Source organism: Nesoenas mayeri (assembly GCF_963082525.1).
Source record: "Nesoenas mayeri genome assembly, chromosome: 2".
In the NCBI taxonomy this organism is placed as follows: Eukaryota; Metazoa; Chordata; class Aves; order Columbiformes; family Columbidae; genus Nesoenas; species Nesoenas mayeri.
The window spans coordinates 48950456-49011403 of record NC_137543.1 but is presented as its reverse complement, the minus strand read 5'-3'; the positions used below and the strand labels follow the sequence as shown (position 1 = coordinate 49011403).

Sequence of the window (60948 nt, the reverse complement as noted above, 5' to 3'; positions counted from 1 at the left end):
AAAACCCTGTAATTAGTATAGCAATCAATTTTTAAAGGTTGCTGCAAAAAATTATGCTCATGAACAAAATGTTTCTCTTCAAACTGAAATCAGTGCCTGTTCAGCATAAAAAAAAAACCTGAATGGGTGGCCCAACTTTCGTGTTTTCAGACAGCAGTAGGTTGTCCCCATTGGATTTTGTTATGGATTCTATTTGGTGTAAAAAAAAAAATGCCTCAACTATACCTGCTTGTGCCAGTCAAGCACTGAAATGATCAGCTTGCTTCTAGACATGTGGCAACAGAGAGGAAAAACATTTGCCTGGTCAGGCTACCTGGCCAATAAATACTTAGAGAGAGAATAAATTAGCAGCACCTGTTTACAAGTAGTACTTCTGGAAAGAGAGATTAACTTAGTGACTAAGCAGGACTTCACTTTCTTTGGAGCAGAGTAAATCGACTCAGTCTTCAATGGGACACTCACAGTCTAAAGGTTCATCCAAGAGTGCCAGGATCCATATTCACATTATGTAGCTGTTTGGTACGTTAAGGAGGCACTAGGGGAAGAACTACACCCTGGGATGATGGTTATCACAGAAATCCAGCATTTGTGTTGCTGAAAAAAAGAGTGAAGACCCTGTTCCTCTGCCTGTGTCTCGTGGGAAGGGGTGTTAGGTGGCATCTGCAATCTGTATTCTGACAGCAGTTCTCCTGGCAGCTGCTGAAGAACAATGTCGGTAGCTGCTCTTCACTGCAGCTCTTCCTCTTGTTATTAAATACAGCACCACTGATAGCATGGAGTCATACTTTTAAATAAAAAATTAGATCAATTTAAACTACTGTACATGTCAAAATTACTAACCTCCAGGAGACAGCTGACCGTAACCTGGTCCTTCTTGGTTCCCCATACCCTGCCCTTCCTGGATATATTGCTCATTTGTCTGTTGATTAGTTTTTCTAAAGAACATTCTAAATACACGTGGTTACAAGCCTCAACTGCAAACAGGACTAATCTCATTTGCTCTCTAAAAATCTACATCCAGCTTACTCCTGCATACATTTTTCATTAGCCATCACTTTGTTTATTCATGACCGCTCACTCCCTGACCACGTCGTAATTACAGCAACGGTCACATTCAGGGTCTCAGACTGGTTTTTGACTCCATCAACAATGAACATGGGCTTGGTGGGAGGTTGACCAAGTGGATGGGGATTGGGGAGGAGCACAAAGGTATCCTTGGTGTTGTTGAGTTTGACAGGGATGAGCTGAGCAAGCAAAACCACTGGCTGAGCACAACCTGTAGGCTTTGGGAGCAACACAGTGAAAAGCATCAGTGGCAAAGCTCCTCGCCTTCCGCACCCGGCCTGGGAAAAGGCTGCAGGCAACGTGGATGCTGCCACAGCTGGAGCAGGCCCTGGGGGACCAGTTTCGGGGCTGCTGATCCTCCTGGCCAGGCAGGCTTGGGATAACTCCTTCACCAAGCAGCAGAGAAAGGAGCTACAGCCCCCCTGGCTTCAACCTGCACCAGAGCATATGCCTGTATGTAAACACAGTGGCCAGCAGGACAGATCTAGATTTGACAATATCTTTGGGCTTAACAGACAGTGTAAACATGTCCATGGGTACACTATGGAGGCCCCAGAAAGTGATGCTCCACCTGGAAGCACAGGGACGGTTTCTGCAGCAAACAGTCTCTGAAACATCAGGTCATCTTGTACTGGTACCCATGTACACTCAGCCCATGGGGACTGGCATCTTTTTCGACATCACAAATTTCATACCACTTCCAACAGTTTGAAGATCTGTTAAAAATATTTATTTCCCAGGGTTTTAGCCTTCCAACTTCTATGCAAACTAACAACCAAATTGTGGGCAGTAAGAGCAAGCATTTGTTTATTTTGTAAGAGGACTACTTGCTGCTAATTGAAAACAAACATTTTCAATGAGGCAGCTGTTTCAGTACTGTGAATAGACAAATAAGCATCACATTGAAGATCCAATAACCCGTTGAAGAACCTTAATTTTTGGAGTCCCTCCTACCCCCCTCCCCCCCCCCAATTCCACATTTCAATAATTTCAAAACCATTGATATGTGCTGCCAGAGAGTTATTTAAGTGCACCCTCTGACATTTTTTAATAAAAACCAGAAAAATGGTGGCTTTTGAGTTATCAGACTATATTAAAAACCTTGTTACATGTATTTAACAAGCTCTTTTTTTCTTTTCTTAAATAAATAGGAAAGTGTCACCAAAATGAATGGAACGCCGGCAGCATTGCATCAATAGAAACTTCCGTACTAGGATGAATACACAGTCATATTCTGGAATATTGCATAAAAAGATACTTTGGAGGAAAGGTGGTGGTTGCTGGTGCATCTTAGGTGGTGAAAGCATCAACTCATGAACGGTCTTGTGCAGCGGTATCGCGACGTGGCACCTTTGCAAAAATCTCACCAGCCTGAACCAGGTAGCTGCAGAGGTGGCCTCGGTGAGACTCGGCTAGAGAACAACTCGCAGGACATCTAATGCAGGACATGGACTTACCGATGCCATCAAGAGCAATGTAGCTGATGGCGTAACACGAGGGACTGACTGTCTCACTCCCTAGGCAGAAGAACACTACCTTTAAACGAGGGAAATGAACAACATTAAAAAGAAACAGGCTGACTAACACTCAGCAGGGCAAAGGCTTGGAGAGCTGAAGCTGCCAACTCCTTAGTCAAGGGGGAAGGATGCAGCTATTCACTGTTACATCGAAGGTTTACAGAACCAGGTATCATTTTTTGACGGTCATTTCTGGGCTGAGCTGGTGTTATTAAATCTGATCAAAAGCCTCTCTTCAAAGCAGGACAAAGCTCAAAAGACAGCGCTGACGGAAGACCAGAAGCCTGCAACAGCATCTGCTGCCTTTAGCTCACTCCACCGTACACAGGCAGCGCTGCCTGCCCGAGCGGCCACCACTCCACGTGCTGGAGTACAGTGAGCTAAATCCCACCTCTCTGCGTCTGTTGGCTTAAACCAGACCCTTGTTATTTTAAACAGAGTTTATTGTATTTAATACATTATAAAATTTGAAAAAATTGTAGGAAAGCAGCAGATTCAAATCAGAGCATCTCTACCAAATATTAATTATTCTGGCCCCCTTTGGAAAAAAAAAAACAAACACAAAACAAAAACAACAACAAAAAATAACCCTCATTCAAAAGAAAAGTTAACCTTTCACATCTGTGAGGGCAGACAAAAAGTGTGCGACTTCTGTACAAACTACATTTAAAATTTCAGTCGACTAGCTTTCCAATGCAATGGATGGTCATCTCCTGAACACCTGCCCATCCACCTCTAAAAAAGACAGACATAAACTTCCATATGCAAATAAAGTTGAGTCAAGGTGTGTACACATGAAAAAGTCGATGGCCGTTTGGCAATGGAAAGTGGGTGCAGAGTAGTCTCTGTATCCCCCAATGGTAATGGCTTGTACACCGTTAAGTGGGCCCGAGTGAGGCCTAGGACACTTAATGGCAGTCACAGCACCAACCTCAGCTACCACTTCTTTGTTGTTGCATTTCCTACCCTTTAACATATACATACATATATATATGTACATACATACATATACATACATATTTTATATATGTGTGTGTGTGTTTTCTTTTACACTTTGAGGTTATTATTATTACTACTATTCCAAATGTTCCCATATGAATTCAGGTGTGGTCTCTATATTTGATATAAATGTGTCTTTTATTCAATTTTAGTTCCAGGACTTGTTTGGAGTCCAAACTGCACATGAAATGTCCCCCCCCTTTTTTTTCCTCTCTTTGCCTTTTTTTTTTCCAATTTTTTTTTTTTTTTTTGCATAAAGAAACATGTCCATTTTAGTCCAGAGGCTCTTGCTTTATTCGAATGACGGAGGGTGCACGAGATGTCCTTCTGAGTTCTCGTCTCAGTACGTATTCACTGAATTGGGAAGAGTCCACCCCACCTCCACATGAGCCAACAATCTCAAACCCTCTTTGCTGTAACCTCTCAAGTACCTGCAAAAAAGAGGAAACAAACACTGATATATAAGTAAACAAATAGAGTATTTGTTGTCTGAGGATGACAACTGCTGTTTTTAAATGGAGCCAGATAGGAAACAAAAGTGGTGACACAGACCCAATAACTGGTTGCCTAAGCTTCATTGTACTGGACTAATTTCTACTGATTTTGGCCACTGAGCAATAAGAAGAAAAATGAAGAAAAATACATTTTCTAGTACTGTCAACAAATCCAGTATTCTTCTAGCCACAGAAACACATCTGGGAAATCACATTCTCTGCTTAACAAAATTTACACTACAAAAGGGCAAATACAGGAGACACTGGGGGATGCTGAGCAAACATCTCAACTAAGTGGTGACAATACAGATACTGCAGTCATAATTTCAGAAAAGTTACCATCATATTTTCTGGACACTTAAAAAACAACCATGATCACAAAGATCTGTGGCTACAGTTACCTGTGTTAAAACCTGGGAGTTTTTAGCTATTATGGGACTAAGGAGTTCTGCCTGTTCACCTTCTTTTCTCCCTTTTCACAACCTGAACATTGTTTCCAGCGGGAAATACAATGGCAAAAAGAAAAGAAAAAAAATGAGAAGAGTCAGGCAGGGCTCCTGGAGCAGCAGAGGGATGTACTCAACGAGCAATGGTGCAAAGACCTCAGCTCCCAGCACCAGCTCCAGGCTGCTACAAGCATGGCCTGCTTCCACATCACTAATCCACTATTTGTTTTAATTACCCATGTTCATGATGTTTAACTGTAACTGCAGGGCTAAGGCGTTCTTTCCCTCATTCATACCCTTCGCTGCTTTTACCATCTTCTCTATCTGTGCTGCTGCTTGAGCTTCCTTCACCTGACCTATGAAGACCACCCTTCCAGGGCTTCACCACAGGGGCAGCTGTGATGGCCACCAGTGCCAAGGGGGGACTGATGCTCCTGCAGCTCAAAGGATGTGGCATCTTCTGTCCAGCATGACTGGACCTCACTGGGGCTGTGCTGGCAGCAGGTGCCCACCAAGTCTTTCCCAGCTATTTCACTAGTTAGCAAATTGGCTTGCATGTGTGCTGGGATAGCAAGGGCAAGCAGAGCAGCAGAAGGTTGTAGAGGATTGGGATGGAGGGAGAAGTGAGCTGTGGTTTAAAAACAACTACAACAAGACATGCCACATCTTTACGTTGGCAAATGTCTTTCCAAAATACCTGAGCATGGCTGATCACACAGCAGACAAATCTCAAAAAGGAAGAGAGACGTGGGAGAAGAGACTCTGAAGCAACCATCAAAACATCTGTGCAATTTTTGTTTATTCTGATCTTTAGCTTTTAACAACATAAGCCAAAATATCTCAGTACGTCTCAGTACAAGCCACTAAAAAACAGAGCAGGAGAATTTAGGTCCTGAGAAACAATGCGATGGTAGCAACTGGTCAGGAAACTCACCAGGTCCTGGGCAAATCATTAAGTCTCCACTTCACTCTCTAGGTCTATTGGTTGTCTGTGTCCCACTCCATGTGGTTATTAGGACTGGGAGATGCTTATGTCCCCCAAAAATAGAAGATGCAGCATTATCAACATGGGGTCATAATCTCTCTTGAAGCCTGTGCATCTTTTGTCACTCTGACTTGGGTTTTTCACATCAGTAAATATGTTTGGTAATTATTATTTGTGTGACAAAAAAGTAAACATTAGGATAAGAGATAAACTGCTAAAGGATACAACTACTTTGACAGCTATCATATGACATGTGGCTAAATAACCCTCCTTGAAAGTTCTATCTGTTTTCAGTTGTACTCTTACGTGTAGGGCTGTTCTAAATTTGCATTAGTTATTATGACAAAACAACTTTGATGTTTCAGCATGACACAAAGGCCAATAAGAGACACAACTGTCCAAGCATAACATGGTTTAATCATATAGTGATGGGTCTAGAAAGGTCTATCTACCCAGACTCCAGAGTGAAGTGCTGGCATATCTGCTCAGCTCCTTTCCTCCAGGGAAGGAGCAGAGCAGAACTTCTCTACCTGGACAGCAGAACCTGGCAGATGGAAAAATGTCAAGCTCAGCTTGCCAGTTTCTGCTGTGTAAGAACTCGCTCATGAGTCTGCAGCATTTGGGAGGTGTATCTCAACAGAACAGCATCAATAGTGCTAGTGGCAACTCCAGATGTGAAGAAGTGCTCTCGCTCCAAAGTGCTGGCTGAGCGGGATGTGCTAACTAGGTGGAAAAAGTTGTATGAGGTTGTTTTTAACCCACGAAGGATTAAAAAAATGACACCATAACTTCTAAGTTCATTATGATTCTTCCAGAAATTACCTGCATTTGTCTCCCACATTTTTTCTTATCCATTTCATAACAGCTACTGATTCTAGATATTGCTACATGCTTTACTATGCCATAACAAATTAGCAAAAACTGCTGAAAGTTAAAGAAGACGGTCTGCCCTGAGACAACAGAAACAGATGGTTGCCTATTTGCAATAAGTAGGCATGCTTTTTGTTACCTCAGCAAAGAGGAAGACTGAATACATCTTCATCCAAAGTAAAAAGTATATGGTGATTTATTCTTGAAGTATAAGGGAGGTCTTTATCAAATGCAAGAGACCTCGGTAACACTAGAAAAATGACATGCTACCTTTTAACCACACCTACGATAACTTCCCCCTACTGCACCCTTCACATTGAGGGCGTCAAAGCCCCTCTAGGACATCCCAGTTTGAGGGACTGCAGAGGAAGCCTAGCCAAAGTTCCCTCTATGAAGGCAAGACTCAACAGATGCCTTCTTCTGTGGCTGCAGGCTGCTCCCTTCCCCAGAAATACCCGGTCCTGTTTCAGCAGGAAGGAGGAGGCAGCTGGCTGTGTTCTGCCTCGGTGCAAGTGTGGCTCTCCTTTCAGCAGCTGGCCAATGCTACTGCCCACTTATCTCACATCAACTCCCCTTTCCAATCAATTCCCCAGAATAAGAGACTGGGATTTCAACTTTATTTTTCCTCTGTTCTTATTTAGTTTCAGAGCTCCTGTAGACTCTGGTAAAGAAGAGCATCTCCACCACCTTTCTCAGGTGAAGTGACAGCCCAATACCCTCAAAACAGCTCTGTGAGGATGTGGCACCTTCCCTCCCTGGCTTGAGATGTCGCTGTGCCCTCTCATCAATCCAGAAAAAAATTTATAACAAGCAGCGCAAGGGACTGGAAACAAGCCTAAATGGTTGCTTTGCAATTCAAAAGTCAAAAAAATGTTTATCCAAATATACAGTGTCTTTATATTGAGACAAATGTATACCTCCTAAAGCAGGTTTTTAACACTACTGTAGCTTGTTTTGCAAAGAGTTTTAGTGATCGTATATGTGAACTGAGAAAGCAGCCCTCACCCACAGAAGTAAGTAACTAGCTCAAAGCCTCTATCTGATTTTGTTCATCAAAATACTCCAGGGATCAGGGTCAAGTCAGTGGTACCTGGCCAGCAGACTCTCTTCCAAAAAATGCATCTGTGACTTCCTACCTGAACTGAGTTGAGGTGACAGTATCCATTCAGTGGAAATCGGATGACATGCGTCGAGTCGTGATTCCAGCCGGCATTGACAGAATTACACATCACGTCACCGATTTCTGGAAACACTTCTTCTATCAATGACTTATCGCCACTCAGTGTAATCCTCTCTCCAAGGTCTGGGGCAACTCGTACCACCAGGCACTCACAAGACTTCGAGAAGCGGCCACTCTCCCGGTCCTGTTTCCACCTTTCCATCTCTCCTAGCATGGGCTGAAGCTGGAAATACTTTGCTTCTTCATATAACAAACTGTAGTCCTGAAAGACACATATATTACTGTGCACAATTAAGAAAGAGGCATTTCTTATGTACCACTTAATGGAAATGGTTATTCAGGCTAACGTTGCTCTAGATCTGGAACCCTTTGGACACAGTTCATAATTACTGTGTAGGAAGGTGTAATAAAATAACAGTGCTAGCGAAAAATAACCATCAGCCACTTGAAACAGACTGGGTACAGCAGCGTTTGGGAGGGGAGAGTGAAGCTATACTTGCTCAACTCCCTCCTGCTACGGAATAATCCAGGCAAAAATCCCATGTTTTCCTGTATTTTATCCCCACAGTGATGTCATAGAATAATGACTTCATTGAACAGATGGAACAGAATTCAATCAGGATTCACAAAATTCATCACTAGGATCCATCACGTCTTACAGCAACACTAGCAGGCATTGTAACAGGTATAAGAATGTAAATGAGGGAGCCTGCAATGGTTCTAAGTGTAAAATGATTCAGATATTTGCATAATGAATTGCACATATTACTGCATTTTAAAAATTAAGTATTTTTTAATACCTCCCCATTTTGCTAACAGTATTGTTTACTACATTGCCTCAAATGCCAGAGCAGAGAGAATGCATTTCTAAGCACAGCCAATACAGGAGTAATTTAAAACTGATGATCTGGAGTCTGCCTACTGCCATTGTTTAAATTAAAAAAAAAATTAAAAAATCTTGTTTTTCTAGGTTTAACAGTGTAAGACCATTTTGAAAATATTTATACAGAGAAAAGCAATACATGAGAATTAGGAAACAGGATGACAACAAAGGAAGACTGCTAACAGTCAATATGGCCCTGAATTTGAGCTACAGACAGAATGCTTTATGAGAATGGGACACCTCAATCAGGCTCAAAATACTGCTTACATTTATTGTGTAACAAAAAAAGCCATATAATCTATATATTTCTAAAGAACAAGCCCCTCTGTTCATTTTAAGTACCTATCTTTTGGACACCTTAAAGCGTAACTGGAAAAGACACCCCCTTTGAACATCATGTTGGTTGGGTGAACTTGCCAGGAGTTACATTTTCAATTTCAGCACAGTTACAGTATATTTATGTATTTAAAAGGCTCTGCATATATAACTTCTTAATACTGCATGGAAGGTGGCTTTTCCTTTTTTCTGTATTTCCAATTACCCTCAGGACAAGTGCCAAGAGCAGCACAAAGCCATGTTAAGGCTTCAAAAGAGGGATGTGATGCTTATCGGCTGGTTCCAAAGCCCCACATTATTCAGGTAGGGCTAAACCTTGTCATGCCTGTGAGAAGTAAGGATGGGTCTATAGCAGATGATTCAATGGTTGCTGCAATAAGGCTCCTGAATTCAACCTCATGCCTTTTATGCCCCAAACAGCTGAAAATCTGTCCCAGATGTGAGGGATAATAGATTGCACAGTGCAAACTGCTCCAGCCCTCCCCTCATCACCTCTCCTGCTCAATCTGAGTTGCTCTGTTTCCTATGGTGAACTAATGGCACAGCCAGCTATGCAGCTCTGCATTCATTAGGTAATGATAAAGATCTGTTCTGTTTGCAGCCGCGGTCTCCAGCACTCTCTTTGCTGACACCACATATACGCCCACATATCTACAAGTGGATAAACACAGAACATCACACGGAATCTGAAGCTCTGCCTCTGGAGCCTAGTGTCTAACATGGTGAACTATCACAAATTTAATTTGTTATTAAAAAAAAAAAAGGGCTCTTTATTCAAGTTTAAATAATAAACATGGAACTGTTAATCCCTGACTTCTCTAAAACTCCAAAATTAAACTTTCAGTGTGCATATGAGAGTCTGAGGAAGAAAATATTTTATGACTTAATTCTCAAATATTACCATGTGTGCAGTTTATTTTGTCAATACTGTGATTCCTACACCATTCTCTGAATTTCAGCACGGGAGTGGAAGCTGGAGCTGCTACAATCAGAAGGGAAGCATAACAGTGGATAAGAGGACAAGTAATCAGTAAAGTTCATGAGCTGTCAGCTCCAGATAGAAACATCCTTTCTGCTTCTCTCAGCATCCCACCACACCTAATTTCCCTAGGTTAAACATGGCAAGGTTGCTCCATAATGTTAGAGCCAGGAGATGAAAATTTAGTATTGATGCCACTCTAAGAAAGGCTGATAGATGCCACTTTGGCAAGCCCATGCTTACTTTTGCCATGCACCTGAAATGAATCAACATGCTCTACACGTAACCCTGTCTACGGCTCTGATTTGACTACAGACCAGATACTTACTTTACCAATGTACAAGCAAAATACCTTGAAATCTCACCTTGAAATCATCAGGAATGAGGAGTTTCGATGTCCTTAAAAAATTCAAGATATATCTGAACATCTGCCCATCTCTGTCGATAAAATAATGCTGCTTGAGACTGTCTAGGACAATGGGCTCCGTGCCATCGAAAAGCCGGCCGATTCTGGAGAGGAAACAAGAGGTGAGTGGCAGGGTCACACCAAGCTCAGCTCAAACAGCCCAAAGCTGCAAAATCATCTCACAATGACTTCACCGAAGCAGCTCTGTGGATTCACTTTGTAAGAAAAGGGCTGGTTTCAAACCACAATTTAAGCTGCATGTTTTCCAGCACAGCCTCAGAAACTTTTAGGTAGCACAAGTGGGGAGGTGGTGGGGAAGCAGCCAGGGAAGGAGCCCCTCACACCAGCCTTGCTGCCCAAATCCATGTCTCATGGGATGACAGCCCCTCGATTATTTTGGACATCTCTCTTGATAGTCCACATCAGCAGATGCCATCCCACCAGATGCACCAACCCTCTTGATTGATTTCAGTCTGCTTTCCCAAGACTGCATTATGAACCTGATTAGTTTGGAAGTTGCTCTTAGGAAATTGTTGTTGTTTGCTTGTTTTCTGCTTGTTTTCAAAGTCAGCTCATTTTTTTGGATGCCATTTACTGCAACCAACACTCGGACAGGCATGGCTGAGGGGGCAGCACATTGTGGGAATAAGTAGCTGGGGATACAAAGGTTATAACATTTCAACACAAGATAACAATTTCATTGTAAAAATTAACTGTTTGTGGCAGGTATGAATTAGCATACTCTAAAACAATCAGGAAAAGTGCCTCAGTTTTTAGAGTTGACCCGTCAGAACCACGCAGACACTGAGAGAGCATCGGCTTGCCAACAGTTCTTGCAACATCAACACTACGCACACACACGTTTTCTAGACATGTGCCCTACAAAACAGCTTTAGTTAGAGCAGTAGAAAGGCCTGAAAATGCCAAACAAAACCCTGGCCAAAGTAACATGAAATATACTTTGTGCTTCTGCACTGGTTTTGCAAAATGTTCCTGAGTCACTGGTGGTTTCCCAATGAAAACAGCAGGAGGGACTGATTTTGTGTATGTGTTTATACTGTAGGTGCAATGTGGAAGTACTTTTTGATTCTTTCCAACATCTGAACTGTAAACAAAATGGTCTGGAAATAGCTCACTTGCAATACGTCACATGGACACTGTGTGAAATCCTACTGACAATTTCAGAGCCTTGTCACAACCTGTTACATTCTGCAATATTCTGCAGGCACTGTGTTTTCATTATTTTAATGAAAAAGCTCATTTGTGTGTAGCTCATTTGTTCCAAAAGAACCAATGTATTTTGGGAACCAGCACAGTAAAACATCTGCAGGTTACTAAAGAGTGTATAGTAGTACCACTGGACATAAGCATGGAGCTAGGGGACTGATAGGCACTTTTATTCTCTGATGTAGGTAAGGTACAAGTCTGTCTTCTCATGAAAAGGATAGAATGAACAGTCATGGCACACTATTTTTGTTTTAAAAGAAGTGAAGAAACGACCATTCCTCACCACCAGTAGAAAAAAAAAAAGCCCACAGAGGTGACAAGACCTCTTGGCTGCATGAAGCATCCCAGGCTGAGAGACACCCCCATCCATCAGCCAGCAGACAGGGATCTCCAGAAAAGGCTCAAGAGGCAAATGCCAGAAGCAGTTCCCAAAGAGGGGGAGAGGGCAGGGCCTGCAGCGGGGTCTTGGGGAACTGCAGAGGGATGGGGCTCTGGGTGATCACACATGGGGGTCACACCCAGAGCCAGACACCTTCTCTTTGAAAAAGGCATGGCCAACCCAAATGGGGTTTGGAGTGATGTCTGTCAGGGACCTTGGTAGCACACCCAGTAACAAGCTGTGAACAGAACCCAAGTCTCACCAGTGGGAAGAGAGGAAGACCAGGAAAGAAATAAAACCGCATTGACCTCAGGTGGTCATTTACAATTCTGTAGGAAATGCCTGAATCAATTCAAGTCACATGATACCTGTAACATGTAAGGAACTAAATGTATTTTGCTGCATGATGAGGTACAAAATACTTTTTTTCAAAAACATCCCTTAGAACTATCCAAGCTTTCTTCCTCAGATGCTTGTTACTGCCTGCCCTGCTGCTCCAAATATACGCTGTGACAGGCCATACAATAGAGGTTCCTGTTCACTAGGTGGATGAGCAACACTTACGTCTAATATGGATACACTCAGCATTTAGAATTAATTTACCCCTTTATTCAAGCATGTCCTCTTGGAATCTGTTGTGGAATTCACACACAAAACATATATATTTGGCCAAGTCAGTCATTACTGAGATGTATAATTGTAATTGGTTTCTGCAGCATTTTCCTAGTTCTAAATTACTACTATAATTACATATTTTAAACCTCTAGGCCTTTTGTCTTCATTTTATTAATTGTTTAGGAGAAGAACAAGATAGTATCAGAGGATGGAGCCTTCTGACAAAACCATAATGCTGACAAGAGCACACAACCATCGAGGGCAGCTACCTGGGACCTGAAACTCTTTGGGTCTGGGCTGCAAGAGTTAACAGAAAGCACTGCCTTCATGCAATGCTGCTTTGCTGCAGCAGAAAGAAAATCTAAACCAAACCAAATAAAACCCCATTAAAATAAATAAAAAAAAAAAAAAAGAAAAAGAAAAAGAAAAAAACAAACCACCAAACAAACAACAACCAAGGAATTGCAAAGTCCAAATTCCCTTCCCAGGATCACTTTGAAATACACAACTGCACTTTCACATGTTAAAACAGCTTTGGAAGGGTAGACCCCCAGCAGAGAGACTTCTGTAAACAGCATTAAAGCCTTTCCGCCTTTTCATATGGCAAAATGTAGATACCAGCTTCCTTCACACGGCCTCCAGGGAAAGACTTGAGATAATATGTGACCCAAATCCAGCGGCATGGTCCTTCTCCTAAGCTGCATTTGCTACACCCATTGGGAGAGGAGCCTGGGCCATGCCAGGATCTGGGGAGCAACCAACGCCTTCACCCTCCAGCCTTCCCCTGTTCTCTCGGGTTCCTGGAAACACAGTGGCAAGCTCTCTGCCGTGCCTCGCTTGGCAACTTTTCTGTACAATAATATTGGAGTAACCACCCTCCCCATCACCCACAGGTCCACTGTTCGTCCCGCTTGGTCTCACACTGTAATTATAAACGCTTAAGAGGCATCAATCCGCTGGCGAGGGAAGGGACGGATAAGTAATGTTTATAATAAACTATAATAGTTTCACTTCCCAAGAAAACCTGAAAGATATTTTTCTCCATCTCCCTCTTGACAACGTTAGCCGATGATTGGCAAAGACAACTTTTCTTTCTTTCTTTTTTTTTTTTTTTAATGACAAATACATAACAACTGAATGGATTTCCAAACAGGAAAGTGCTTTGAAGGAGGCTTGCGAAATAAGCTGATAATTATATGCAGAATTAGCCAAATACCAAGGGTAAAGAACAAGTAACTGTAGTCCATTTACAAGAAAATGTATGTCTGAAATATTTAATTAAAACTAACAGGCTGGAATTTTCTGTATATCAGGAAAATTAATGTCCCATGGGTTGAAAGTGCAACCTCCAGTGGGTAATAATTAATGTCTATGGCTTTAAGTATCATATTCCACTGTCAGAAATTGAATGCTTCAAGGGTTGAAAATACAACCAGTGGAAAACTCAGCTTCTGTCAGAGAATTTGGTTTTACTTTAAAGACACAAAACAGGTACAGCCACAAGCCTGGTTTTAGCAGGGAAAAAACAACAGGACGTGGAACAGATCAGTGTTTTAACTGCAAAAAATACTACAGGGATGGACTCTTCTCCCCACAGACCATCTCTCCCATAGCAGCATTTCTAGAGCACAAATCTAGCACAGGAAGATGACGTTAATTACAAGATTTGGCAAATTCTTCTAAAACAAGTCCTGTTTGTATAAAAATATACCCAGTCTGCAGCAAAATCGTATATATAGAGGAAGCAGTTATGACCTTGCTCTCTCAGTGTATAAGTATTTATACATATTATTATACACTTAAAGAAAAATACTTCCCTTTAATATTTTCTGCCTCAGTTGAGAATTTTGGAAAGCAGCAATAATTAGGAACAAGATGGCCAATATTAATAAGTCAACTATTGCACGACCTAACAGTAAGAAAAAAGACAGGGTTCTGTGGATTGTTTTAGCAGATTCAGCGAACAGAGCTAAAATTCTTCCCTTTTGTAATCAAAGGTATACAAGGAACACAGAAAAGCCGCAAGCCTTGATGTCTGCAAGCATGCAGAATATTGCAGTACTTCCAATCTAAGGCAGAAACAGAACTTTTTTCCTGAGGAAACACAGATTCCTTATTATTGAATTTATTCAGTATATTATTTCTCATATTATTATAATTATCAGAGGACAAAAACTCAAAACTGTTTATTATTTTTTTTCCAATATACTATTTTCAAGAGTTCTAAGCTGTCAGCTTTCCCAAAAAGAGAGAACTCTTGGTGTTCAATAACCCAGCAGAGGGAACTGTGCAGCAGGAGGAGCGCTGGTGATGCCCTGGTACCCGCAATCCCCTGCTAATGCCAGGGCAAGTAACTGCCTGGGACTCCACTGAGGTCAGATATTCAGTGGCTGGCAAAGGGGCAAAGCACTCATGGAAACACATCTCCCTCCTTCCCTCCCTCCAGTAATAAATGACACGGCAAGGGAAAAATATTTTTGTTGAAATCTTACTCACCTGGTTGGAGCTGCTGTGGCAAAGTGAGTAGGGGGTTGACCCTTAAAAGGACAAGTGAATGCAAGTTTTATTATAACATCATTATATTTTTGTGGCTAATGGGATTGCTTATTTAACACTCTGGGATGTGCAGAGAGAGAGCTGGAATAAGCTTTTACTTTTTTTTACTTTTTAGTCCACATTGTCCTTATTAATTTCTTTTCATTTTCTTTTACTGAGTGCTCAAAGGCAATTTGCATAAGAGCCCATTATAAATTAGATCTGTTTAATGGTATGCTCATCTCATGGCTATTTAATTTTACTTCCTCGTATGTCTAAATTATGTAATTTTGTATTGTCCCCTAGAACCTTTTGAAGAGGTATCCATGCCAGGGAGAAATGCTGTCCTGCCCAAGTGGAGAATGATGAGGTTTCTATTCTGTTTTCAGAGGACCAATTTGCAGTAACAACCTACTCTTCTCTTTTGAATATCTCACATCATTTGAATCTGCAGTGACTGAATACATAGCAACCTTTGTAACTCTGCATAACAAAAGTTGTCTCATAAACATGATAGAATACATTTGCAACTTCCAGGAACATATATTATGAAAACCGCATTTTAACCAAATACCCTGTTGTAATCTCTTGCTCTCAGTCCTATTATAATTTGTTCTTATCTCTTCCTCCTTACATTTAATTTAAGGTTTCATGTCTATGAGTCTCAGGAATTCCTTGGCAGAGACAGTTCCTACATTATCAGAAGAGGCACGAATACAATGATTATAAAGCTAAGGTAACAGGGGAAAAATGCATTAAAACCTAAAATCTCATTAAACTTTCTACAGAAAAAGGTATTTATATAGAAGTCAAGATGATAGAGCAAGAAAGATGTATGGGAAGAGGTATTAAAACACTTGTTCTTATGAGATTTAAAACAAAATGTTATATGGCATTTTAAAGAACAGATAAATCCCAGATACTGAGTAGAAGGATGTCAAACCTTTGTGGAAATATTTGCTAAAGATTAAAGAAGTGAATCACTTACATGGAGATAATTTCAAACATCTTAAGACTGTTATTCAAGCACAGAAGCAAAAGTAAAGGTATGGGCAAGCTCAGAGGGCTAATAAAACGTTTAGAAGAAATCGAGACAGACAAGAAGTGGTGAATAGTCTTAAATGCAGAGTAAAGCATGTGAGGAGCATATGGGAAGGATCTGAAATGATGAGTGAGGTGGTATCAAAAAGGATTTGCTATAACCTGCCTGATCAGAGGCAGCACCAGCAGCAGAGATGAAAGCAAATCAGACATGTTAAAAAATGAACTCACAGTTGTTGGATCTAACCCACATGGACAAATGGACACATTAACTGGAAAAGAATAAACTGTGCAACAGCACGTAGTCATGTTGCAGGAAAGCTACTTACACGAGCGCAAGCTATGGCTTTCTACATTGCAGATGAACATGGAGATGATGAGACATGTAACTAAATGACAGCTGAACGAAAAAGCAAACATTGGGGTGAACTAAAAAATGGATGGCTACAGCTTCCGATGTCAATAGCAACATCCTAATCTCTGTTTGCCTGAAAAGGAAGTTTTTCCCAAGAAAAGTTATAACTCGTATTCTCCTGCTAAACAGGTGAACTAAAATCCATGAGATTCACACCAGAAGTAATAATTACACTATGAAATACAGCCAATTCAGGAATTCCCTGTTGTACCTAACATACTGGTTGACAGCCTTATGGTGGGTGTTTGGTGCCCGAATGCCCAACAGAAACAGGCCAAAACCCACAGGCTCTGTCACAGCCTTTTCCTGGAATGTTCAAATGCCCATTCCTAAATTCAAGACCATCATTCACCCAGACCCAAATGACACTTGTAGAAATGCTGACATTTTAAAAAAGAAAGGAATAAGTAGTTGGGATGGAATGTCAAGAGCTGGTGACTCACGGCTAGAAAGCCATCTATGTAGGCAGATGGAAACCATCTCCCACATCGCACGACAGCAGCGAGGGTGAGGCCAGGAGAGCACTGTCCCCAAACTACAGATGATAAGCCAGGGAGTTTCTGCTTACCAGACACCTTCTCCCTCTGCTCTGGTGTACTGAAGAGATGCAGACAGATAAGAAGAACGGGCTGCAACCCAAATCCACATATTTTCACACAAGGCTAGGCAGGTAAGCATTTTAAAAGCAATTTCAATACCATGGCAGCCAAACGTCCTGAATGTCTTAGGTTGTGTTACAGGCTTCAGATGTGGCTGAGAGGGGTCTGTCCTCTGCTCTTCAGCTGTTTTCTCACCCCAAACCAGGATCCTCCCCTCCACAATCCACATAATTTTTGGCAAAGTGAGGTTCCTCCACCTGACACACACTGAAGATGCTGACAGTCCCCAAGATGTCCCGTCCGTCCTTGACCCTCACAGTTTTGCTTATCTCCAGATACCAAACACTCCCCTTAAGCCCTTTTTCTACCATATAGACCCATCTCCAGAAAATTTAAGTCTTGCAATCCCAAATCAGGCTGTCTCACCAGCCAAAGCACAATCTACAAACCACTACCACAGCCCCTAGGGCCCTGAGACACCTTCCTGAGCGGCCACTGTTTCGACTGACCCACCTCACGTGCCAAGTCACGGAGACTCGGAGCAGGGGCTGCAGATACCTGCCACCATCCCTCTCTCATCATGAGAGGCATTTTGCTTCAGCCAGTTGTCAGGACATCAGGCAAAGAGCAGCGACATGCAGCATCTCACCTGCACACCCACTGCTCCATAGCCACAGCCTGACCACCAATGTCTTATGCTTTACAATGCTGTCTCTCCTCACTATTTTCAGGCTCCCTTGTGCACTGGATCCACTGAAGAGCCTTCTGCAAACCTTTAAGCCCCACACCTCCTACGGTGTTTGGTATCTTGCAAAATAGGTTCTTAAAAACTATTTGTTTTCCAGCGCATTTCAAAAGCAGTTTTCCTAAAATCACTTAAACCAATGAAATGTTAAATCAATTTTTCATGGAAATACTTTTGCCATCTCTGCTTTTTGTAACCAACTTTTCTTGGCAATGATAACATTCCACAGAAAAATTAACAAATATTCTCTTTGCTTGCCAAGATAATTTTACTAAGCTCGAATCCGATTTCATTGAGGTACGTTATTTATGTTTTATCTCGAGGGAAGCTGCCTATTAAGTTAGTAGGAACCGTGTCCTTTTGCTTATGATACGGTTATTACTAAGTTATCAGGAGTACCTTTAAGTTATTAGGGTGCAATGGCAAATTAAGTACTTTGCGTCATAATTACCTAATAACTTTTGGATTATATTTTAATCATGTTTAAGATGGTCAGGTTTGCTGTGAGTACAGATAATGGAGGATAGGAGCAGAACTGGAGTGTTTATCTTTTAATACCAAAAGCTGGAGAGTAGCTAAACCTGTGAATGCACAACATCCCAAAGGCCATGATAATCTGTATATTCAGAACACTGAACCCCTTTGTAGGCAGCAACATAATAAAGTAGAACTTGTGTCCTGGGATCATGTTTAAGTAAAAAGCAAAAATATATTAGCTCCTACTCACTCTCCTTTGAGCCTTTCAATTTTTCTTAAAAAAGACATGTTAGCAAAACTCATCTTCAAATCCCTATTGATAAACCTGCAAATGCAGATTCCACAAAGGCAGAAGCCTGCTAAAGTCACTTTTAAAAGGCAACTAGAGCCATTTCGCTTTCAAAAATCTGGATGCTGAAACAAACAACAACAAAAAAAACCCCAACCAACAACAAAAACTTCTCAGAATGGTGGAAATTCTTTGATGTAGTCCTTTGTACAATTCGCCTCTCAGCTTTCATGAATTTCATTCAAGCCACTGTTAGCTCTCAGAATCTTCTCTGTACCCTTGACAAGGCTCAGCATCAAAATTCCACATACAAATCACTGGAAATTAGGAAGCACTCACATTCTCCAGGAAATCCCTTAGAAAAATATGAGCAAAACAAGCTCTGGGTCCAAAACCAACAGATATTCCAGTTAAGCACATATATACTTTGTAAGCAGTGCTATGATACCACTAATTCTGCCCCTTTCCAGGGTGTTACCATGTGAACCAGGCATCATGCTTCATGTGCCCCTGTAAACAACAATCACTGCAATGGAACCATGACAAACCAAGCTTTCCAAGATCTTCACAACTCTGCCTACTCAGCCAGAAATCCTGCCTATGTTGTTTTGTTAACTGCTGCCTCCTCTAAGAGAAAGGACAACAGGTTTCCATAGACAGGACAAGAACACATTTGCCCTTCCCTTCACAAGAGCTGCACAAACGCCTCCTGCATTGCAGCCCATAAAGGCAAGAGATTGTACAGCCAACTTCTGTGTGCTGTATGGGGGATCCTACGAGGACTGCTTCTCAAGAGAGAAAGAGGCCACTTCTACATTACAGCTTAAGAAAAACCTTCTCATTAATGAATACAATTCCAAGAGAGGAATTTCTTCTAAAACCTTTAGCTGCTAACTATGGTGAGCCTGTATCCCCAGGAAACACTGTCCTCCAGAGCCCAGAGTGGGATAAAGTATTCCCAAATATCCTCGCTCCTCTACTCTCAATAAATATCCATGAAAGTCACTTGCAAAGTTCGTAACATCCTTCTCAAGTGCAGTTCACACAGAGGACAACAATGTGCCGCTGCTAGCTTGTGTGGCAGAAACCTGTAACAGATTAACAGGTTTCAGCCCTGCTGCTGAACTTGGGCTCAGACTGTCACAAGACAAGTGTGCCAGGGAAGGTGGAAAGGATGTTCAGCCTGCTTTTTTAAAGCCCTGCGAGAACAGACAAAAGGAATAAAATACTCACATGAAGAACGTTATTACAGGTAGTCAAAACCAGCTTCACAAGTTAAGATACGTCAGATATTAGAGACGCTTCTGCAACTTTTCATTTGCAAACTTCCCTCTGAACTTTAGACTTGGTTTTCAATGACCTACTGTTTTCCCACAGCACCCTCCATCCACACGATCTGGGGTGAAGCCAGGGCTGTAAAGCGTATCAGATTGTTGCCCATGGGACCCCAGTTTCACCTGTTGGAGGAGCAAGAGAAAGTCTAATGGATAAGGAATGAGCTCCAGAAAGGGAACACAGGTAAGGCTGGGGCTGCCCTAGAGAAACAAACTGTCCAAGCATGTGCCAGACTTTCTGCACGATGCTCCCACTAAGCATGCCTTTCTGATTTTTTTGAGTTCCTTTGAGTGAAGCAAGAAGGTACTGGACTAAAGAATACTAAAGAAAGCATGCAAGAATAACTCTTCAGAACAGAACTTGAATAATGTGCAGAAAATACAGCCCAAGGACACATGCTGAACTGTGTGGAGGAACAGGAGCTGCTGCTGCAGCAGGCAATCATGTATTGGAGATGGTACTACTATAAGATACACCATGAAAATGACAAACTAAGGTTGTCCTGGCTGCCCCAATGACTTTTTTTCCCATAAAGCTGACTTCAGTCGTAACAAGAAAAGCTGCAAGGTCAGCTACACAATAACAAATTTATTATACTTTCCTTGAACACTTGTGTATTGCTTTAACATTTAGCTCAACTGCTCCTATGTTCCTCTACCTAGACTGAAAATGGTAATTCCAGGTTAACATCATAGTTTATAAATTCTTTGAGAAAGGCAATCTGGATAGCACGAGAGCATACACAACAGAGGCAAAGAAGATACAGGTGTCATCACCACAGAATTTAGTATGAGAAACACAAGACCGTACACTGCCCTTGTTTTGATTAACTCTAAATTTTATGCATTACAATTACATCGCTGTGATTCCTAGTGTGGACACAGACATGTGCCTACATAGGGAGACGTGTTTATACCTGAATAACTCACTCCCATACATTTACATGTTTAACTGCTTCCATACTAGAGGTTGAAATGATTAAAGCAGTTCAGTAACTAGGAAAATCACACTATTAGCCAAATCAGTTCATACAAAAATCTGTGTGCTAATCAGTTAACAGGACAGGAAAGTCCACCTAAAACAGCTTAGACAGTGGCTCTGAGCAATAAATAATGCTTAATGCATAGGTTAGAAATGCCGAAGCCACGCCTGCATATTCTGCTGGTGGTGGAGGTGATAAAAACCACACAGATAACATTATTTCCATTGACAAACTTTACATATACAAAGCAGTGGCTTTATTGTTTATTAAATTAGATGCTGTCATGGTGTAATCATCCCTGCAGCCATACCAAACCCAACAGTGTGTCAGATGTATTTCTGTGGAGGAGGTAGAGAAAGAAGAAAGGAAGAGAACTGAGATAGAGCACAGAAGCAATACAGCCCCATAAATAGTGGCGTAAGGAATAATTAATCCACATATGTGAAAACAGACACTATAATTCCCGTCAGTGAAATCCTCAAAAATACCACATGATAAAACTGTTACACCACAGTACCTTTAATACAACACAGCCAGGATGCAACTCAGCTGCCTAAACACAGGTGTCTGGTGCCACTCGAGATGCTCTACTCCTATATTTATACAGTCCTAAAATTGTATTAGTCCCTTTTAAGGCAACCACGAGGTTGATGTGGCCCCTGGTGAAAATGGGTTTGACGCCCCTGCTCTAGGGCATCTCTGGGACTTCCAAAGGGCTGGGAGATGGCAGGGGGACACTCTTGTGCCCTCCTGGAGCAGCCACGGGAGTCCAGGCAGGAATCCTGCACAGGTGCTACCTGCCCATGTTAAGGCAAACATATCCCACTCACAAAATGACCAGAAACTAACTGTACTGAAATCCACATATTAAACACAGTCTAAAACTATTCTGCCTAGATACTAATTTCAATAGAAAACCAGGCCTTATTAAATAAAAAATAACTTATTTATATGATACAAAGTTGTGAGCAACAGTTTGCAGTGCTCCTAAAACATGCCGGAATTTGTAACCTTTTAAATCTAAGCACTATTTTACCCTGCAATTCAAGCTACACAGTTGAGCTGACTGTTTTCCAGCTTCATCCAGCTTTACCAGAGGAAACTCTTCTGTAGAGTGCCATCTGAAGTCATATTATACCGCAAATGTGTTAGGATCCTCATTTCCTAAATGCAGGCAGTCTGACAGGCTCAAGTATTTCAGCAGAGCATTGCAGTGAGCTGACTCTAGGATGGAGCTACAGCTGGTGGACAGACAGACAGACACAGACCGTCCAGCCCAGCTCACCTACACAGGACTGGGTCTCATTCCATGTACACCTCATGCACCGCTTTACTGGTGATCACACAGCTGAAAAATTATGACAGCTCTGTCACGTAGCAACCAATAAATTCTGAATGCAGGCAAACAAGTGGGAAATGAGCTGTGGAGAGACAGTCAAATAAGCATAACTCCATCAGTCCGGAGGATTTACAATAGTGAGGATACAGATCTTACATCTTTTGTGATCTTCCTGGTAGAAACCAGCACAACCCAACAGCCAAGATCTCCCTGTGGCAATTCCAGGCTGCTAATCAACAAGGTTGCCTACCAAGCTGACCACTGCTCTTACCCTAGCAGAAAGACATTGATCATTGAGCAGCCTACTGCTTGAGTTTGTACCTTTTCATTACTTTGTTGACTTAATTTGGAAGCCTTTCTCTAAAAAGACAGAACGAAATTTAACTGCAGTTGGATTTTTAGAAAGAAAAAAAAAAAGCCATTGCCTAAATATCTTTCTATACTGCATTTGCACCTGTCCCCAGACACTGGTACCACCGCACAATTCTTGTATCAACAGATTTAAGTTGCAGCTTGCTCTAAATAATGGCTGATACTGAAAATACCCCATCAACAACACACGTATGTATGGCAAAAGGCTATAACTCCCTTACCAAACAGAAAAAAAAACCCCAAACCCTACCAATTCAGTGAGAAAAGTCCTGAATTTCAAACTTACGGTTTCTCAGCATAGTGCAAGTTCCAATACAGGTATGCTCGGGGGGAAAAAATGTTTCGAACAGTTCCCTTCCTCTCTGTGCTTGATGAAAATAAAATACATTACAACAGCCTTGCATTATCCCTTCCACTTGTGTAGCTACTTAATGCCAATACTTTTTGCTCTATATCTGAATGTAATAAAATTCTAATTTAGCAGAAATCCAAGTGGTTTGGTAGATTTCTGATTTTTTCCTCTTGCATCACCAAAAGGCATAGATATAACTGTTTTCTACTGTCTTTACAGGAGATCTACAGAATCACACCATTGAAAGGTGCAGAAGCCTGAAAATAGTTTTGGGGTAATCAAGAGCTGCACTGTTTCATCAAAGCCCTCCACCCCCACCTCTCCACAAGCCACCACTGTTGCAATAAACAGTCTGGGACCATGGGGAGATGATTATTATTTTCCATTATCTTCCTAAAAACCTACTTTTTGAGAGTTTACTGGCAAGCAGAAGCAAATTAACACAATTAAAGGAAGGGATATGGGAAAAGATAATGTCTTAAAACAACCTACCCTGACTATGGAGCCAGACCGTGAAACTATATTCTCTTGCTAACCATCACATGCATGAAAGTCTGTGTTCATTTGTATTAACCAAGCAGTCCTGTGATGGAAATCTACAGTGTGGTCCTCGGCGACCCACTTTTGCATAGCTTTTCTTCCCCCCAGTGTATACCACAAGAGGCCTATCAAAAATATCACAGGGGGCAAAATGGCCCCAGATGCCTGGTTGTGAAGCAGAAGGCAGAACCTGCTGCTGAGCACCAGCTTCATGATGGGTTTTAACAGGAGGGAGAAGGTACCTGATGTCAGATCCAGCTCTGTGGTATTACCACTGATATTGCAGAGATACAGTCAATAGAAAAGAAGCAAGAGGACGGAGATTTGCTTGCAGTTGCCCGTCAGATCCTTACCCCGAGCCCGACTGCTCCATCCCTGCATCCAGCATCCCAGGCAGAGCACCAGCTGCAGCGGGCAGCAGTGGTGCAAGCACACAAGTGTTCTGTGCCACCTCTAATTGTCACCGGCCCCCACCCACCTGCTTTGATGTTAAAAGACCTCTGGCAGGGATATGCCCCAAGGATTTACACTGCTGTAAGGAAGGAAGGAGTCTGCCACATCTGCACCGGTAATGCAAAGGCAATTAGCGACAGCTCTGCAGGGATCCGTGAGAGCTGTTGACTAAGACTTGAGCCTCATAACAGGCTGTCAAAAGGAAGGGGTGCTGTGCTTCAAGGGCTGGTTGATCGTTGTGGAAAATCCTCTGACAAACAATACAAGTACAGAAACAGCCACTCTGTGACTGTAGAGAGCAGCTCAGGCTTCTTTGCAGGATCAGAGTCAGACAACACGTTTGCTCCTCAGAGTCTGAACACGGGCAAAATTCAATTCCACATATACTTTTGGGAGCACATCACTAGCTTATTATTTATTATCATTGTACACTTAGACAGGACAAAGAAGGGGGTTCACCTCACCCTGTGAAGCAGGGAAAGCCAACAGGAACACATTCCTGCCAGTTGAACCATGCGGAGTCACTTCTCACCAGGAACACGGACTCTGCCCTACCCGCCCTCCCACCCCGCTCCCTCGCCACCCTGCTGGCAGGTGTTTCGTTACTACGGCAGAATAATATTAGGACAGTGATGAGGAAAACAAACTCTCTCTGCTATGATGGATGTGCCCTCATTTCAGATGTACATTTAGTCAGCAACGTGCCACAACAAACTTGACCTTTATCGGGACTAGATTTCACTGACCCTGTTTTGGTTTTTTGGTTTCGTGTGTGGTTGTTGTGGGTTTTTTTTTTTTTCCTTGGGAAGGACACACACATACCTCACCCCATTTATTTGGTTCTGTCTGAAGACTCTGCAGTTTTCAGTTGATAAAGCTTTCACCTTTCCCAGTGGAAGCATGCTGCAAGAAAAATATTCAGGTATGCAAAGCCGAGGGACGGAGTGGTGCTTCAGAGCAACAGGTTCTCCTTCCCCAGTTCTGGGCCCCTCAGTTCAAGAAGGACAGGGAACTGCTGGAGAGAGTCCAGCGCAGGGCAACAAAGATGATGAAGGGAGTGGAGCATCTCCCTTATGAGGAAAGGCTGAGGGAGCTGGGGCTCTTTAGCTTGGAGGAGACTGAGGGGTGACCTCATTAATGTTTACAGACATATAAAGGGTGAGTGTTAACAGGATGGAGCCAGGCTCTTCTCGGTGACAACCAATGGTAGAACAAGGGGTAATGGGTACAAACTGGAACACAAAAGGTTCCACTTAAATTTGAGAAGGAACTTCTCAGTAAGGGTGACAAAACACTGGAACAGGCTGCCCAGGGAGATTGTGGAGTCTCTTACTCTGGAGGCATTCAAGACCTGCCTGGACACCTTTCTGTGTAATCTCATCTAGGTGTTCTTGCTCCGGTAGGGGGATTGGACTAGATGATCTTTTGAGGTCCCTTCCAAACCCTGACATTCTGTGATTCTGTGAGAAAGGGCCCTTGGAAGAGATGCTCCCAGAGGAGCTGCGGCCAAGCTCTCCTGCTTGGGAATGGCCCAGCATGCACCAGCAGAGCTTCTGCAGGCTCGAGGACAGGTCTGGAGAATAACACAACTAATTTTTTCCTCTTTGAATGAGAACTGTGATACCAGTTTTACACTTTTTGTGTGGTACAGAAGCCTGGTATATGCTCCTCATCGCTCCCAGGGCCCTTCACATTTGTTATATTCTCAGGACTTCATTAACAAAGAGAAGGAAGAAGGATTCACACCTCTGATTTAACTACTTAGCATTTTAACAGGAAATAAAGTGACCCACATGGAAGCTAAATGCAACTGAAAGTTGCAGCCATACCACCCGTTTCTATTTTTAAACCAATGCTTTGTGCCTTGTAATGATACCAGACAAGTAGTGACTTCCAATAGCATCCTTTTCACTCTTCCTTTTGTTGAGCCTACCAAAGAGAGGAGCATGAAACGTACTTGGTTAGGGCTTTTATTTCTGCTTCACAAGCAGGGAATTAAATGCTCACCTGGAACCAGACCTCTGCAGTCCAGAGAGCAGCATCCATTCAGTTTTGGAGAGCTACGCCATTAATCCAAAGCAGAAGCAGGAAAGCACAATTGTAGCTCTGCTGATGAGTTTATCGGGGTTAGCTACTAAGCAAGAAAAGGATGGTATGAAAGGCATGGCCCAAGGCCCAGCTTTATGAGACAACAATATTAGAAGCCAGGAAAATGAGAATGCCTGATAAAAAGCAGAGCCTCTAAACAGCTACAAAAAAAGTAGTAGTTTTTCTCCTCTCCCTTTTGCTATGAGTTAGGTCTTCCATGGGGGAAATACAAGCAACAAGGCATCTTTCCTGCCACCATTCCCCCAGCTTACACCTCCTAAGAATAACATTTACCACCACTTCCCTCCTGGTGCATCTCCTTTGTGCTGAGAAGATGGGCACTGTGACAAGGCTTTCCTCTGCAGCAGCACGCTGGGGCCAACGTGACTCCCTGCAGTGGGGCTGGACCCTGCCGTGAGCGGGGGTATGGCACAATGTCTTCATCAGATTTTGGAAGGCCAGAGGAAAGATTAATGTTCAGGGAAGCTTATTCACAAAGTAAAGTCAAATTAAACATTAATATTCTGCAAAAGATGAGGACATTGAGTTTGAGAATTTAAGCAAGACATGACAAAAATCCATTTAAAAAGACACTGGGATATTGAGAGCCAATCATGATGGGCAGCAGAACGTTTTGAAAACACTGAAGAGGAAAATAAATACAGTCTACATGTTTGAAAAGTATACATGCTAATTGTTTTCTTTACATATGCTTGATGGTGACTTTGGTCATATGTGGCTGTACTCACAGCAATAGGAGAACAAACAAATCATCTCACTGTTCCAAACAGAACATGAGCAGTTTCATGTGACGAGTTCCAACCACAAAAAAAAAAACCCCAAAATTCTAAACTCTGAAATTATACGGCTAGTAAACCAGAATTTAATAGCAAAAGTGAATAAACAATAGCTTTTGAGGCTGGAGAAATTACCATCATGGTGTTATCTAATCTCTCCCCAGAAGTCAAGAATTATGACTAAACCCTTCCAACATAGATATAGCCTGGAATTCTATGTCAGAAGTATGTCCAATTGCATTTGGCAACCCTTAGTCAAGAGAGAGGCTGATTATAATGGGATGAATATTTGATGTGCTTCATTATTCATGTAGGAAGGCTAGGTAAAAAGTGTTTTGTAGTCCCAAGACACTGGAGGGTGTGAGTTATTGGGTAATAACCAATTAGGAATGTTGACAGCACTCTGCCTTTAGGATCACCCTGTTCAACAAAGGACCTGGGTGTATGTTGTTGTGCAAAAGCACACACCCACTGCCTACTACTCAGTTTATTTAAGTAAACCTTTCACCAAAGGAAATGGAGGACACCCCAAAGGATGTGAGTTTGACAGCTCAGCTGCATTTTAAAATACTTCTTCATTCCTCCCTTTGCCCTCAAAAAAATATTTTTTTAATAGCACTTCTGAATTTTTGATGCTAGTCACTCTTGAAAACAAATCTGATTTCTTATTTGTTTTATTGCACATAAGATACCAAAGAGCAACATCCTTATTATGTGCAGTAAGGAAACACCAGCAGCTAAAAAATCAGCTCCTAACCACATAATCTGGTAAGAAAACACCACTTTGCCATTAGGTAAATACCGCAAACTCAGAACAGCAGAAATCAAAGGTCTTTCTTTCATGGTAGTCTAAGAAAAACATACAAATCATTAATACAGGCATGCAAGAGATGTAAAAACATCAGTGTTTAAAAGCTAACAGTTCTGACACACTTGCTCACAAGGATCAGAAATTCAACACCAATTTAGCTCATGATAGTGCTGCCCAGTCCTTTCACAACCTTGCCAAACAAGGCTAGAATGCACTGATGGTACAAACACTGATTTTTCTTTCTTTTCTTATTCTATCATTGTAATGCAAAAAGTCTGATGGAAAGTTTGTATTCAGATCAAAACCAAAGCAATCATTGTAAGAGATGCCCAACAGGACTTTCATACCTACAAAATAAACATTCAAAACTTTTCCTGAACCATTTGTTTCAAACATGTAAAATATGAAATCAATTTGTTACAAGTAGCAACCTATCAGCTTTTCTGCAGCTCTCATTTTCTGGCTTGTATCCTATTTAGCCTGTCCTGTGGCACTGAGAGTACTGCAGCATTTTCTCTGAAATCCCCTGAATGCCACCTCACCCTATCTCCCATGTATCACCAAGATGATGATGTTTTGATGAAGCATCACACACGAGCCCTCGAGATAATGGATTCAATGGGATACACTTAAAAGATCATTTTTCTCTTTTGTATTGACTGCTTGCACTGCTCTAAGACAGGAAGGGCTTTCATTTTTTATGTAAGCTGGAAGACCCTGAGGGCGCTCTAAACTGTTTAAGAGGGATCAATTTTCAGATGGGTAGAAGGGGCCCAGCAGACCTTCACGGTTTGGAACACCTTCTTCCCCTCGAATCACCGACAAGTTTGGGCAAACCTAAAACCAGCTCCCAGCAGGGCCGCTCTCTGGCATGGCAGGGTTCCCGCTGTTTAGGATTTGTGGTTAGCATTCGCACAGAACTGTAATTTATAGTATGCATATGAGCAACAAAACAAGAAAAAAAAGTTTTGCAGAAGCAAAATAATCACTACTGCTGATGGAGATAAACAGTAATAGAGCTGCTAAGCAAAGCAGTTCTTGGCACTGGGGTAGCGGCAGGAAACCATTACCCTGTAACCAGGCTTAATACACTGACATTGTTGCAATTACATCCAAGCAACCTAACAAAACAAATTCATTGTAGGCCAAAAAAATATTTCCAATTCAACATTGCAACATTTATTTTTTAATCACAGCACAAAGAACACTTTTGGGGTGTGGAAGGACGTAATCCATCATTTGCTCTGGAGTGACACACTTATGGCAAATGCTGTGTACTACAACTTTCTATGCCACTATAAGTAACTACAAGCGATTTCTTAGGCAAGGAATGCAAAAGGTTTGGGTGTGGACCTGGGAGATGGTGCTTATCCCTCCATCTCCCTCCATGACAGCAGGAGCTGAAGGCGAACCACATGTTGCTGCCCTGGGACTTCAAACACTCCTCCCGCTTCACGTGGTGTCACACACCTTGTGACAGCTCTCTACCTGCAATGTGCCTCATGTGGACAGAGGTTTTGCCATTCAAATATGGCCTGCGTGAGAACATAAATACAATTTTTAATTAAAAGGAATGGGATTTCAATAGGTCACTTAAAGAACAATTATGCCTACCATGTGACTGACAGGCATGTCACATTTTAACATGAAAACCCCACGGGGGTCTAAGAGGTAGAATTAATCTTTATAAATTGGCAAACTACTGAATGATACCCCTTTGCATTTAACACTGCTCTGCTCAACCATCTCACGAAAAAAGCCCTGCATCTCTCTATCACTCTCCCCTTTCACCTTTTTTAATCCTTCACAAACAGAATTTTTTTTATTTTCATGGAAACTGAACTGTCAGTGTTGCTCACCTTCACCGAGTGCCTTTTCTGCAAAACGCAGCAGCGTGTAGAAATATAAAAGATAGGTCTGCAGTAATTAGCTTGGGTACCAGACGCGGCACAGCTGAGTTAGCTGGAAGCAGGATAAACGAGTCCAGGTGGAGCATTGCACTATATTGCTTCGAGCACCTGAGCCAGCCCAAGTGTCTGCACACATGGCACTGCACAGTGGCAGGACTGGGTGGGAAGGTGACCGTGAGCTCACTGCTTTCCTCAAGGCGTGCCCCTACAAAGCATGCCACAAGAAGTAGCTATAAGATCAGCTTAGGTGCTTTCAAATTGTTGTAGGAGCCCCTTGGTTCTCTGAAGCAGGCACAAAGGGCCTTGAAAGTGCCTAGAAAATTGTCCAAATTAGGTGGAGAAACAACTGTGCTGGAAGAGTCCTACAGATGCAAGCTAATGTACACATCACAGCTGGAAATAGTTTATTTGATTATCAATCCAAAGAGATAGATATCAATGAGCCTCAGAGCACCCTTTCAACTGATGTCACTACGAGTGAAAGCGCCATCTGAGATATCTACAAAATATGCTGGCTGCTTAACTACTCAAAGGAAGCTCAGCATTAACAGGAGCCAGAACACCAAGGATGTGTGGGGAGAAAGGGACAAGTACGCAAGCAGTGTGCCTTGATCTGGTCAGGTAAAGATCACTTGTGATCTGTGTGATCTCTGACTCCTTCCAACAGAGACAGAAAAGTGTAGATGAAAAAGAAATTAAGACAAAGCAATGAGGTAATTCAGATGATAGAAACAGGGTCAACGCTTAGAGCAGAATGGGGACAGAACACAGATACTGAAGGGCAGGAGTTAAAGAGACAGCAACATGTAGGGAAAGAAAGACTGAAAATGAATGACAAAGGAGAAATAAAGCTTGCCAGATGACAGTTGTCTCATTAAGATATGACCACATTTGAATAAACTGCAAACCAGTTAAGTTAGAAGACACATTCACGTAACAGGAACTGGTGACATTCCCCAGGTCAACACAGCATTTATGTATTATTTGCACAAAAATGAGTGTAGATAAACATAGAATACTAAATAGTTTTCACCATTTCCTAGGGAAACTTTGCAAACACATTCCCAAATGGCAAACGGACTTGTACCTGTGAAACCTGGTCAGAAGGCTGATCACTACCAGAAAGAAGTAAGCCAGAAATTGGAATCTGTATCCTAAAGCTCCAAACACACCCAAGAGGTAGCCGGGTGTTGACAGTAAAACTGGAAGCCAAATGTTTACTTCTGCAGTTACGTATGTACTAGATGACAATTTGCTTAGCAACTACATTGCAATTTATGAAAGACAAATGAAGTACAAACAGTTCATGGGCGAGCAGGATGAGAACCTAGTGCTAACACACAGAGGTTCCTGAGTGCAAGGAGGCAAAACAAACCACTCAACCTCAAGACTGGTTCAAACCTGGAACCTATCAGAAGTGATGCGTAAGCAGAATGCTTCAGTGACACCTCAAGCTTCTAATGGGCTTTTCCTTACCAGATCAGCAAGACCCATAGACTCAGCACTCCTTTCTTCCTCCCCAAGTATTTTCTTGGTCAGTTAGAATGAGAAATACTGCTTGGGTGCCTTCACCTTGGTTTAATAAGCCACATGACTGGGTAGAAAAGTGCAAACACTACCACACCAAACTATTTCTCACTGACAAATTTCCATCCGTGGAGCTGATATCAAGCAGCCTCTGCAGCAAAAGGGTTTCTCAGAGCACAGACCCTTCAACTAGTTATTGACAACCTGTCACTTCACAGGACTACTGGTCTGCGAAACAAGGAGCTGAAGCCTTTAGCTTTGTAACACTCCTGAAAGTAGAAATTTATTCCCCTGAATATTTGTTTCCATGCTGTCATAGCCATGCAGCCACAGTTAAGAGTGTCATGAACCCCTGCCACATCATGTCCGCACAACTGCTTTCCCTTGGTCTGCATATGTGAAAGTACTTTAACAAGCCACTATCTTGACTTTGCAGTCATTTTACACATTTGAGTGCAAAAGTAGTGAACAAGTACAAACTCCTGCTTTTTATCCTCCAAATAAACAATACACAAAATCACTTCTACTGACACTCAGGAGAGGAAGACACGGACTCCGTGGCTCCTTTCAGTGATGACTCACCACCAGTTACTGACCACATGATGTGAGAACCTGCTAATCTGATCGTGTTATTTCTTTCACCTAGTCATCAGCTACAAGCAACAGCAACGACTTGCTGAGCTAGCAAGTCAGACATATTATAGGACTAAGATTCAGAAAATATTCACTTTTACTGAGGTGAGAGTGATGACTGACCAGTGGTGACCATTAATTAAGGCAAAATGATGTCAATATGTACCCTACGTTCAATATGCACACCTAGAGATACAATTAATCTTGGTTCAGCCAGGACCAGAAAATACCCCTCTGAGCTGTTTATTGACAGATGTGTGTTACAAAAGATTTCTCTTCACAATATCACTTGCATAAATTCTCTGAATTTCCTGAAATAGGTATAAAGCATTCTATAATTCACAGTTCTATTTCTGTTTTTCCCACAAGTTTGTATATGTGGTTACACCAACCAAAACAGCTGTACTGCCTACCTGTACTAGGAGGCTGGTCCTCACAAATCAACATTTCATTTTTTATTAATACACATTACTGATGATACCGACATCATCAACTGTTTATATCTCAGTTACTGGCATCTATAAATATTTACACTTAGAGATAGTAATCTTTTACACTTTCAATCATTCGTTCCAAAGCATTTTACAAATTCCTTTTTTCGTTGACCTTGGCAGGAAGCAACCAAAGCTCAAAGTAAAATCAATTATCTTGGGTCACAGAATGGGTCAGCAAGAGAGTCAGTGTATTTCCCTGTTCCAAGCCCTCCCTTTCCCTTGCTGCAAGACCATGCAGTGATCAAATGATGAAATATAAAAGGTGAATAACTAGATGAGAAAGCCATCAATAGGTAACAAAGATTAAACTGCACCTCTGCCAACCTCTTCTGCCTAATCCCCCACCTCCAAGAATGTTACAAAATGTTAAAAATCTGCAACCTGGATCACAGTATCACAGTATCACAGTATGTTTGGGATTGGAAGGGACCTCAAAAGATCATCTACTCTAACACAGCAGATTGAGCTAGCATACAGCAACATAGAAAACTCCCAAGGAAGCTTGATCTTTACAATTTAACATACAATGTTTGTTCTCAAAAAGCACAAGCCTACTGTAGTCTAGCTACTGCAGTGTCATGGTGATTTAAGAACCACCACCTCATCAGACTTTACATGTTGTACTCTAGAGAGATGACAAAATACCTCCACAGGTAGAGATGTGCCTTTCAGGAACACAAATCCAAATAAGGAGAGTGGAAATAAATATATAGCAACACCCACTCTGTCAGTATTTCTTTAAAAAAACAACCAACCAACCAACCAAATTCTGCTTAGTTACAAATATTTTGATTTATTTCTTCAAACAATTAGCATCACTTGGATACTATCTCTCAAACTGCTCTAAGGTGAGTAGGAAGCATTTGATGGGGCTGCTCTCATGGAGGTGTTGCGGAGGGAGCCCCACCATAACAGATCTCCTACCAAACCAGAAGTCTCTAGCATGGTGTTGCAACCTGCAGAAGTTTAAACTAAGCGCCAGGCTAGTGTCTTATTTTGGAAATGGGCACAGTCTACAACAGAAACTGCCAAAGCTCTGAAGAAGGTGGACAGTGCTAACCTGCCTAATTCATAGCATGTCCTTGGAAGTCCACCTACGTAACTTAGGAAGGATAAGTTTTGTTTGCAAACTGTCAAAAAAGGCCAAGGACAGACTGGGCATTCTCCTAAGTAATTCTGTGTTCTTGATGTAAAAGAAACCCTTACCAACCTCAAAAAATCCCAGCGTCCTAACTGGATCCAAGTGTGTGAAATTTAATTTCCCTGAGGGCTGAGAGCAAAGATTGGGCAAGAAAACTGGGACACGAATGGATTGGTTCATATGAAAACTGAAACAGCCCTGGGCAGAAATTTGGCAGTATTGTGAAATACTATATAAGAATCCATCTTCATACACAGGGAGTAACTCAAGATGGGAGATGTAGCAATGAAAACAGATACCCTGAAAGGTTCTACCAAGAAATATACACAAGGTTTTAAATGAAATCATCCCATTCTGTGGTGGGAATATAGGATGTGGCAATCCAGTGCCATGGTGTTATGCAAATATTTGTACCAGGTGACTTGGGCAGAACTAATTAAAACTCCAGATGCTTTGAACTTCCGAGATAGACAACGTTGCTGATATTGCTGATATCATACAGCTGATGCTCATATGATCAAAGTTAAACATCTTCTCATTTAGTTCTGATAGTTGAGGTTGTCTTAGCCTGGTGCTCAGTAACTTTTGCTTGATACCATACAGGCAGCATTAAGGCTGAGAGATGTAGAAATGCTGACTCCAAGCAAACAGTTCAATCCTACTGCAAGATGATAATGCACTGAAAGAAGGAGTAGGCTGCTGAGGTTCAAATTTCAGAATTAACACACTTGTGCTTCCTCTACTCATACTCATAAATCCTAAAACCCCAACCCATTTTCCTCAGACTTTCTGGTGACCATAGGAAACAATGGGAAAGCATGCATGTGCCTCAGCTCTCAGAGGAGAAAGGCTCCTTTAGCAGATCCACATCTTGTGTCCATCTTCCCTGGAAGAAAAATATGAGGTTTTTTTTTTTCTTGGCAGTGGAAAGCAGACCTATTTTTAAAAAATCTTCACTTGTAAAAACAAAATAATAACAAATTTAGTACACCCAAATCTTTAACATAATTTAGTGTTGCCAGATAGAACCCTGCAGATCTGGTAACTTCAAGTAAACCAGAGGTTGTTGAGGAGAGCATGTTCTAGTTAAAAATAGAACAAATTCCAAAACCATAAGACTCCTCACAGAATAGAAACAATTTGCTTGATCCATTCACACGGACATATGAATAACTATCATTTATCAACTCAAAAACAGGGGGAATAATCTGTATATGGGTGAATGCATCAAGGTCTACAGTCCTGGTGAAGAGAGCTGCAGAAAAGGACACCTTCCCCCTTCTTCAGATATTTAAACAAAATTACTGTTTCATTCAGAAGATTGACTTTACATTAAGTCTTCTTGATAGATATACTGATTCAAATTGCCTCTTCTTGAAGCTTAAGTCTGCCAAATTGTATTATTCAGCTACATTATTATCTATGAGGCATGGTTTCACTGGTGGCTTGGGAGAACCTGAAGCCTGTTGGTGAGATAAAATTAGCACATGGGATCTTTCTTGTGAAAACAGTAGGTTCTCCCTGGTCTGGAATATAACTGAACTTCTTAGAATTCTATGCTACTGGATTTTAAAACTATTTTTTTTTTTTTTTTTAGCATTATTTCCGTTTCAGAATTTAAAATTCTAGGATAACTCCATTCAAAACATCTGTTAGATAAGCTACTTGTCTGCTGGATTGCTTATAGTCTCACCTGGGCTTCTTTGGAGGAATTAATGGATATCTGTCCATAGGTTTTTTATATATCAAGTCACAAACTAGTTTGGAGGATCTAACAAAAGAATTATGGAAAATGAACCCTGAGAGCTACAAGTCTTACCGGATATCATTTAAAGAATTCTTTTTAAAATACTCTTTCCAAATCCTACTCCACTGTCCAAGAAGGAAAAAACAGAGGCACAAGCTGAGATGCTACTGAACCCAAAAGGAGAAAGATGAGTACACCTGCTCCAAAACAGAGACTGCTCTATCAGGATAGGTCTCCTTCACACCAGCAAGTCGCAGTGACTCCAAAGCTGCTGGTTTGGATATCACCCTTTCAGTCGCTCAAAGAAAGATGACTCTGGTACCTGGCCCACAGATGAAAGGTTCATTTTAGGCTTCTGGTCCTTAGACTACATATAATACGGCTCAGAAGCCTAATGACTTTCATGTCTCAACCTGTTAGATGCTGGAGCCTGCAACTGATGCCTTGACTCATCCCTGGAGCAGTGCTCTTTCAGGCAAGATAATCAAGACCTTATTTTTCATAGACAATAGACAGTAGACATACGACAGTAAGCCTCAGGAGGCTTCAACTGGCCCAAAGTTATCTATGAGACCCTACCTTAGTTTTGATCTCACTCACACACGTGATATTGGTAGAAAAAGAAAACATACTAGCAATGTTGACCAAAACCTCGGATTAACTAACAAAATTAGACTGTAGATATAGACTGACCAGGTCAGGCTCCCATGAACAATTTGTATTAAGGTCCGAATATTACTCAATAATTTGTACCCAGCACTCACCACATATACATATGTAGATAGGTAGATACATATACACACTATACCCTCCATTGGAAAAAAAGTAAAATCTTACAGACAAAAACCAAACTACTATGTTGCATTTGCCAGTTTATTGCTTCATGCCATTGTCTTTATATCCAAATGAGTTTAGTAATTGCTCTTTTGAAGCTGCCAATGTTTAAAAAAAAAATCTCAAGTTCTCCAAGTGGCTGGGAATTCCATGTTCTAACAGCTACACTGGAAATATTCACTCATCAAGGGGTTCAAAAGACATTTGCTGTCAGAACTGAAACACAAACACGTCAGAACGACTTGAAACAGAATGACTGTAGCTCAAAGTTTGGGTTTTCTTTAAATTATGTTTGAAGTGCTTTAGAATGTTTAATTTATTAAACTGGCTTTGATAGTACAGCCATAGCTTTCACTTTCAAGTGCTATAATGGCTCAATTGAACACAGAATACATTAAGCTTAAATTCCACTGCCACCATACACTCTTATGAAAGACATTTTAGTGTTTCTTCACTTCAAGTAATATGCCATCCCTGTGAATTTGACACGGAAAGAGAAGCTGCATGTATTAATATCAGCAGGCTCTCATACTGCACACACAACAGTTTCAGACACCATCGCTACTCCAACTACTGAAAAAAACTATGTAATCACAACTCTTAGTATCTAGATACAAGCAGGTCCTAATAAAAGTTCCCCAAAACAACAGATTTGGTTTTTGATGAACAGTTCAAGTTTTCACAAACATTGCTTCAATGTCTCCTGGTGGGGCTGTGCTTTGGCATGGCTTCTACTACTTCCCTCTGCCTGGCCTTCCTTGAGGAGGTTGTCACAAGAAAGGCCATGGGCCCATCTGTTTCTCTTTTGTATGCCTTTATTTACTGTTCTCTTCCTCTAGCCCTGTCAGCTCCTAGTGTCAGAAGCACTATTCCAGTCCCACCTAAAATTACGTAGGCAACGCTGCAGGGGCAGTAGCACCAGTGAAACCCACACGTCAAACAAAATCACACCCCATGAAGTATGCTTTGTACCCTTTTGGAAAGGAAAGTCGAAGTTGCGGCACCAAGAGACTCACAAACCCCCCATGAGTGGAAAGACCACGAAGGTAACACCACCTTCCTTCTCAAGCAGGATCGGGTGGTGAAGGACAACATATAGACTAATGCTGTAGACACAATTAAACACCTGCTAACTAATAACCTACTCTTAGAATTACAATATCACCACAGTGTTTATCTGCCGTCAGCACCATGTGATATCGAACACACATACACACACACACTGTGTTCAATGCACTGTTGTTTTATCAAAGCTTTCTTACTTCATCTACTCTACATACACCACTTGCTCATGCATGCAGAAGCTTTCCTAACCACTTAATACCAGTAAGCTACCAGAGTCACAAATGTTTCATTCAGAAGGCATGTGAGAGTTAAGAATCTAATTATTTGAGAAGTCCTAAGATTCTATAAAAAGTATTCTGTTAATGCCGTTCTATATTTTGTTACATACAACCTTGCCTTTACCTCAAGTGACACATCCAAGATTACATGTTGATAGTACAGGAGAGTGGTTACTGCTCCAAAAGAAAAACAAATACCACAACACCCCCACCTTTGGACTTAAATGCAGTATTGCTACAGTTTTTGAATGTAATAAACCACAGAACGGGTGCCCTGGCATAGAACCAGAATTCTAGGTGGTAGAAAGTAAGTGCTCTTTACCATTGGCTTGCTTTCAGTACAAACACATAGGGATTTGCAGAAGTGCCATTTGTCTGAAACATAGTAGAACAGGGAAAGAAAAATCAGTCTCTCACCTCCTACGAACAAAGAAACCTAATTTAATTTTGAAACAAAAGGAACTAAGTTTATCATTCTAAGACAGCCTCAGGACGTCCAAGCATGAAATGGAAGAAAAGGAGTTGCCAAAGACATGCAGAACAAGCTTTTTAGAGTTACCTGGAATCGGGATATTTTGTAAGCGTGGCCAAGCTGCTGGTATACATGTGCCCACCCACATCAATGTGAACTGGTGCGTTGGATTTTGTGAGCTGTGCTGGAGTGGGGATGCCTTGATTGTTCAATGGAGATGCAGGGGATCTAGTGATCAGAGGTCTTGACATATTGGGCCGACTGTCCTGTGAAGAGATAGACCTGGGTTAATGATCTCCTTAAAAACCTCGCAGAAACCCACAGTCTTGAGTCAATAGCACTGTCTCGTAGGCTCAGCTTATTATTTTTATCTTATTAAAGCACAGACAAATATTTTGTAGTTTTTAAAATCAATCCAGCGCAAAGAGGGCTATGTTTTAAATAAGTGGGGCAAAATGCAGTGATAAAACCCACAGAGTAGAAATCACGTTCAATAAAACAACTCCTTCCTGAACACTGCTCATGACAGAAAACCCATACCAATAATAAAGGTCATTCTCATATTTAGGAAGTGACAAAGGCTCTGACAGAAAGAGGTACAGACAGAAAGACCAAGAGCAAGTACTGTTTTTCTGAAATAAGATGACCCCAGGTAGACTTTCTGTTGCTTCCCAAGCCCACTGCCATACAGTCAGAACAGAAATACAAACCCTCAACTCCTCCATCCTGCACACTCTTCTCTCGAACTCCCAATTCACATAGCACGGAAACAGAAGCAGAAACACCTGGACTAGTCAAGTGCTCATGGACTGCAGACCACTGGACATCGACAGCCTTTGAGAAAGACATTTTCCATTTAAAAGTTAAACGTATGGCGACAGGTGCCCCCGCGTGCCCCGCATAGGCCGGCAGGTCCGAGCGGCTTTCCCGGGAGGGGGCAAGCGGGCTCCGAGAGCCGAGCGGGAGCCGGCGCTTTGCTGATGAAACCGAGTTTTAGTCACAAAGGCAGAGATGTTAACGCCGGCGAGGAGCAGCCGCAGCCTCGGTGCGCGGCAGGCGGGGCAGGGCGGGGTAGGACGATGTGCTGGAGCCAGTAAGGCAGGCGGCATTCAAAGCCGGGGATTAAAATAGACACGTATTCGAGAGCGGTTTTTTGAGACAACCCCGCTTTGGACTGGAGGAAAAACCTCCATAGGCGGCGGAATCTTGCGGGGATGCCTTGAGAACTAGGAGCCTTTGCAAATTACTAGCTTTACATTTAAAAGGTAAGCAAAGCAGCGAGAAGTCAGGTACACTTCATCACAAAACTCTCTTTGTTTTTTCGACACGTCTTTCAGCCCTGAAAGGTAATGGATTCCTTGTAAACACTCCACAGAGCCAGGCAGCAAACCTTGCAGAAGCAAAGCATGGTCATGGGAGAGAGTATCTGGACTAGCAAAGTCCTTTGCTGCCGAAAACATAATTTCTCCATTTTTCACGGCTGTTAAAAGATTCAAACCATAAAGGCAACACGAGCCAGGTAAATGTCTAACTGAAATGATTTACAGGCCAATGTTGCACAATAAATCCAAGTAATATTTAACAAAAGGCATCTATAAAGCACAACGTACTTAACTCATTTTCTTTCATACGCAAAAGCAAGCTTAGGTCAAACACTGATAAAAATGAATGGGATGGAGAAAAACAACCAGTTTAGATGTTGGGGGGAAGGTTGGGTTTTCTTCTGTTTCTTTAAAAGCAGAAGTTAATATAAATCTGCACAAATACCATACTTCATGACTACAATTGCTTGAGGAGTTGCCTGAGGCACAATGAAGACAAGTCCAGACAAAATAAGGTACACACGCTATGCAAAACTAATGTCTGCTATAAATGCTACGTGGTACAACCACCACCCAAGATGCTACTGATCTGCACCACGATATTTAGTAAAATAATGAAGAAAAAAATTAAAAACAACAACTGGAAAGGTGAAAGTAAGAAGGCAAGGAGTGATACAAACTGGGGGAAAAAAAAGCACACATTGGACAATTAGTAGGAGGAAAGCAGTGGATGTGAGGAAGGGAACAGATTTCAGTGCTTAAAAGTAGACAGACAGTTTGAAAAAAATACAATCATCAAGGAAGGCTGAAACTAAAATTCTGTAACTTGTATGAGACGGGCACCACTACCTCCCTTAGCAGGATCCTCTCTAGCAGAAAAAAACACAGCCCTGTTGCAATTTAGCACACTGCAGCACCACTGAGACTGTAATAGTTTTTCAATTGGACACATTCTCCTGTATACCCTGCCCGAGGCTGCTCAGGAGAAAATGAACAGATTTGCAGGGTTAATATTGTAGTTAGGCTGGGACCTCATTCAGCATAGCCGTGATAGTGCTGGCTGCATGAAACGGTAGAAGAATGTGTAGTATAAACTTGACTGCCAGGATGGGAGACAAGTCAAAGGACTGTGGACATTTTACAAGGCAATAAAAAAAAAAAAGAAAAAAAGAAACCAGTTTCCAAAAATGAGACATAACCAAGCTGCCACTTATACAGTTTACCTATTAAAACTCCCAAGAAATAAAACCACTTTATAACAAAACCTTATTCTCTCTTATTTTACCCTCCGCCTTCTCAACACTCTCCCTTCAAGTTACCTGTGCTTATTGTGCCTCAAGAAGCAATGCCCATCTGCTCAGTGTTTAGATATTAAATACAATAATGCTAGCCTTGCTCCAGCCTTAGCTCACAAAGCACATTTCCCCAGATAAAACCAGTTCACGGCTGTTTTGGAGACAACTTTGAAATTAGGCAATGGTATTTCTACTGCAGTTGCCCCAGAGAAATTAAAGCAGAAATGAGATTCAAAGAACTGAGTGCTTAAAATCCAATTTCTTTTACGCAGCACAACCACAGCACAGAAGATCACCATCCAATGGGTACAGCATTAAGACCACGGATACTTGTTTAACAGATCGAACTTAAATAATTGTATTAGTTAACTCATTGTACTGGTTCAGCTACAGAAAGGATAACACCAGGGCAGTTGCGCTGTTTGCGCTGGATTATTGCAAACATGGAAGTGAACAAGCTTAGGTAAAAAGCAGCTAGAACAAGGCACTGCTGGTAAACTAAGCTTCTACTACCTAAAGTAATTAGAAATATAATTCCTTAGAAACAATTACAGGAGGAAAGAAGGGAGTCAGAGAAACTGAACTCAATGGGATCCAGCAAGCTATCTAGAAGAGCTGATGGCAAGAAGGATCACAAAGCTCTTTGGAAGCCTTCCTTGGTGTGCTTGGTGTCAGCCAGGTGAGACCTGCACCCTGGCAGGGTTTATAGTTCAGCCACGGTTGTTCCCACATGGGACATCACAGAGGTTGTTGTCTGCCTCAGGAACTGCCCCGACTTCAACCACGAGTGGGACACAGCGCACAGCGAGAGGCTGTGCAGGCTGGATGGGCAGCAACATGCCTGATCTGTCAACAGCCTGTTTGTCACCTTGTACCTTTTCCTGCCAATTATTTGAATATTCACTCTACAAAATATTAAGCACAGGAAATCCCAGGTGTTACAATGCTTCCCATGGACCAAAATACTCGAAATACCCTGTGAAACATTTGTCATTATTAGTACTCAAAGGTTTCTTCCCTCAACAACTTTTCAAAAGAACAAGTTCTGATTTCAAATCAGAATGAATTTATTACTGAAACTATGCACTCAAAAGTGCTAAGATCTATGTGCTAGTCAGGTTCAAGACATTTATGTCCTATAAAACACTTCAGTTTTGGTTCAGCACACAAACACACTGCTCTACTAGACCATTTTGGTGCTCCAGCTCTAAACAGCTTGGGGCTTCTCCACTTTCTTGCTGATATTTGAAGGAGTCTTTCAACAAGCAGTTGGTATGCCAGGTCTTTTGAGTACATCTGAACCTGCTTCTCATTTTCTGCCCTACGCAAGCCTTCCCTTAGGCTCAACAGAAGCAAAAGCAGCCCTGTCTGAACTCCTCCTTCCTGGGATTTACAAAAGACTTCAGGACTTAGAAGTCTTTCTACCAAAGGAGGCCGAGGATCATAGGGGAGAGCTTTCAGATCTGTTCTCCTCCCTGCCTTTTTCTTCTATACCACCTTCTCCCCAACTCCATTCAAGTATATTGCTAAAGAATAAGAATTTACTTCTGGGTTGAAAAAACACAGTAGCTGTATGGCTGAGCTGTGCATCCATACAACTGGTCTACCAAAGAAAACACAGGAACCATGTCAATCTTCTGGTAGCAAGTGGAAGAAATAAGAGATATCTGAAGAATGCAAGTTATTACAACATGCTGCTAAGTGTACAAAAATCAAAGAGATATGAAGCTTCCTCCTCCCCTCAAAATATTTGCTCATTTTAGGCTGCTATGATGAGCAGTGGTTTCAGAAGTGTTATTTACACTCTGTGGTCTTGAGTAAAGTCATTCCAGTTCCCTTCTTGAGCCAGAAACCTTGACAAGAACTATAATACTCCAAGCCAAGCCAAGCTCACTTACTGGAGGACTGACATTTAAGCACAACACATCTACTTGACTCAGGACTGTGGCTGGCTAGAGTTACTGTAGCAAATATATTCCCTGTGAGCCAGCCCAGCTCAAGCAGGAATGTATATATGCTACTCAACGTAGTACAGTACTTAATGTAGTAGCCTTTGTATCAAATTCTAAAATTACCAGATGCTCCCTGTCACAGCCCAAGCAACTAGCATTACAGAGAAACTCAAAGTTATATATTTCAAACTCTCCTGGATTTTTTGGAGGGAGGTGAGGACAAACTTGCCTTATCTAGTCATTAGAAAGTATAATCATACAGTAGTTTATTCTAAAGCATCAAATCTGTCTGTATTCATTATCTCCTTTTTTTTTCTTCTTCACAACAGCAAACCACGAGGGAGGTGCTGCTCCTCTCAAAAGCTTGGTGCCACTGGTAACACCAGTCAGCACACCCACATCAGCCATCTCCAGCAGAAAAGTCTCCTCTGAACACATGCACTGTACGGAGAATGACCCGAAACAGATTTTAGAAGCTTCAGACACAAATCTCTTTTCTTTCAGTACAAAGCAGAAATCACTCAAGTGTCATAGACAGCTATGCACCCCGCTTCAAAATAAACAGCAGGCTGATGCTTAGGGGTGCTTGTGGGATGTGGCAAAGCACAGTTTAAGTCCCTCATCCTGACCAGACCTCTCAGATTTGGCTCCTGTTCAAGTGTCCCCACTCGGAGGACGCACTTTTTCAAAACAAACATTTCATTAAAGGTTAAAAAAAAAGTACTCATGATCATGTCTCACCACAATGCTTAAACAAGTACCCCCCACATTTTTTCAATTCAGCAAAAACAGTCACCACAACAAAGAGGCTGGAGAAAGCATTTATTCAATATAAACAATATCAGTACAAACAGCACTTTTGGAAGATGTAGCAAGCAGGCAGAGATACACAGATACATGTCCAGGAAGCCCAGGTGCTCATCTCTGCTGGAAGGGGAAAGCCTGACAGCAGCACCTCTGTGGGCTGGCAACATCCTGACACCAAATTCTCTGGCTATGGCAGTGGTACACTGCATCCACAGGTGTCACCAGGTTGTGCTGACCCCTCAGACAGAACCCTGCAAGGTGGTCAAAGATGACCACATGCAGAGCACGGAGCTTGCAAGCTGCATTTCAGTTTCCTAAGGTGTACGTGCCATCGTGGTGCCTTCTCTTCACCTTTGCCCTGAAGCACAAAAATGTAGCGCAGATCTTTGGCAAAAAGTCTTTACACCCGAGCACATCCATGCCATTTCTTCTGCTTCTTCACCCTTAACACCAACAGCTGGTAGCTGTCTGAGGAGATGGTTGGACTGTACTGGTGTTACTGGGCCTGCAAAACAAAGAAATAGTGCATCATTTCCCCCACCAAAAATATGCCAATTGCACTGTCATGTTTTGCCTTTCATCAATATAATCTGATTGCTCTTTTCCTCATAGATGTGAGCTTTAGGATTGCTGACTCTGAACTTTATGAATTATGTTTATAAAGCAAAACTCTAAAACAATTGTGTTTGAGTGCTACACGAGAAACAGACCCAAAACACTATCAGCTGCAATTTAGTGCCACTGTAGGCAGAGATACCAGGTCCCCTAAGACTCAGCAGTATTACCAGAATTATTATTTTAGACGTCTGGAGGAAAAGTCTCATTTCATATCCTGAATGTCTGTCAACATGTGACAGGAGGTCAGATTTTCCTATACAAGAGGATTTGGCTCCTGTTCAAGTAACATGGAGAGCTTGAGAAGTCAGAAAGGGTTTATTGAGATGCTGAAGCACACAAGCACAGCAGAAGACCTACTGCTATATCAAGCAGCTTCTCACTCCTCCCCACTGGCAGTGGGGCACTCAGTATTATTTGCAGAAATACAAGCAGCATTGCATTTTGGAAAGGTGGATGCCACAAGGCTTCCCGGGAGAGGGGACAGAGATACCCAGAGAGGTCCATCATAGCCAGGGTGTAAGGTATAGGCCACAACGAAACAAAGCCTTGGCTCTAACCCTCCCCTGGAGGTGCCAGGACAAAGTTTCAAACTGCGTTAGGCTCTCTTCTGTATCCTGCGATAGCACAAACACAGATCAATACTACAAAGGCAATGATGGACCTCCTGTGGCAGTGAGGTGGCTACAACATTGGTAACTGGAGCACTTACCTGACAGGACGGTTTTAGGTGCTACATCCTCCTCGTCCCAGAGGCACTGGCCCCAGGGTAGAGCACCGATCCTGCCCCTCAAGACGAGGTTCTGTTGCTGCACATCCCGCATGCAGGCTGCTCAGAGCCTCCTCCTCAAGATGCTGGTGCTGCTGAGCATATAAGTGCTGGGGAGATTGTGGTTGCCTTTCCTTGGTAAAATGAGGCTTCCGGGGATTTCAGAGCTGATCAGGACCTAGAATAAATGCCACAGGTGCAGAGAACCAAATGCAAGGAAAGGGACAAGATATTTGTGGTGGATGGAGAGCTGCCTCCCTGGAGACTCAGGACAGGTAAAAATGCCCTTGGACAAGAGCTTGAAGTCACTCTGAGAATCCCAGTTCCCAGCAACCAAGTCTGAAGCACACAACTAATTTCAGCAGAACAGCTCTAATCACACCTTCATCAGGAACTGGTCACTGAGAGCTTATGAAAAATCTCTAATTAAGTGGAGAAAAAGGATTCAGGGATAAGGGCAGGAGTCGAATGTGCTTATACCAGTACTGCAGTAAAGGTGAGTCCAAAATCTAGTAAAGGTCAAGTTTACAGAGACAGGATATATCTTCTCAAGTGCTTATAAACTTCTCTGAAGATTCTCCTAAGCCTTGAAACTACAGACAAAAGTTTAAAAGTTTAATACCTCCCTCAAGATATTCTGTAAATTCATACTCTTTATGAAAGATTAACTCAGCCCCTTGCTTGTTTAGGTAAGCACTGCTGAGGCTAGCCCAAGTGTTTTCATTTATTACATTCTTCTGCACTACCTGCCCATTTCTTGCTGTGCACACCCTCTATGCTTTGGTCAAGCAAGTGGTAAATGTGGCTGACACAGGACTTAAGCCTGTAATGCAAGCAGGATCTTCTGTATATATCCAACCCGCTACACTGTTGAAACTACACTGTTCCACATATAACTTGGGGGTCCAGCCCAGATTCACGGCCCCCAGACACATGCGCTTCTACTAGCCACTTTTGCTTTCATAATGGAAATAGATGACTTCTATGGTTTTCAGATGTGCTGCTGATTTGATTCTTACTCAGGAAAAGCAGCAATTTGATTTACAAGCAAAACCGGATTTGAAAGCTGCTCTCAATTACTGCACAGTGCACCATTGCCCACCTGACATTGTATAATCACAGGGTGTTTACCCCAGGATGCAGCAGGCAAAAACACCTCCTAACCATGCTGGAGGATGCAGTGTTTAGACACAGGAGGACATTTGACCAAAGGTCAATAGACCTGCTGTTCTGCTTCTAATGGCATCCTACGAGAGAAGCAGACTGGATACCTGGCATTTCAAGCCACTTGCTCCACGAGGAGCTTGTCTGTTCTGCAACAGCTTCTACTCAAACTAGCAAAACTGATTTAGGAGTGACCAAAAGGAAGCATAATTCCCCATCCTTAGCCTTCTCTAAATAGAGATGCCCGGCCCGAAATACTTCACAAGGTGCATGGGGAGGCACCTCAGTGATCTCCACTCAGCCTTCTTTATTCTCACAGGCAAAAGGGGGATCATACCAGATACTGCAGAAACTATTCCAAGTCAGTAAGTGCCAACAGATCACTTGGCCTCAGCAGAGGAAGGCTGCAGTCACCCTGGACACTTTAAAACAACCAACCAACCCCCAAAACAAACAAAAAAGTAACCCACCCCATTGGTATTAAAAAGATGTGCAGTCCCTGGGAAAGAGGCTGCCAAGTCTGCAGAGCCTTTAGCAGCCTGGCAGCCCTGCCCACACTACAGCTGATACTGAAGTCTCTGCTTCTGCTGCCCTGAGGCCAGTTTCATTTACTTTCCTTTAAACCTGGAAAATAGGTCGCCTTTCTTCTCTTACCTCTATCAAACCTCAGGTAGCAGAGACAATGTGAATTTACTTGTACTTCACAGGAAAGCAAGCACACCAAGGGAGTTTCACCTTCTGAGAAAGGGCAGAGGCTACACACCAGTTCTCCTCCACACAAGGCGCCATTCATTCCAGCGAGCAGCACTGATCCAAATACCTTGGACCACTTCATCCCTGCTGCAAGAGGTATGGCCTGCCAGTGCCTTTGCAGATAACATCCCTGTGTACTCCATCCAGTGTCCATCTCTCCTCCCTGAAAGAGGCAGCCACTTGGGCAGCTCTCCCCAGTCCCTGGGAACAGCCCAGCATGGAGCAGCCAAGAGCTCCTGCTGCCACCATGAGGGATGAAGCATCTCCCAGATCATCTCCTGCACCAGTGAAGGCAGGTGTGGAAAAGCCACCTTCATCTCATGCATGTACATGGTGTTTGGACATGGAACGGACATTGGAGGGGATATGGGAGCTCTGAACACTGGAATCCATCTGTCAGCTGTTCCCAGGTAGATGCCTCGTAGGTCGACATATATTAATAACGTAATTTTTAGTCAGACTTCTCACTCAATTGTCGTTGCCTTTTATCCACTTCTGGCAGGCACTCTGTGCATATTTTTTAAGAGTATTTGCATAAGAAAAGGACAGAAAAAAACCCAACAAAAACCAACCCACAAACAAACCAAACAACAAAACACACTCCCTCCTGGGTTTAGAAGGAAAGGACTTCTGTTTGCCAGAACCATGCTGGTACATTTGAATGCAAAGTTAAACAAATCCTTAAAGACAGTGTCAAAATTTGAGTGGGAAAGAAACCAACTGGTTACATTCTTCTCGGACTGAGTCTGCAATTTGTCCAATAATCTTCTGGTGAGAAGCAACACCAAAAACCAAGCATTGCTAAAATCTGTCTGTTTTGTTTGCAAGTTAAGATACTATCAGTAATACATGAATAAAGATTAACATCTTGAATTGCAGTCATATCTGAAGAGTTTAAAGACCCATAAAAATGCAGACTTCAGTGGGATAACTGGAAGATCATAATGAACTGTCAGAATTTGAGAAATGGGTTTTTCTGCTTTAGATTTGACTCACAAACTGAACAAAAATTAGCCCGTACTGCCTTATTTGAAGTTAATTTACACTCCAGTTTGAATAGCACCTGCCCTTGGGTATGTTCCAGAAGAACATCTACCTCTCCACAAAGGCAGGTTAACACCCATTGTAAAACTTCCAGAGGCACATTAGATGTCTGTTCCCCCCCCAGCAATTTCACCCTTAGAAGTAGAAGGAACGCTGCCAGTTACAGCCTGTGCTGAGGAAACACAAGTTATAATTTTACCCTGGGAAAATTGCTGAACTAGGAGCTTCTGGTGTGGCATAGGTCTTGCCTTTGCAATCCAATGGTTCTTTTGATTCAGAGAGGCTTTGAAAGGGTGGTGATGAAAAACATAGCCTCTCCCGTTGAATCAGCCAGCTGTCTGCTTTCCTCTGCACTTTTAAAATTTAGTTTATTAATTTGCCTAGGAGCACAAAGAGATAATATGGACCCATCTAGAAAAGATGTGGTTTTGGACATACCAATGGAACATTATCTACTTCAGACTAAACATGAAAACAGCAAAAACCCACCTTTGGACCATCTGAAGAATTTAATATCTGGAATTACCTTACTAAAATTAAGAAATCCACAAAAAGCCTCTATTAACTCTTCCTGCCACATGAAGAGGAAAAAGGAGAGGGACAAATCATATGAATCCAGTAAAACCATGTGTTTGGAATGCTGTAACACACAAGAGCTCTAAGCACTCTCCAGATATTTCTTGCAGCAACCAATAATAAAATATTCTCAGAGAATCGTTATTTTGAAAACATTGCATCTACTTAATAATTATAAGACTAGACAATAAAACACACAAATAGTTTAATCTATAACCTCACTGCAGAAAAAAAAAAAAGGCACAGAAGGGCTTTAAAGCCATACATTCATAATTACCTAATTTACAATGAAGATGTAAACAGAACTGCAATTTTGAATGTTACAGTTCAGGCTGGTAGATAATTCGAAATACTGTGGGAAATTGTAATCTTGAATTATACATCCTTCGCTCCAGCATCAATGCAACACAACGCTATGGGTAAAAAGGACCAACTTTTAGGAGTCCTGTGTCATTGCTGGGTGTTCCTCCTCTCTTCTGTCCACCTCCCCTACCAGAAGGTATCTGAAGCTGAACTTCGCAAAGCAATGATCCCACTTCTTAAAAATGATAATCTGCTGAAACCCCACCACAGTCAGACATTGCCAAGAGGGAGGACAGTGCGAGGAAAGGATAAAAGCTGAACTTACTGAAACAAGAAGATTTTTTGGAAGTCCTTGTTAAGATGGACTGCAATAGGGAACATTTACTCAGCTCTATAATGATCCCATCCATTTCCAGGGCTGGCTGGGACTTTCTACTCTCTTCTATAACTCCCATTAAAATTATCAGCCTACGGATTTCATAACAAGCAGGAGAATGAAAAAGCCCAAACACTATCATGATGGAAATCATATTATCGTTAGTTATTTCAAAACGCACGTGGGTTACTTAACACCTCAGGACAGGTGGCACAATATCACATAGGTGCTCCCGGACAGGAAACAGCCTCCTGCTAAAAATATGTATATGAGGCAGCATGCAATGACGGGGGCCTTCCCAGAGCTCCCAAAAGAGGCTATGCACGTGGCACATGGGACCTGAACTGAAAACCATCAGTGACCCAGATACTTCTCTGCCCCTGCCTCATACTAAGATCTGTCCAACTTTGGATATTAAATCCCTCAGAGGAGTAGGTATGCTTTCTGGTGGCTGGTACAAAGGGGCTGACATCCCAAAACAAGCTAAATACAGCTGTGGTTAAATTCAAAATACTCCTTCAATGAAGTAGTGCATGAAGGTTTTTAGTTTGTTTTACCTCTTTTCTGGTGTTTGAAGTTTTCTTAAAAGCTGGGAAAGCATTTAGGGACAAAGGGAGAAAAGGAATGGTGGGCATAAGACTATGAGGGTCAAGCAGTAATTTCTTTTAGTTGGTGTATGGGGCCCGATTTGAGGAAAGGAGAACACAGGAGTTTTCTCTGGAAAGTAAGAAGAGTGCTTGGCAAGACAATGACCATATGGCATAAGAACAAAACATATTTTAGATTTGGTTCATTTGATTCCATTATGTGTAAAAGATAATTTAGGATCCACGGCTAAGAAATAGAATTTTGATTATTATTGTTCTTAGACTGTAGGGATTTCTCCAAGTAGTCATTGTAGCTTGTATGACAAAAACATTCATTTGGCAGCTAACTTTAGACCACAAGGATAAATTAACCCCAACTCACTATAACCATGTGCTATATGCTAACAGAAGCCATCATTGCCCCTGCCAATCTCCACTACCTAGTTGTAGACAGAATGACCTCTGCTAACTAGCTCAGCAAACTCTTAATTTTATATTAAAAGTCTTTTACTTGACCTGAGATCGCAACAGACCATGCACATAACCTTAGGATATTGAAATCTTATACACTATACATTTCTCTGGATTGCACGGCCTGCTTCCAAGTCTGCTTTTGTGCTTCTCTGGTCATTACCAACACATAAGACACCAGTGCTTGGACAACAAAAGGATGTGAAAGTGTTTAAAGAAGCAGTAAAGACTATGTCTATCAATCAACAAGAAATGCCCTCTCACTTTCTCTAGCTATTGGCTTTTATTGCCTCCAACATACAACACACATCTTAATAAAATTGAAAAGCAATAAATAAATATGCATGAATATAAACTGATAGGACATGCTGCTGTGTTATGACACAGAAGCCAGCACCAGAGAAGAATCACATAATTTGATAGTTCTGAGGTACAGCTTGAAATTAAACAGGCAACCAGCAGCTCCACCAAAAAAAATGAAAGCTAAGCAGTTATTTTCTTTTTAAAACATAGAGAATTTAAGTGAGACAACTCAGGACACACACTATCACTTGCCACAGCTGGATCAGCCACCATGGGGTAATTATGTAAGTACAAAATTTCTCTTTTGGTAGACTGTTCTGTAATGGGGCTCTACTGGTGAGGCAGTAACCTATATGTGAAGTTATTCTCATTCAAAATAATACTTGAAGAAAACTTTTGTTGGGATGGAGGAAAGATACATCTTGAGTGGTGAAAGCCACTAAGACCATGTTGATAAGGGGAAACATCCTCTATAGGTCCAAACTGACAACTCTGAACTATACGTGGCTTCTGCAATAGAGAAAAAACAACCCCATTTAGACTTATTTTTGGTTAGTCTTTCAAAGACTAAAAGATCTGGAAGTATCTTGAAAAAATAAAAACAACAACCAAACAAAACCCCCAAAAAACTCAAACACATAACAAAAAAACAACTTTAAAAGGCTAGTTTGAGCATAAAAAGTAGGAGAAGGTGTCAGAGACAACCAACAATTACAATGAAATAATAATTTTTAAAATTGCATGCCAAAACCCCACATTTCCATAGAGACCTGAAAAGTGGAAGAAACTATCACATGGGGAGGACTCAACAGGTAAGTGGGCAGATAAAGGGATAGTCACACACAGCGACACATCTTTGAAAGACTAATTCAGATAAAGTCTGGGAGATAATGTCTGCTAAAGATTTTATCTGGAAATAGGCAAGTTTGAGGGAAACATCAGAAAGGCCTTACAGCTCATATCTTATGTGATGCTTGCCTCCTGGCCAGAGGAGCTGTGCAGGAAACCATCAGCTCCCTCCTCAGCATGGAAGGGGAGGAAAAAAGAGAGGCTGAAGTATCAAAGCATCACTGTTCCTGCAAGAGGCAAGGAAAAGAGGCAGAGATGCAAGGCACATGTTGGGAGTGAGGAACCAAAGCATCCCCTGTTGGAACAACAAAGCCCTGCAAGAAAAAGACAAGGGCAGGCAGAAGAAGTAGGAGGAGGCATTTAATCAGTAAGAGTAGGGAAAAGAGTAATGAAATTAAAAATGAACAAACGAAACACCGCACACAAAAAAATCCCAAACAAAAAAAAACAAAAACAAAAACACCCCACACATTAAAGTTGACAGTCTTTCGTCTCCCCTCTGGAACAAATACTCAACAATCTTGCCCTCAGGAACAGATGAACTGTAATATCAGAAATAAAAGAGCATTTGAAACAAACAGGCAATGTTCCAGGGGTCTTGGGTGATCATGTAGTAGAGGCTGACAGAAATTAATCAACAATTCCTAAATTATATATTTGTCTCATGGCAGCCATCTTCTGTCCCATTACAGACGCACTTGACCGAGTGTTTGATTTCGGCTGACCATCACCCTGGAGCTGAAGAACCATATGGGATTAGTTTGGGGAGAGGTTTTTCTGGGGAAGAGGGAGTGAAAGGGTGTGTGTCAAGAGTGTTTTGTTTTTCAGCAGAAACACTGAACCTTATGATTTCCACCCGTGCCGCTTTGCACAGCGAACAGAGCTTCAATCCACAAGACAACAACTGGTGAGAGTACGTATGTGCCTTATTCCACATATTTGACAAGCAGTGTGGAATGAGGTGTGGCGAGTGGAATTCATAACTCCAGCCCTGGCCAGGAACAGTGGCTGGAAGCCAACCACATCATAAAGGTCCCATCATCTACACTTCAAGTAAGGTCTTGAGGATCCCAATGTTTTCTCATATTGAGGTGTGCCACAGTCACAGAAAAAAAATGATAAAAATACATTGCAGTCATGGGGTTTGATAGCCACAGGAGTCTAACCTGCCACACACACACACTTTCTTTAACAAAACCTCAACACATCTCCCAGTGACGAGCCTTACGAAGTGCTCAGCACCAAGTAGCTTCACCGAGAATAATACATTCCTGCCAAGAGCAATGTCTCTTGATCACAAGCAAGTCTGGGAGTTTCTAGGAAGTTTCTGTGGGAATTCATGGAAGGCATCTAGCAATAAGGATGGAGGTTCACCTAGTAGGGGCAAAATGAAGCAAACTAGGAGATTCATCCCTGGGACTACAAAACTCAGAAGAAATCTGAACATATGGTTGAGCTTAAACAGTAGCATTTACATTAGAAATGGCTTTAAATACAAAAAGGGAACTGAAGACAACCAGAATAACTGTAATACTCACATGCAAATTACAATCAATGATGACAATTGATTTTTATAAAGGGTCTAATGACAGAGTGCAAACTAATTCCTCCGATTCAAAGACTAGCACCATTTGGTATCTTTAATTCACAAAAATCCTGAGTGCCTTTTTTCTTCCTCTCCTTCTTCTGGCCCTTTTGCCATGCTGATGCTTGTTTGCATTACATCTATTTTGAGCTAAATTAAATAGGAGAAGCAGAGTTTGATTCAGTAGTAGCAATAAATGGGGTTAGCCTAGCATTGATCTGTGTAAAGGGGCCAAAGCTAGGACTGCCCGAAGCAAAACGTGGTCAGTGAACTCTACAGCACCAAGAGTGACCCTGCAGCTGAATTCCTAGCCCTGATTACAACAGAAAGAGACTTGCTTTCCTGGACAAAGAGTATTTCAGGCAGCAGATTAGCAGGAGAAAGTCTACTTTCAACAGCAGACCTAGGAAACAGACCAAAAATAAGAATCACAGCACACTTCAGAGGATTTTAGAAAGCTTCTGAACAGCGCAAAACAAATGCCTTCCCTGCTCTATATTTATTGTAAGACAGCATTACATCCAATGCTGAAGAAACAGTATTTTTCTTTTGCATCTCAGTTAAATAGCTTCAATAAGTAAGCGTGCAGCAGGAAAGATGACCCAAAACCATGTTAAGGATAGCACACTGAAAAAGTTACCTTGCAGACTAAGAACATTTGTCTCGCAGCCACACAGAAAGGGAAGTTATGGTTACTATAAGAGCAAAGGTCCCTTTCATAAATCACGCTTAAAATTCAGCCAGCAAATTTATACAGAAGGCAGATTTCACAATCCTTAGGAAACACGGATCAAATTCGCTCGGTCTCTGGGTGTTTGTGCTGTTGTGCAATTCAAAACAGTGAGAGCACAGTAGTAAATCTAGCCTCATGACTACTGAGTTTAATCAGAGTGTATCTACGATGGAGAACAAAGTGCCTCTTATTCCTGCTGCACCATGATCCTACCGGATCTCAGGCCAAGCAGGGTCTGTTTGGGCCAGCGTTTGGCTGGAGGCCAGCAGAGCACTGGAACTGGCCATTCTGAGGCTGAAGCAAGCTCACACCTCGCTCCCAGCATGGCCGCTTCACACAGTAGGAGCTCACGAGGTGTTGGGTGCTCACAGACACCTCTATCAGCACCTCCAACCACTGGTCCCACCGCCTTGGCTGCTCCGGTGGCTATTCACAAGTCCGGGATGCAACAAGAAGCTGTGGAGAAGCGCAGCCCTGCCAAGAGATCCAATCTATCTTTGTTTCTTAATCCAGGACATTTGGGCGCCACTAGGATGTGTATCCAGAGCTCACTCTTGCTGGAAACCCTGAGACGGGCCAGTGGCCCAGCAGTGCAGCCTCGATCCTTGTATTTGCTTCAGCAGCAGCAGCAGGGACTTCAGCCCCTTGGTGCTGAGAGAGAAAAATACAAGAATCACGCATCATCACTACTTGACTTTCAACCTTTTTCTTTTCCATATCTTACAATAAATGCTCACTAATGCGTTTCCTTAAAAACGAGGATCACAAAATACTGAGCCATGTCAAATACTTATGAACAAGCCATTAAAGGTTTTCAGCCTATTTCCTCCTCTGCAAAGTCTCATAATGGATTTTTTGCTTGCTGTTTTACCAAGTAGAAAGGGGAAAGGTAGGGACATGCAGAAGAAAGAGAGGGCAACTTGAAGAGTCTGTCAGTGCACTGACAGCCTGCAAAAAATAAAGTCAGAAATCTGCAAGACAGCACCCTGGGTTTTTTTAATGCCACTCATTTGGCTTGCCACTCATATTAGGGGTTGATTGCACCCTTCACTTGAGTTTTGCGGTAGATGCAATGTCAGAGCATGGGACATGTGGTTGTCATGACTGGGAACTTGCTGACTGATTTATGGGAACTTACAAACCCACAAAACCAAAAGATATTTGTTATTCACTTGTATTCTGAATGCTCCTTTCACCTCTTATTGAATAAATCTCAGGCAAGTGAAAGTTTACTTCTAGTTCAAAATGCAGTTTCCCTTCTATGGAAGGGAGCCTATGCATAACATACCTTTGTTATGGAAATCAACCCACAATATCCCTCCTGAACAGCTATAAGTCAATATACCTACATTGGTAACTGCATCTGGAAATTAAGCTGTCATTTTAACTGTTCAGTGGGCATTAAGACATCTCAAATAGATTGGTTCATTATTAGAAGCAGCAATTATTGTAAATTACACTCTTCACAAGAACAACTGCCTAAGCTTTAAATACATTATGATACCTCCCTGACCGTTCCCTTTAAATGAGGACAGCTAAGGGCTCAGACTCACCGTCATGCAGCAAATAGCTATGCAATTTAGGACTACTCTCTTTTAACCTCTCCTCTCCCCAAGGCTACCACCCCAGGGGCAGAGCTGGCAAAACAGACCACATGCCCATGGCTCCCGTGTTCCAGTTCACAGACCAAACACGGCAACTCGAATTGCCGGTGACAATGATAGCACCCAAGAAACAATAATCCCTTGACCAAGGTTTGCTGTAGCCACTGAAGTGCAAGCACATGGTACCTTTTGCTGACTCTGCAAGGGAGCAAAAGCCTCCTGCAAAGGAGGAGGGCAGCCGAGGGCAGTAGCATCAAGCTAAGATTTGCCAGGGCTTGTCTGTCAGAGGACGGAGTCTTGCATTTTAACCATTTTTTGGCACATTTCACAGTCGGTATTTTCAGGAGCTTTCTAGGATGTTTATGAAACAACAATGCAAGGTAGGCAACTAAATTGATGGTGGCACAAAGAATGCCTTCCCGCATTCCTCTCCCCTGCTCTACCGTCAAAGTAAATGAAGATGTAGTTTATGTTTCTGTAATTACAGTTTGTTAAAAGGAGGACAGGTTAAGTTATGGTAAGGAGTCCATGAGCCCGTAACCTGCTTTAAATACCACAGTGATGTAGATTTTGCTGAACAAAAAGACCAGTCAAAACATTAGTCAGAAGGAATCCATGCTATGATATCATCCAGCGTAACTACTCACACTAATCAAACCATTCAATTGGAAATTGTTCTTATGAGAGCTATTTTAACATAGGTGACATTCAGATCACTGTCAAGTTTCAGTCATTTAATATTAAATAGCAAAAAGGTAATATTACACATTTGGTTTATGACATTTTTGTACCATATATCATCTGCTGTTTGCTTTTGATCCTGCATTTCCCCCATTAAATACTTGCAGTATTTATATAGCCTTGTAAAACTCCAGCACAAAAGAATAAGCAACAAGAACTTTTCCCCATACATTACTTACCAACTTAATTATGTAATGTAATGTGAAAGGTTTACGCACACCAGCTGGATCTCATTACGGCTAAGTTTCTGTCTTTTTAAAGTATACTTTATCTGGAACATTGAAGTCACTAAGAATTTCACTTAAAAATACGCTGAGCTGGCACACACACAAATTTATACTGCAGGACACAAACTCATTAAATAAGTCCACAATAAGTCAAGTTTGTGGTCACTTCTGAAGTTTAAAATGCATTGGCTGATTCAATCATTTAAATATCTGAAGCCAACTATAGACTATTAACTGAATACCTCAGCCTAATTCAGTCTTCCCCTTCCTAAGCGTCACAGCAATCTGAGAGATGCTACTCTTGGTACAATAAGAAAACTGGCAAGAAAAGCAAGAAAGGAAAAGTTTCAAGAGATCATTGGTATCACTTCCCTACTAAACAGTACTAAAACTCAGAGGTACACCAGCTTTATATACCAAGATCCATCTAAAAAGCAGCAGTTTCAGAGCTGTGAAGAATTCAATAGTGAGATCAAAGATGTTATTAAAACACCCAGCTGAACCAAAGCAAACTTGTTACACACTTTGGTATTACCAGTTGAGAGATTCCTGTTCAATCATGAGGCAAGAATTGTGGTTTAATAAATGCAGAGAACAAAACCAAGCATAAGAAAAAATCATGTGCAGTGATTTTATTTTTGTTGTATATTTGACTGTAATTACTGTCTTAAGTACTTTAATTGCCTGGCATCTCCTCAAGTGCCTTGCCTGTGGGGAGGGAAGGCAGTGCAGTTTATAGTTTGTTATTAATGAATAAAGTACAAACAAGTTTACCTTGTCTGTAATCAACATTCCCATCAAAACAGTTTGAGAAAAAAATACAAAAGGGGTCTAATCCATCTCACAGACTCAACATGCCTGTGTTAATATCTGCTCTCTAATAATTAATGTCCTTCTGCCACATCACTTACACCTCAGAGGAGGACGCAGCAAACACCTTTTTAAGACCTGCATGAGAAACATCATCTACTCACCCATTCCTGTTCTCTTCTACAGACATCTGCTCTTGGTCATTGATCTGGGGATGAGGTACGGGAACAGACACCCTTCAGGCCTGGCCCCGTATGACCTCTCTTGCATACATTGTAGGTGAGAAAAGGAGGTGTGCACCAAGGGGAAATATGTTCTGCTTTTTCCGAGCGAATCTGTAGGGTCATTTACAATTGCTCTGGAATGACACGCATCCAGCCCCTCTCAGCTGGAAGTAATTTTTGCCTGGAGTGGAAATGGAGTGGAGGGAAACAAGAATAAGTAACAAAAAGAAGCCCATGCAGGATAAAATAAAATATATTCGCCCGCTTCATTAAGAAATGATTAAGCACAAAAAGCCATCAGCAAAAGTCAGTGCAGTTATATGAAGAAGATGGTAAAGCGAGGAGGATAGAGAAGGAAACTGCTATTTTTCATGGTTAGTGAAAAACACGGAGAGTACAAATTCAGCCATTAGTATAAACTGGTACAGGAGCCTGCTACTTTTAGGTAACATCACATTCACAGTCCAGCAGACCAGCCAGCCAGCAAATGCACCGCTGGCAAAGCGAGCACCCTCACCCAGCCATCAGTCTGTCCTAAGGGCCAGAGGCACACCCCAGGGACGAGGGCAGCGATTCCCCCACCTCGCCACTCTGGCTGCCAACTGGAGTGACAGTTTGTGTCAGTTCTGGTGGCCTCCATTGCAAGGACGCTTGTCCACTAGGACCCAGACTGAGACTGCTAATTTTCACACCAAAAAACGTGCTCTAAGAACAGCTAACAACTTTCCATTTGTACAGATGAGGACTTTCTTCCCCACCCCCGTTTTGGGCTAGATTGCTGCTGCAACCAGATGAACATCTCTTATCAGCTTTCTCAGCCATGTAGCCTGTCTCCTCCTTGGAGCCTCTCATCAGGTGACACACCATCTCCAACACCTCCATCTCCTATCTCCTACAGCACAACTTCTCTCTAGGACATCATCCCGCTGGCACACAGACGGAACACTTCTCACTTCAGGGAGGTTTTATGTTATGGTGGTCACTTCTCACGTACTTTTTTTCCACAGTAAAACACAAAGCTTCAATTTGTAAGTCGCAACAAAGCCAGCACATTTGGCAGTTTCTCCAAAACACAATACTACTGTTTTTACAACAGTGCTCAAAGCATCCCCCTGCCATTACCAACAAGTACATACTGCTGATCACATGAACGCTTCTCCTCGAATTAGTTTCTTATAAAGTGCATAACCATGTACCCTGATACAGCCGAATATATAAAGCAAGGAAGTAGATGCTGTAAATACTGATTTGACATCTCCTACATATAAGATGCATAGGCAGAAACTTGATAGGAGATCTGAAAAGAGCCTGTATAGAAGTTTAAAATATATCTATGAAAAAAAGTGGAGTACAGTATGATAGCAGCTTAACTTCTTCTGAAGAATGGGTTGCTGAAAGCTAGCATCCAGCCATCTGCCACCAGAACCAACAAGAAATCCCTGACTTTTCAGAGCTATGATCCTGTATCTGTTCCCTTAGCAGGGTGTGGGGGAGGTGGGGGAGTTTTGATAGAGTGTACCAGTAGGGCATTTAAGGTTGCGATATATAACATGAACTGACTACACAACAACAATACAGGCATTAACACACACAGAATAAACTACCATACACAAGTAATTTTGGATGCAGATGGCTACTCATGGAAATAATTCAACAATGCCAGTATTCCACTAGGAAACTGCGAAACAGATAAACATGAGAAAACAAGACTCTCCCACTGTCTTCTTTCTTCTGGACCCCACGAGCCTCCTGCCTGCCCTCTCATCACATGGTGGAGCTGCTCCCTCTCTGTTTGGCATCCAAGTGGGATGAAGCTGTCTTTGAACACAAGAACCCACCAGGGTTCTTCTCAGAAATTTTATGAAGTAGCTTAGAGAGTAATGGATCAGATGAATAGTTTATACAGCACTTCGATCAAACACATGTTTTCCCAACTTCCTCACTGAGTTTTAAAAAGATGTGAATGAGAAACTGATCCAGACACTTTAGTTTACAAGGAGTATTTGAAGTAGCTTGAGGAAACTAGTTTATTGTCCATCAGGCATGAAAACAAACACAACACTTACAGGCCACTTTGGCACTGACACTGGATTTCTTTTGAGATACCTGCCCAAGAACTGACACTTACTCTGACACAAAACTTTATAGGAAACCAGTGATTTAAATGTAATATTTTTTGAGATTAGGAAAAAAATATTTAGATTTTAAACTCTGTAAGAGGCAATAATATAATGGATTAAAATTAAGTCATACTCATTTTAAATAACTTTAAAATTGAGGAAAACCAAGACTTCTCCCCCCCTTCACTGTTGTTTCACGTTTTCCTCTAGCATTTCTACTTTAAAGAAAAAAACGCACAATTCTGCTTTGCCATCCCTTTGGGTCTATCTTTTCCTGAAGCAAGATTTGACCAAGTGCACCTACATTTGTTATTTAGCATTAGGAGAGACGGAATTTTTTTAAATTCTAGTTTATTCCTCCAATTTTAGCCCCCATCCAAACAGAAGCATTATCTCCCATCCCTTGAATCCATATAAACTAATCCAACAGAAGCACACTGGTATACAGAAACTAATCTCGTTTCCACACTGATGTGCTGCAACATGATGAGTGGTAACATTTTCTCACCCTGCTTTTCCTCTTCTCATTTTCCATTTCAACTTATTTCCAGATCCTTTTCTTCTCAAAAAAAAAATACCACGTACTGCCTTCAAAATCTTGCTAGCACAGTTATTTAATCCCTGCTTTCTGACCTCCAGACAGGTTGCTACGCTCCCCTCTGCGTTCCTCCCCTCCTAAAACAAACTAGTCCCTTTGGATAAAGGAGGTAACATCTATTTCAGACCACTGTTGTTAATGCTAAATAGAATAAAAAGGTTTTCAGGTTGGGGCTGGGTTTGGAGCTTTTTGGAAATCTTCACAGAATAATGCCAGAAAATCACCACCCCTGAGCATCTTACAGCAACTAACATTGGTAAGATCACAACCCTGTAGCAAACAAACGAACCAAAGCACCAAAAAACAACAAAACTGTCCAGTGGAATCAGTCCAGCACTTTACGGAAACGCTTTAACGAGTTACAGCATTCATCAGCTAGTTAACAAGCACAAAAGTAGGATGAGGGTGTTTTGCTTTTTTAGCAAAAGTTTGGACATAGGCCTTTGTGAAATCTAAAAAGAAATACATTATTTGACAGCTATTTTATATTTTCCTGGAAAGATATGGATTTGGCCTGATGCTTTGGTATCTCACAACAATACCACACATAAACTTCTGAAAGTGTCTGTTGTATGTTTTACATGACTGCAGTGATTGCTACCATATCATTATCCTGTACTGCAAATCTAGTCTACTATTATATTAATGATCCTGAATATATCTATCAGCAGTTTGGAAATGAATATACCATACCATGGAAAACTGAATGGTTAAAATCCCACATTAGCACAGGCATGAGGAATCCCTCCCTAATGAATTACCATAGTAAACTTAAAAAAAAGTGTTGAATTATCCTCTTCTGTACCATAGGGATACTTTTACTATTTACATTTACATAGTAGTGCAGCACTACTTCCATACAGCAGTACCATGCACTAGCATCTCAATTAATAACAAATTCAGTGTTATTTGAGTCACTGTACATTTTAAACTCAATACCAATTTTGACACATTTGTACTTGCTAGTTACAACGATCCTGGCTTTTCCTGAGCATTTTTTTTTTTGCATTCCTTATTTTTGATACTTTTCAATGCCTGAAAGTGAAGGTAATAGCCTGTAGCTAATAGTAATTTCAGTGGAAACATTCATATCCGGGCCCTACTTAAGAAATATCAAAAAGCCTCACAATATTTTATTTGAGACCAGCTGGCAAATGCAGGTGCATTTCAAAACTAGTACATTTTAAAATCTCGCCCAAAAAAGGGTAACTTGCAAAGACTTGTAAAGAGAAAAAAAAAAAAAAACCAGAAATAAGGCTGCTTTAGAAGTGTGTCAAATACCCCAAGAAGGTGGCAAAACTACAGAGTCCTAATACGATATTAAAGTTGTTTCTGCTTTTGAAAAAAAAATCACACCGTAACTGTGTTACTCATCCTGCTTTGAACTGGCAGCAGCTTCATAAAGCCCAGTTTGAAGCAGTTTAAGTCTGACACTGAAACCACGTTAGTCCCAACTCTGCCTGTTGTA

General features: G+C 41.8%; 1 protein-coding gene across 1 annotated transcript; it reads right to left on the bottom strand.

Moving 5' to 3' along the window:
- Positions 1-3689: 3689 nt before the first annotated feature.
- Positions 3690-37918, bottom strand: KCTD1 (potassium channel tetramerization domain containing 1). The gene is made up of 4 exons (XM_080339151.1): positions 37740-37918; positions 10120-10264; positions 7513-7818; positions 3690-4012 (listed from the first exon to the last, which is right to left on the bottom strand). The coding sequence occupies exons 1-4, from the start codon at positions 37901-37903 to the stop codon at positions 3854-3856; spliced, it is 774 nt and encodes a 257-aa protein (XP_080195277.1). The 5' UTR covers positions 37904-37918; the 3' UTR covers positions 3690-3853.
- Between the last annotated feature and the right edge of the window lie 23030 nt (positions 37919-60948).

Bases quoted from the DNA above. Each gene is read 5' to 3' on its own strand.
- KCTD1 (XM_080339151.1), bottom strand. From the start codon at position 37,903: ATGTCAAGACCTCTGATCACTAGATCCCCTGCATCTCCATTGAACAAT. The intron at 10,265-37,739 runs GTAACTCTAAAA...TTTCCTCTCCAG, and splicing joins ACAAAATATCCCGATTCCAG to AATCGGCCGGCTTTTCGATG. The intron at 4,013-7,512 runs GTAGGAAGTCAC...TCTTTTTTGCAG, and splicing joins GTCACCTCAACTCAGTTCAG to GTACTTGAGAGGTTACAGCA.